Here is a 64,792-nt window from a genome sequence, read left to right on the forward strand (position 1 = left end):
ATGACAAATAATCTTCATAACAGGGGCGGTTATGACCAGCCAATCGACCCATGGGAGGACCCTGGCTTCCACCAGGGTGCCACTGCTTTCGTGAAGTTAAAAAGGAATGGATTGATAAGGTCTGATACTGCTAAACCTTATCGTTCTTTTCTCTCCTCCTCCTTTTGACCTTGCTTTTTTGTATGATGGATATCATAATGTTATCATACCCTATTTTTATTTTTATTTTTTTATTTTTACTATATCCCGAATGGGCATACTCACAATTTCGCGAGAATTCCTTGATGTCAAGGCCCACCAAAGCACAGATCCTTGGAGCCGGGTGTCCTATGCTAGCAGATACCATCTGGCCTCATACCGGTAGTTGGATATAAAACTTGCACCCAACTATCTTGGCCTCAATACTGTTTCTGATTCCCTCCTCCCTCCCCGGTTTTTAACCATTCATTAAGTTGCTGCACAAATTCAGACAGAATACCGATTTTTATTTATTTATTCCCTCTCCAGTGCCTCCAATCACCCCACCACGCAGTGGATTTGGGGGTGAACTTGAACCAAAAGTATGATACCAGTAGGTTTGTGATCAATCTCGCCCTCCCCCCACCCCCGGGATACATTCCGATATGCAGTGTCATCTATCAAAGTGCTCCTGTCTGAGTGCTGAAACTATCCCGTTGGTTTGGGGAGCGCGGGTTCTCGAAATCCCATGCTTCAGAAGGTCCAGATCTAACAAGGCAAGAGCTCCAGAGCGTACTGGGTACCGTAGTGAGAGTGCGATGGATATTTGGAAAGACAGTTGTTTTCATTCTTTCTGAGAATAGTAGGACTCGATTGTTTCCGCGGAGGTACGGTGGAGGGGGGGGGGAACGTTTCTTCTATCGTCGAGATGGTATCATATAACCTTTTTTCTCAGTTTTTTTTTTTCATTTTCATTTTTTCCAATTTATAGGTAAGGTAACCTGATCCTCTGCATCACCGACATGTGCATCTTCGGGTATGGAGGTCAGCGCTGGGGATAGATGGACTAGGGTTCTTTCGAGATGTCAAAGCTTATTATTACCCCTCCTGGCATTCTCCCAACCAGATTAACATATATTTTTTACCTCTCACGGTGTTGAGCGACCAGGAACTTTTTAAAAATCCCTACCCTTACCCCACTACGGTACTCGAGTACTAACCTCCATACCCGAATAACTTATCACATGCATACCTTACTCTACCCTTAAAAAACTCTTGAAGTCCACTATCTCCGGCAGCCCTGTAATCTCCGGATTTTGAGTCAAAAAGTTCCCGGGAAGGACTAGCGTTTTTCCCGACAAGGTATAGGATCGGCCCACTTGGACGTGTTTGGGTCTCGAGAACTAGTTACTTGCACTTCGTACTCGAGTATGATAACCGGTACCGGTATTCGTTATCCTGTCAACCTAAGCCTATCGTCGGCTGCCGGGCTGGTTTCCGTTGATAATGTGATGGTTTTTGCGGTACCGGTACGAGCAGTCTACTCGAGTGCTCATGCCTCTTAGCCAACATTTGGCACCCAATTAGTCCTAGCGGGTGGCATAAACTCCGATCCGCTGAAAGGATGGCTCACTAGCCATGTGTGCAATAGCTAGCGCGGAGGTCAAGATCTTCAAAGGAAAAAAAAAAAAGCATAAACTTACGGCGACCCGATCGACAAACGGCCCTCCCGGAATGGTTGGGTTCCCGTGACCGCTGCGTGACAGCACCGTACCATACAGTAATAAACTATGGTCCCTTCAGCGGACGGAGCACATAAATCTTGGCTGAGAAGCCCGAGCACTGTACTGTACCGTACTGTGCAATGCGTCCCTTCAATTGCCGGGTTCGCCGACGCCAGGGAGCGAAACCGGGACAGGGAAATGGCGCGGTTGGAGATTTACCTGGGGGCCCTAATGGGTCAGCGTGCCGCTGCCCTAGTTGCGAATACACTTGGGTACTCGAGTATATCATCTACCGTGGCGCCATGGTCGCGACGTTGTCCTTCTCCCGTCGGAGTCTTGTTGTCCCTTCCCTTGCTAGATTTCACCTCACTTCGGTATACGGGTTAATCAATTAGCACGATTCTAGCCACTCTAGATCGTGGCGAGCTATTCTCAATTGGTGCCCATCTGTGGAAAATTGAATGGCATAGGCTAGGCTAAAAGAAGGAAGAAGAGCCAAGGGTTGTCAGTGAAAACCAACAGTTTTTTTTTACGGGGATGGAGTTGATAGTGTGCAGATTTATAGGAGGATTATTGTGTTCTGTTTTATGGTGGGGCGCCCGGAACCACGCCAGAAAATATGTTACAGATATCGGGGGATAAGGGTGGGGATATGAGATAACTGAAGACACACAACCTTTCTTTCTTCTCCCATAGGTCTAAGAAAGCCTTTTCCTGGCTGTTCTGGGAAAACTGGAAGCTATGCGAAGAATTACCCGACGATCTCTGTCCTAGGTACAGACTCTGTCTCGGTCTTAAATTTATCTTTATATTTCTTCTTCTTTTTAGTCAAAGGCTCATTCTAAATGATATTGCTTCCCATGCCATTCAATACTCTAGCCCAAGATCCAATTGGGTTCTTTAATACTGTCATATAGATCGATAGTTGTAATTTTGTGATGATTTGTATTTCTTCAATGATTCTATCATCACTACTTGATATTCCACATGCTGACTTGTTAGTAATATTTCTCTGGTTTCCCTATGGCTTCTATACCCCCATTGGCATTGAGTTGTGATTACTCTTTTGCCGTCACTCTACCAGTCTTGGCACCCCGCCAGGCCAGTAGTTTGGAAGCGAGGTAAGTTAAGGGATACACTCACTCACTCTGGCATGTGTATTCTTTTACATGGACGGTATTGCAGGGGAATGGTAGTACTGTACTATACGTTCATACATCCCTCTTTCTGGAAGACTACCAACTCCGTGAATGTCACTTGCATTTATCATTGCGGAGGGACTACTCCCGTACGCGATGGGTAACTGATCCTCTTTTAGATGAGGAAATGCGGTAATTGTGACAAGATTTTTATTAACATTTATGAGCCCGCTAAACCCCCCCCCCTTCTGGGGAATTGTAACCCAACGACTGGCCAGGGGCTGTTATCATACCTACCCCTGCCCGAGTGAGATTTTGTGAAGTGGACGGTGGGTAAGGACTCTAAAAGAAGGATAAGTATGAGCATCATGTCAGAAGTTTGTGGATATTATGCTTAGATAGGTGTGCACCTAGCTGAGGGATTAGAGGGCGGTATCTCGGTGGTCTGGTAGATGAAGGGGGGGGATCGCGAATGGTCGGGCGGGGAAGATTAGGAACAGAGATTATGGAGATGATCTGCACTTCCCGCTTGCTGGGGGAATGCGGGAGGGAGGGGAGAATAGGGGAGGTGTTACGCCGGTGGTGGAAGAATGCCCGTATTGGAGCTCACATGGGCGAATCTTGCTTCGGGATCGCCGAGAGGTGGGTATGGTAGTGATGGAATGAGTTTGTGAATGGGTGTTCTGGAGATTTGGCTTGGGGGGTTATTTACCCTCCCAGTCACCTATAAAAAAATTTCTAGAAGTTTGTGGTTGTTTGGTGCTGGAGCGCTCTCGTCAGGTATCGCATTGGTAGCGCCGGTATCACCATGACATTGTTTTTTTTCTTCTTTTTTTCTTTTTTTATCGTTGCTTCCTTTGATATTTCCCCTCTTCGTTTTTGGTATCTTGCGGGGTGTCGTGGGTCTGTGCTTCCTCAATTATTTCTACCTTTCTTTCATATAGGTAGTGCGGTAGTAGAGTTGGACTAGGGGTGTATGGGTTGTCATCGATACGGTGCCATAAGTTACCTTTGCCCTTTGCGATTTGTGGGTTTTCTCTGCCATATGTATTACTGTTTCGCCCAGGCCTTCGAATGTCAGCTTCAAATTACCTAGGTCTTTTCATCTATTCATCGGAGCAGGTTCTGTTTCACCTTGCTAGGTTACGTGGTGAGCTCCGTGTTCTAGTTGCTCTTCTGTTGTGCGTTGCGTCCACCCGGCCGAAGTTGACCACTAATTTGATGTCCTGAAAGTTCACTGGATATCACTCGGGTAAAAGGATTCTATTCAAAATGGAGGAAAAAGTTCAGCCGGCACTGTGCGTAGGGCTTCTGGAAGGGGAGCTGTGGAGGAGGGGGTTCGCATGGGGTGGTATATCAGGGCTATTTGGTCGGTCGGCCTGCCCGCCCGTAGGCTGAATCGACGCAAGGGATGAAGCGGAGAGATCGGGGGATGCGGAAAGTTGATGGTGCTCAAACTGGGATACGGCTGGTATTGCCGCGTGGTATACATGGTAACTTGCGTGTGACCCGCTATGTGGAGGGTATAGAGGGGGGGCTATGGAGTAAAGTCTTCTCTCGTTAATCTAGATTCTCGTCCTCCATCGATGCCTCTCCGGGTCGGGCTTCAGGGCGGACACCAGGGTACCATAGCTGAAGTATGTTGTCACTAATTATATCATAGCTCATGGGTATTCTGATCCTACCGCATTCACCCGATACACCCGTGGTATCACACGCAGTAGGAATATCAAACAAGTTATCCTCACGAGAAGCCGAGGCGAGTTTTCTTCCCCCTTCCCCACAGCACATCCCACTTCTTTCCACCCTGCCCCGCTCTGCCCAACCTAACCCGTAGGTCTAATCAACTACTCCTCCGCTCTCACTCGCCCACGGAAACAATACACTGCCAACCCCCACTAGAAATCCCCCGGAAATGACCAAACATTCATTCTACTTACACACAAACGAACTTTCCAAACGCTTTGGATAGAATCGAACAAAATAACCCCCCCCCTGCTTCCCAGCCTAGAGCCACATCCATCGTATACCAGGAGTCGAAGCCCCACTATCACTACCAGCTGAGCTTTTAGGCGAAAGAGATAGAGGGGGGGACATACCTTTAAGCGAATAATACCCGGCCAGCCGAATTTCGGCCCCCGCTACAATGGTCCGGCTGGCTGTCAACATGTGAAGATTCGCTACCTCCCATACCGCCACCGGTGCTCCCGTCGGGGTGGGATGGGAGGGCTTTGAAGTTTTGGAGCGGTGGGGGTGGATATGTGGACTGTAGGAGCTCGGTATAAGAGCGCGATGGGGTTTTAGGTACGGGTATTTTGTCCGCTATTTACCCGAGTGATGCTTTGCCAATGGGTTTCTTCCTCCTTGTTTTTTCCTATCTCTCCCGACACAATGATTGCAGGTGATGGGCGGCGGCAACGGTGATATAACAGAGATATGGTATGAAGAGATGTTATGATAGCTTCTCTTCAGGAAATTCTCAATTAACGGCGGGTAGCAGAGGAAGTGGGCATGGGAAGATTCTGGATCAGCAGTTTTTCCCCCCATGTCCTGTGCTCTCCGGTGCCTGGGCTTTGGGAGCAGAAAGTGCGTGTCAACTATGGAGCAACGAATCATTAATATAAGGCAATGGTTTTTTCTTTCAAAGTTTAAATCTTTCCCCTTCACCGTGGATAATAGGAAGCACTGTAGCAGATTATCCGTTTGAAGAAGTCGCTTATGATATCATTCGGTGCTTAAGTTCGCCCTTTCTGGATGGGGAGGTAATGACTGGAAACACAGGATTATATTTGCTCATGCTTCGCAAGTAGTATTGCTGGAAGACGGTCACGAACAAAGTGCCTAATTGAGGTAGATATTTTCTTTCCAAAGGAAACTTGATTAGGAAACCTTTTGGTGCCTAGCCTTTTACTTCCTTACATACCACACTATTTAGTGTGCGGCACCGTTTTCACTAAGTTAATTGTGAAGTTAGGTGTTCGGGTACAATTTGATCGGACAGTATCATACTTCAAAAATCGATTTGACCCCCAAACCGAGTTGATTGATCCATGATTTAAGGGCTGCTTGGCTCTCCGTGATTTGAGATCAAATCTAGGCATAGTCACATTTTACCAATCTAAATTCACAAATTGGTGCCTTCCATGCTAGATCGGGTTTTGGTCTTGTTATCTTATCTTCAAACTTCTTTTCCATTGTGTTATCATTTCAATGTTGAGAAAAGCTAAAAACCACATATCTCTGCAACATCACTTTTTTTTTCTTCCTTGCGCCATTTCGAATTCTTTTTCCTGGTGACAACCAGATACGTTCCAGAAATGCCAATGTGTAAGTTCTAAGAAAATCCACTCTCAATTAGATCTGTCGCTCCTCTCTTCCTCCTGCTCCCTCCCGCTTATCTACGACGAATCATACCTCGGAGACCGAACGGAATGGGAAAAACAAAATGAGCAGAGTTAACAAAGATCTCGGGCTTGGTAGAAAATACAAATGAAAGCTTCTTGGAGACCTCTACACTACCTATGGAGAGGTGGACGTAATTGGGTCGCACGCGCAAGACAAGCTACAAATGAAGAAAATTGTTCCCAATCCCCCCGAGGCCCCAAGGATCCCACCATAGCAAGAACGAACCTGGGAATAACATAAACAGCTCGGCACTCTTAATCGAATGATGAACTCAAGTCCGTTGGCTCCGGGTAGAGAAGGTGCCTATTAGCCCTGTTTTTTTGTGCAGTATCATACCTATGATCATAGATTATCTTGGGACCAGTTCTGGCTAATCCAAGGTTCCGTGCGCCTTACTGTAGATATCTACCGTACGTTAGGGCCACGAATTGGGGGAGAGAGATTATATGCTGGGTTTTTGCTTCGCCCCCCCCCCCGCTCTGCAATGCGGATTCAGTGAGGTGAATAGCAGAATCCGGGTCGAGGCTATACAGGGGGGTGATATGGGAGGGCGGTGTGTTCTCATCCTGAATCTCTTATGATTCGCTATCAGATTGTGAGCGGGTGTCGCCGGATCAGCCCACGATAAGTTTAGCCTAACAGGTTAACAGGATTGAGAATGCCAGCTAATGAGACCCAGCAGGTCCAAAGGGCACAAGCCATGCCATGCAAGGAAAGCACTAAGCCCCCTCACGAGCTAAATCCGGAACTTTGAGGCCTGCGGGAGATACCGAATCACAAGAGATTATACATTGCAAAGGTGCATCAAGCCAGAGTCCTGAGGGATTAAAGGTTTGTGACTCGTGAAGGATGTACTCAAGTCGCCGGATCGAAGATGCACTTTTTTTGGTGCGTCACTACCAGAAAAAACATCTCCAATCCGGCGACTTGAGTATGTTCAGCAATGGTGACAAGTAGTGACCACTCTTTGTGCGCCGTAGTGCCAACTTGCAGATACAACGGGATTGTTCAAAACAAGTACCGGAAATCCCATTCCGAGGAGAAGATGCTAAAACTTCACTTGAGGAAGGACAGCTCTTTACATCGTATCGTTCAGATAAAGTGCTCAATACTCTCCAAATTCAGTTTAAAATTGACTCTGTCCACAACCCTTGACCTTTCGAGGTCTTCACAAAATCACACCTGGAGAAGTGCTATTCTAGAATCTGTGAATCTGAAACACCTCCTTTCTTGGCAGTGCACTGTGCGTTTATGGGGAGTTTCGTAGGATTATCCTTTGTACACTTACAAGTATTACAGTGGATTTCTCCCAGCACGGAAGTGTGCAGAGGAATGGGGACTGCGTAGAATCATAAAGATATGTAAGGCGATCTGTGGGAGGATTAGGATGATATATAATGTCTTACACATGCTACTATCTTTACCCTTAGTTTAGCCCCACGAGCTTGAAAACGAAGATTATGACTATAAATTTCTTACCTCTCATACCTAGCGTCCAAGTCCCAAACAAATCTTCCCACTCTCCCTCTGCGCTATATGCTGTTTACCTTAAGACCTGATTCCTGTTCGACCCCCCGGAGTGTACAACACTGTCTTGTATATATCGCCGTTTATTGGTACAGTACAGGTGCTTTCAGAAGAGCTTCATACACAATGCTTATTTCCTCCCTGCTTTCTCTTATCCGTCCTTTCTGGAGTTTCGGGGCCAAATTAGAGGTTTTCTAAGATAGATTAAACCTCCTTCCCACCGTCGTTCTTATGTTTCTTTATTCCTTCCCCGAAAAATAAAACCGGTTTGGATTGGCTGTGATATAAATTTAATGTGAGGAAGTTTTTCTTTCTGCGCCCCCTCCCCCCCCAAGTCTTGTGTGATCAAGCTTATGTATAGTACAAGTATTTTACTCATTCCCCAAATAGATGGAGTGAGTGACGTGTACTAGGTTTAGAGGAGGTATTTCTTAGAGACATTTCCTCAGGTACACATTTATTACTAATTACAAGCAGAAAAGAAAAACCGTACTCAGACACCAAAAACGAACAAGCAGTCAGAAAATCGACGCTCTTTAGCCCTGCTATGGTTGCCGAAGGAAGTGTATGACTTCGAGCCCAATGATAAAGCTTCAGTCTTCGTCCATAAAGTTGGGAAAATACAAGTAAATTTTGTGTGTGTGAGCAGGTGACATTGAGTAACGGAAAAACGCCTTGCGCTCACCGCACAAGCCATACTCCTAATATAATTATGAGGGGCAAATTTGCCCCAGTGAGTGGGTGATATTCAGTGACAGGGGAACCTTCTGTGTTTACAATCAGATTCTAAGCTATCATACCTCGACCCAAGAAGCATCAATAACACCCGAGGGAGTTGTGACTGCGAGTGCTGGCATCATAGCATCTCAGGCACTAATGGTCGAATAGGGCCCCCTCACCCTCACCGCCGCAATAAGGAACGCAATTTAAGAACCGCACCAACACACAACTATTGGCATCTTACAGGACATTACAGTGGAGAGATACACTACGGGGCTAAGCTTTCTTTCTCAGATCTTTAGTAGGATTAAATAGTTCCTCTCAAGGTCAACTACCTATTGGAGGTACAGAGATGGCCCCTAAGACACCATGGCATAATCTTCTATTAGGATATTCCCTGCAACTTTTTAATGGGGAATAATACTTAGTGTGACTACCAATATGGCATGGGGGGAGTCCACAGCAAGATTTTGCACCCTCGCATATCAGAGGATAACCAAACAGGACATGGACACACCCAGAAACATAGATACTGGAGAACAGCTCACATTTAGGGCATAAGTTAATTTTTAACTTTATGTTTAACTACTTCGCAAGGGACTCACAATTTTCACATCCAGGTTGCTTGCAACAATAAAGACATCAAAAATCTCAGATGTTAAAAACTCACGTTTTGTACTAGATGAACCCTTTCTCGGTCAATGTCCACCTCGCAGATATCCATACCTAGCCCACCCAGCGGCAGCAAACCGCCTAGCGGAACCCAGGAGGGTAATCATAGTACAATCCTATGCTATATATTTTTCCCCACCAAATCCAAGATTATTCCCAAGGTCGAGCTTCCGGGACCAGCGCTTAAGGAAACCTTCTATGGATAACCATTCGAAGAAGTATTGGATTCTGCGCCTCTGTGAGCACAATCATACTCGACTCACGCCTCTCCGAGTAATTGGCAATTCACTACCTCAGACAACAAGATGAGAGATCCCTAGGGTAAAAATACACTACTTTGCACATTCTAATCCTGACTTTGTAGCCCAAAAGGAGCAGCCTTCAACGATCTTGCTGGGATTAACCTCCAATCTATTGTGCCGCCGAGGGTGGGTAAGTTACGAGGAAGTCGCAATAACAACTGCTCGGACTGGAACAAGTCAATCTCAATGTGCCAAATTTTGATATCCAAACACCACTTCCCGTCCAGCCTCCTCAAGAGATATACAGCGCGACTTGGGAATGCACATATGTGTCGTGATGCCTAGCTTAATCTTCCTCGGGATTTCTCGAGTAGCCGAGTGAGGTCCCATGAGTCAATGTTTATTAGTTAGAGTTAGGTCCCTAGGAAGCAGTTGTATTGCAGCGAGAAGGTACATCTTATGGCCATAGCTTTTTATTGCATTTTGCTAATTTGGTTTTTTTTTACATATCTACAATTCCTTCTTTCCCTAAACGAAAGATACGGCGCACACAGTGTTTTCCTAAGGCATTGATAGGAAAACCTATTCGTAGGTAGGGGAAGATACCTAATTTAAGAGAGAAGGGCGTCGTAAAGAACAGCATTGGCTACGATAGTGGATCAATGGTCATGATGAATATGGCTTAACCCAATGAATATCACTAAACGCACGAGTCACGGTGATGAGGCTAAACGTCGAGTCCGTCCGTCTCCGATGTCCTAGCAGGATAGACAGGTGACTGCCAAGCCCCTTGCATGACCGGGGGGGTTCCCAAGGGCCAAAGGGCCGTGCACGTCTACCGTTACCCTTTTAGACCCCAGTCTTTCAGAAGGATGGACGTGCTTGCTTTACAGCTTGATGTACCCAGCGCAGGACACTTGTGACTGCAGCCATGCCCGCCCAACAACCACCCCCCCTCCATATGCGAGTTTGGTAGGGAGACGGAGGCCTCCTAGGCTGTCCAAGCCTCCTGTTAGCCCCACCCGTGTCATAATTGATTTGATAGAATCGGAAATACTAAAGAAACCCCCTAGAAAATGATATAGCAATCCTCCAGACGCAAAACCTTCAATAGAAACTACATTAACAACACTAAAATCGGTATAGTCAAATAGTATGTCTTGCAGTACAAAGTGTGAAAGAACCTCCATGTCCAAAGACAGCCCAGCAATAACAGACCGGTTATCAAACTATCATACACTGAAGGGCGTGTGACATACGATATTCCTGACCTATGATAATCCAGTTGGGCGTCAAGAGTATTATATTATGATGCTCGGCAATGGAGAAAAACTCGCCCATCCGAGTGACATCCAATGACCCGATATCCACGTGATTTTCCAAAAATGGTTAGCGCTAATTCCTCCCCAACGTCGCTTCACCCCAAGTCCTCCTTCTCGACGTCTCTTCACTAACACAACCATCATAACCCCATCAAACACCCTCCAAAATGTCTGCAACACCCGTCGAACGGACCCCTGCGGTTCCCGCTCCAACTGCCACCCCGGCCACCGCTCCCGCTACCACTGCGCCCCCGGGGGCGTCAGATAAGGCCGGCATGCCATACTACGAGAAGATTCGCAAGGATCTCCGAGATATGATACAGCGGAAGCGCGGACTAGACAAAACTCTCGTGAGCTCCCCCTCTGGAACCCATCTTGATTGCATACACCCGGTGACTAACGCGGTATAGGCCGTGTACGAAGAAAACATCGCGAAGTGCGAGATCACTTACCTGGAGGATACTCAGAACGGAAACATCGTCAAAGGTTTCGATAATTACATCAAGGGGACTGCCGCCAGAAGGAGGAACAATATCAGCGATATGGACCGCATTTTCTCGCATTCTTCGCTGACTTCTGCTGCGACTAAGGTTTGGTCATCACCCTGTCGAGAAGTTGTGGTCACGTGATATCTGATATATATTTGCCTCTGAAATAGCTCAGGCAGCAGGAGGATGCTACGCCTGTTACGAATAGCTCTACCCCTACGATCGCGGAAAATGCGCCGAGAATTGGAACCACGGTCAGGAACAAGAAGAAGAGGAGAAAGGGTGATGACGAGTCGGAGAGTCCGTCTGAAGTCGAGACACCTGGGCCGAAGCGCGTAAGGATTTCGTTTTCGGGACAGGGTGGGGCTTGAGTATTATCCCCCACCAATCTAATAGAAGTAGTGTGACATGAAGGGAAATATGTCTTTTCTGGGGCTGTACAACATTACCCACCTACCTTTTCTCTTTCTCCTCTCCTTCTTTCTCACTCTGGGCTGGATTGGCGTTATATTGGGGTTTTGTCGTTTGCTCCCTATTCTTCCGAGATGTGAAAAGGGGGAGCATGGATTGCGAAAGTGGTTAAATCTTGGTCGAACTTTGCCGAGTTGTACTTTTATATGCCCTTTGGTCAAATATTATTAGATGTTTGGTAGCGGAACGCACAGTTGTACATAAAGACAGCAGCACTCGAGCACAAGAAGTAGGATAGCTACCTCCGCTCATGTAAACCTATAGGATACGGTAGTAGGCCCCGGGGCTAATATTTGGTGAATATTCCGAGCGGATTGAGTGTGGCTCAAGACCTGGGAGATTATCGCGAACTATCGCTTCAGTTGAAAGGGGGACCAAGAGGGGAGAAGAGAGGGTGGGTAGAGGAATTACCAGTTTTATGCGGTTTGATAATCACAACCCATCACGTCGTTCCCCCGTGGATTCTTCCACCGGCCCAAACGTCTCGCCAAGCATCGTTTCAACACGGCTCACCCCAAAAATATCCAACACCACCCTCTTCTCCTCGCGTCGAATCTCTTCATACGAACCCCAATAAATCTTCTCTCCCAATGGCCCTGGTGAAAGGAGAATGGCACAAGTTGCCCCTAGCTCTCAGCGAGCTTTCCCTATCCTCCGTGCTTCGTTGCGGACAATCCTTCAGGTAATTTTACTATCCGTAGGCAACTACCCGCCACCATCCAGAGATTACGGGGAGAAAAGAAAGGAGACTAACAAGACGGGTCGATAGATGGAAAGCTTCCAATCCTGGCGAATGGTTATTTTTTTTTCCGTGCTCTACAATCCTATTTTATTTGTTGTCCGTTCGGGCGTTGATCTGTCTCCAGGACTTGCGCGCTGAACGGCCGAATCTTGACGCTTCGACAGGACGACTCGCATTTGCACTACCGCGCTATATTCCCAGCGACCACTACGGCTCCTCAAAACGATGATACGGTGGAGCTCATCCGCGACTACTTCAACCTAGACGTCAACCTCACAAAGCTCTACGAAAGATGGAGCGCTGCGGACGCGCACTTCCTCAAGAAGGCTGTGCGCTTCGCGGGCATACGCATGCTGCGACAGGATCCGTGGGAGAACTTGGTGAGCTTCATTTGCTCGTCCAACAATAATATCTCGAGGATTTCGCAGATGGTAGTGGCCCTTGCTTCAGCACTTTGTCTACCAATTCACGTCTTCGGCGGCTGACCGGTGATGCGATAGGTGGACAAACTATGTGCGACTTTTGGCCCCAAGCTGGGTCAAGTTGATGGACACACTTACCATGACTTCCCGTCACCAGGGGCATTAATGGGCGATGGGACAGAGCAGACGTTGAGGGAATTGGGATTTGGCTATCGGGCAAAGTATATATCTACCACTGCGAGGATAATAGCTCAAGAGCGGCTGGCGGGGTGGTTGGATGGGTTGAGGAAGGTTGGTTATAGAGATGCACACGAGGCCTTACTCGGGCTCTCAGGGGTGGGGCCGAAGGTTGCGGATTGCGTTTGCTTGATGAGTTTGGACAAGGCTGAGGCTGTGCCTGTTGATACTCATGGTTTGTCTATCACTCTATACACCCTCCGTGCGCGCGGGTTGGCTCAAAACTGATGGGGGGCGAGCTAGTCTGGCAGATCGCGCAGAGAGATTACGGCTTCGGTCGTGGGAAGCATAAGAGTTTGACTAAAGCTACTTACGAAGCTATTGGAGACCACTTCCGCAAGTTGTGGGGACAGGAAGCTGGCTGGGCACATTCGGTTAGTAATACACTTGACTTACACGTGGGAAAATGGAAAGCTCGACGTGGTGGAAGGCTGATCACGGGGGCAATTATAATAACAATAGGTACTCTTCACCGCGGATTTGAAGGCCTTTGCAGATGTCAAAGCAGAGGGGGTGAAGACTGAGGAAGCTCAGGTCGAGAAAATCACTACCAAGAGAACAGCTGGGAAGGTGAAAGCCGAAAACATCAAAGAGGAACTCGAGGACGGAGAAGGGGTAAAACTCGACCCGGCATCGGTGGACAACAAGGAAGATGGCGATAAACGAGAAACGGTGACCGAGCAGAAGGTGGTTAGAAAAGTAAAGAGGAGTCTAAAGTTGGAGGTGAGGGAGGGGGAGGATGAAAGCGTGTCTCTGGAGCTGGAATGCGTGACCACCCTCGCCGATAGGGTGAAGCGACGACGTAGGCGTTAGATGATCAACTTACTGTGTGGGCTGATCGTGGGCAAGAGTGAGACAGGCAGATTTTCCTAATTTAGGAACCGGCCAACGATCGTTTACTTGGTGATAGAGAGTCTGTTCCAATTAGAGGGGTTCATCTGTTGATGGCCAATGGACGGGTGCGATATATTCCGTATATTACTAGTTGTAAGAGGGGATGTGGTTGTGGGAATGCTATCCCGGGAAAATACCATCCCATGTATCATAATTAGCACAAGCACTGTAGAGTACAGTACACGAAAATTTGCACCATAGATATCAATTAGCATACCAGCATTTATATTGGAAAGGTTTGAGTTACTAACTTAGCAACTGCTTGGTTTGCGGTGAGGGTGAGCTGGTCACCACGCTACAGCCGTATTTGCAAAGTTCTCGTATCATACCCTTCCAAGTAATACCCGCCCTCGAAAACTCTTTGCTGACCCTCTCTCTCTCTCTCTCTCTCTCTCATTATTTGGCGAAGCAAATTGTGTTAAAAATTTCATAGTATGATATCCCTAGAGGCATATCTAAGAACAGTCAGTTAAAAGGCTTTTCTTGTTCTCTTGTTAGTTGGCACAGTTCCCCAGATACAAGGGGAGGTATGGTTGGAGAATTCTACGAATGCGGCTGTACTGTACTCGTACTTGTAGTCAGATTTGCTTTCTAATCAATTAAAGGTACCGCTCGGGAAAGTCCGGCAGCTTAGAATACTGTACTGTACTAGTACAGTACACGTACTCGAGTATTCACGAAAAAAAGCCCCGATGGTTTCGAGTCGTTCCTTTTGATCAAGATCAAATGTCGAAAGGGGTCCAGTACTCGAGTACCGGTAAACTTCCACACAACTCTTTCCGAAGAGGGCAATCCCACTCACGGGCTCGGAAACGCTGAGCGTTGCATGCGACGAATCAATGAAACGGTCTGGAGATTACAAAATTACCCGAATGAGGGTTTGCGCTGGTCTTTTTTGTTTCTTATCATATTTTCTTTTTTCTTTTTGCCCTTTCCCTCTTCCCTTCCTTCCGTCCTTCCATTGCCCTCCTCCGACTCTGGTTACAGGGGTGTTGGATGGATAAGCGCTCGGTATTGGACCTACTATTGGTCAGGAGGTGTAAGGGTACTCGAGTCACTTTGATTGGATTGGGGTAGGGATGAGCTGCTTTGAGAGGAAGCGTCACGGTCGCTGGTCCGAAAAGGGGTGTGGGAGAGAGTGAGGGGATGGGATGGGATGGGATGATAGGGCAACCGGTGCGGGAGTCCACGAGCATGTTTTTGTGTGTTTGTTGGTCTGTTCGTAGGAGGTGCTGTGCTTGGTTTGGAATGCTTTATTCATTGTTGGGGGGAAACTGTTTTTGGGAGTGATTGAGTTAGCTGCGGAATGCTGCTCTACCGGTACCATTACTCGAGTACTGTACGAGTACTAGTACATACTCGAGTAACTAGACTGTGGTTTAGATTTCGGTAGGTTACAAGTACCACTTGATAACCGGTACTTGGTGCAGCACCGTGGCCTATTTTGTTTTACTCGTGATCTTGGGTATGATATGATAGATTAATTTGCCTTCCAGGAATCCAAAGCTTATATTTACGGTGGTTTTAGTACCGCTACGCTAGGGAATTGAACCCTCGGGTGTCCCTTTTCTACGACCCTTTCTTTCTGCTTCCCTTCCTTCCCTTTCCCCCTGAGAGATTCTCGCTTGCCGCTCGTTCATGGTGTTAAACAACTGTCCATTGAATTCCCTCGTTTGTTTGTTCAACCATTGAACTCTGTACGCTCTTTTTTCCTTCCCCTTTTACTTACTTCTCTTCACTCTTTTTTAACAATTCTTTACATTCAACTGTTTGGCGTTGTTAGAGCCTTCTTTTTTCTTTCTTTTTTCCTTTTCTCTTCTTCTGATTTCCTCCCGACTTCGATCTCGAGCGGGCTCATGTTTGGGTCAGCCACGCAGCACCCCGAGTTGCCAACTGAGACCTGTAATTCCTGCCCTTCCCTTTCAATTTCTCCTCCCCCCCCAAACTAGCCAACGAATACATATCATACAAACAACACCACACCGGCCAGCGGTGACCCTCTCTCTCTCTCTTTTTAATTTCTGTTTGTCCGCCCGCTGACCTGGCTCTTGCTTGGTGGGGTTTTTTTTTTCTTTTTTTTCTTTTTTCTTTTCTTCTCAGCGAAAGTTGATTGATACATCTCGATCTCTTCCACACAAAGTGAGTACTCCTCTCGTATTTTTCCTTACTCCTACCTCCTTGTGGGGTACTCGAGTACTGTACTTTCTAACTGTGTTGCTTGTTTTCCTCCAAAGTTAACCGTTCGGATTTAGGTACTGGCGGTTCCTGCGTCCAATTAGTATCATACTTCTCGTTTTGCCGGCCACCCGAAATTTACAACCCCCCCCCCATCTCTCGCCCTCGACCCTACAGTGACTCCCTCTTTTCTCTCTTTTCCTCACCCGTCCAGCCTTAGCTCGCTCACCAACCTCGAAACTTCAAACGTCGACATTTTTTTCTCACCGCCTGGGGTCTCATTAGCCATCGTGGATTCCCACAAATCGTAATTCCTTCCCTCTCGTAAAGGTTGGCACAAGCATGGGGTCCCCCTCATTGCTTGCTTCGACATCTTCGCTCTCGCGGAGGTTATGGGGAATACTCTCTCTGTCTGTCGCGTTAGCGAGTGCTTTAACCGTAACTACAGTTCCGCAACCATCCTTCGACCTCGACGGCCTTGGTCACGTCGCTCTCGCGGGTGACTTTAATGCAATCTCCGTCTACGAGTACCTGGGTCAACCGGGGTCGTCGGCGTTTTCTAATGGGTCCGAGAGTTTACTGTCGCAGCTGCCCAACGGGGTATTCACGTCGCTGGCCTCGGCTGACGCCGCGATACAGGCTCTCTGCGTGCACCAGTTGAAAGATGGGACGGTAAAGGGGATATTTGTTGGCGGGAATTTCACGAGTCTGGGGAATGTGCCGGTTACTGGTGTGGCGTTGTTCAATCCTCTGGATGGGAAGGTGACGGCCCTGGATGGACTGGTGAAGGTGGGGAAGGTTCAGGCTTTGCTCTGCGATAGGGAGACGAATACAGTTTATGTTGGCGGAGATTTTATGGGTTCGAACTCTAGTAATGCCATTGCTTGGGTGGATGGGGTAGGATGGACGGATCTGCCCTTTGACGGATTTGATGCGCCAGTCAAGACAATCACCAAATCTCCTAATGATACCATTGTTTTTGGTGGGACCTTTAACAACCTTGTCAATGCTTCGAGCCCTCGTATCAAGCACGCTCAGACCGTTAATCTAGTTTCGACAAGTATTACTGCTGAGCAGACTACCGACCTAAGTCAGTTTGATGACCCGGCCGCTATTGTCTGCCCGGCTGGGAAGGGGAGGCAGTGGTTATTGAGAGATGGGCAGAGAGGATCTTGGACTGCGAACTTCAAGTTTTTATTTAGGCCCACCAAGTTGAGGATACGCAACGCCAACTTTGAAGGTTGTGGGACGAGGCTTTTCAGATTCACTGCGTTTCCTATGAACGGAATAATGAACCTTACCTACACCGATCCTGCAACTAATACATCCATGCACTGTGATGCTTGGTGTCCTCTTTCTGCTACGGCAGAGTTCGAAGACTTCTTTTTCGTGAACGAAGTTGCGATGAACAGTATTCGTGTGGACATTCTTGATTTCTATGGTGCCAGTGGTGGACTTGCTGGGATTGAGTTGTTCCAAGATGGTATGTTGAATTGTTGTTTGTTGTCTCGGATTGTTGATATGGAAGCTAATAAGTGATCTTAGACATTTATTCTTTTGCGTCAACAGATTTGAACGAGCCATCATGTGGAGGTGTTCCTGCCAAATCTAGCTCCGCTGTCACTGGGCGGTGGTTCGAGACAAAGGGTCTTGATGCGGACTCAGAGTATCTCTCTACTTACCTCTCCATGGATCAGCCAGGACCAGCTTCTGTAGTTTTTGAGCCGCATATCCAGCAGTCTGGGGAGTATGTTGTGCTCATGTACACACCAGGTTGCCGACAAGACAGCAGCTGCACTGCTAGGGGCCAAGTCAATGTCACTGGGACTTATACCAGGAATGGGGATCCTCAGCCAGCACCGCCTTACTATCAGACCAACGATTTCGCTAAATATGATACCGTGTATAGAGGATTCGTCGATGCCGCTGACGATACCTTCCGTCCTAGGGTCACTCTCGCTCCCGCTACTAATCAACCGTCTCCTGTTGTCAATATAGTTGCACAGAAGGTTCAATTCCTGATGATCACCAACTCAACACCCATCGGGACGAGTGAGGATGGCTCCGATTCTGGCTCTTTGGAGCTGAATGGTCTTTACGAGTTTGACCCTAAGCAGACCGACACCCCGAAGGCTTCCGATGTTGCTAAGTCGGTCATTAGTACTGCTGGAAGTCGATTGCGCACTGGTGCTAAGGTTAAGGCGGTTGTTTCTAAGGATAGTACCGTTTATGTAGCTGGTGAATTCTCAGCCAAGGATGATAGCTTTCAACATATCTTTACTATTGGCCCCAGCGGTGTTGCTTCTGTAACTCAGGGTGGTTTGGATGCGCCGGTCAACTCCCTGCTGCTTCAAGGAGATCTCCTGTATGTTGGTGGCCAATTCCAAAACACCAATTCTAGCTCCACAACTGGTTTAGGTTTTGTTGCTAGCTATAATACCAAGACGAGGGAATGGGGTGGACTGGGGTCTGGTGTTAATGGTCGTGTCAAGGAGTTGGTTCATATATCTTTGAACCTTACACGTGGAGCAAGGGATGGGATTGCCGTCAGTGGTGATTTCACCATGATCAAGGCAGACGGTGCTAACTCTGGTGCTGTGGATGTCGAGGGGTTTGCTGTCTGGATTCCGTCTGAAAAGCAATGGTTGGAACGAATGTCCAACGAGAGTATCTCACTCGGGGGTATTCTTTCGGCTTCCATCAATGTTCCTAACAGCAATATCCTCTACTCTGGCTCCATGTCTTCTCAGACCGACGCAGCACCTGGTGCCGTTTCCCTTCGTTCTAAGAACGGCCTCGACGTCCAAGCTTTCCCTATTCAGCTTGTCAGCAACCAGGAGGGTCGCGCTAATCGAAAACGTGCTGTCGTTCCTTCAGGTTTCACAGGTGCCGTCGCTGGAGTATTCTATCTCAATGACGGCAAGAACTACACTATCCTTGGCGGTCACTTTTCTGCTCAGGGTAACGATGGCACTGTCAACAATGTCGTAATCATTGATAACAAGTCAACAAATAACTCTGTCACTGGGATAGGAAATTCGCTTGACGCTTCTAGCCTTGTCCTTTCAATGGTTATTATCGATCAATTCTTGTTTATTGGTGGCTCGATTACTGGTAAGGTTGGCAATAACGATATTGGTGGATTGGCTGTGTGGGATATGTCCACGATGTCGTTCCCCAATGGGAGCCAGCCTATTAGGCTTCAAGGTAGTTACTCTTTCTCTATATGTTGAGGGGCGGTTGGGCTAACGAAGAGATAGGTGCCAATGGCGTGGAGGTTCATGCGATCACTCGTCGTCCTAGTAATAAGAGGGAGATCTATGTCGCCGGAAAGTTCGACCAAGCCGGTTCCCTGCCTTGTCCATCCCTTTGCATCTTTGACAATAATGCTAAGCAATGGGAGGCCCCTGGAATTGATGTTTCTGGGCAAATTAATGTCCTATACTGGGCCGATATCAATACCTTGCTTGTTGGAGGTGATATGAACATCAATAATACTGCTACGTATCTCGCGATCTACGACGCGAAGGCTAGCAGTTGGCGTGCCTTTAAGGGTGATATTACCAACATCCCTGGACCTGTTACCAGCATTGCTGTAAATGCCGATACCATCGATTCTATCTTCATTTCTGGCACAAGTGCGAATGGTGGGGCTGCTTATGTGATGAAGCTCAAGAGTGATGGGAAATTTCAAGCGTTGAGTATGTTGTCCAAATATCTCCCCTTATATCTATTTGCTGATTTTCGTAATAGCTGGTCTCGGGGACAACACCGTCATCAGGAGCGTCCAAGTTCTTGAACTCCAAGATGGTAACGATTCCAATGACTTCCTCGAAGATAACCAAGTCCTCCTCGTCATGGGATCCCTTAACCTCCCCAACTTTGGCAACGTCTCTGCCGCAACCTTCAATGGCACAGACTGGAAGCCCCTATTCCTTACCACCACTACAGGCAACCGACCGGGGACAATTGCCTCCTTGTTCTCTCAGAGACAACAGAAATTTTCACCTGGAGGTTAGTTTGTTCCCCTCGTACTCCTCTCTTATCACTTGCTAACAGAAATCCAAGGCAAAAAACTAGCGAAAGGCTTCGTAATCCTGATCTCCCTTGCCATCGCCCTGGGCCTTGTCTTCTTGCTCGTCTGCTTGGGTGTGTTGGCATCATACATTCGCCGCCGCCGTGAGGGATACGTCCCCATGCCGACTACGCCTTCACCTGGAGGGCAATCTCCGGATATGCAGGAGCGATTACCACCTTCACATCTGTTTAGTAGTATTGGACAGAATTCGGGAAGGGCTGGCGTGCCAGTGGTATAGCGTTCTTTTTTTTCGCAAAATAACGAAAATTAATTCATTCTTCCTCCCTTGCTCGGAGGGTCTTGGTTTAGCCTTTCCTCTGTTTAAACTTTCACTTTTTTCCCTTTGTCCGGCGTACTTTGCTTTCTTTTCTGTCCTTTGATTTTGTGCACAACTTAAATTCTTATTCTAGTGGGTTGGGGTTTTTTTCTTCTTAATATCTCGCCATTATCCCAACATGGCTAGTGATTCACCATCACCCCTTTCGAATGGGGCTTAATTCCCTGTATTATTTTATTTCCTCTTTTCCCCTTTTCTCCCCTTTCTCATTTCAACTGCTAAAGCGGATACTACTAGTACTACTGCTCTTCAGCTAGATATTCCCCTGGGGGCCTGGACATTGTCTAAATTTTTGTCCCTTTGGGGCTGGGCTTGATAATCCCTTCTTCCCATGATGTGATGGATGGGAAGAAGGAAAGGGGGTGATGGATTGGTGCGGGCTTGCGATTTGGATTGGATTGGATTGTTTGGAATAGAAGTTATGAGTTATGTCTCTGGTTGGTCCTGGTTTGTGCTCTTTCGGGGACGGGGAGGATGGGGAAGGAGATGTATGCAGTATTGCTACGGTAGTCCAAATAATTGTCTTTTCCTTCAAGGCTTTATTTAGATGCGTCCGGACTCGCGTCGGTTGATTGTGATAGTGTGCTGCACTGTATAAATTATTACAGCACCTTGACCAGCTAACCACTATAATATTACATCGAACGAACGACACATAACTTTTCCGCCTACCACCGATGTCAATACCTTTCTCCAATCCGTCTGTCACATTTATCAAAGTCAAAGCCAAAAGCCAGTCTACTTCCCCAACCCCTCCCGGCGGAACACATTCCCACTAGCACTCCTCCTCTCACTAGCAGGCTTTCCCCTTCCACCACTCTGCCCTCCCCGCCCACCTCTACCCTTCCGCCCCGATGTAGTGAAAAACGTAACCTCCCTCTCCCCCATCACCCCCCTTCCCCCATCAGCATTATTCCTAACCTTCTCCCGCGGTCGATCCTTTATGGAAGAAACCTGCTCGCCAAACGACCTCTCCCGATTGCGCCTCTTTTGCACAGACGAGGGCGCGAAGCCTCGCGTATCGTGGTTCGCCTTTTTGTAGGAGGATGTTGAGATGCGCATTTGTGGCTGCTTATTATGCTTCTGCCCATTTTCTGTTGTAGACTCATCGGAGGAGGGGGATGCTTGCTCTTTCTCCACCAGTGTTTCACGGGCGCGGGGGAGAGGAGGGAGGGGATTGGTGCTTGGGTTCAACTTTCGGAACTCCAACGATGTCTCGTCTACTTCAAAGTCCGGATTTTGGAAGAGGCGGGTGAAGCGTGTGTCCTTCAGGACTCCTTCCTCTCCATCTTCCTCCTTCTCCTTCTCCCTCTCCCTCTCCTTCTCCTTCTCCCCACTAGCTTTCGCCAACTTCCCTTCCAGCGCTACCAATCGCTCCGCTAGCCGCTTATTGACCTTGACTTTTGCGGTGGCAGCAGTGGAGCGGATGGAGCGGATCCGGCTCTCCCGCTGTTTCTCTATCTTCGCTGCTACCATGCGTTTCCGCTCGCGCTCCCATTCGAATGGATCGGCGATTAGTCGTGCTTCGTCGTAGAGTCTTTGGTCGACAAAGTAGCCGTGCATGTATGGCCGTACCAGGCTTCCTCCGGAAGTAGCCTTCTTCCCCCCATTAGTGTTGTTGGTGGCGTGGCCGCCGCCAACGAGGTGGTCAAGGTTGAGCTGTTTTAGTTCGGGCTTTGTTAGGAATTTGTAGTTGTCATATGTCACCACCTCCCCACTGGGGCCTGCGATGTCGGTTATGTAGGCGTCTGGATCGTTGATGTGTTTGTCTGCGAGTTGCTCGATTTGCGTGTCTAAATGCGCGCACCACCAGGGCGATGGGCCGAGTGCTGGTATGAGGAATGAGTGCATCTCCCGACCTTCGTTGGCGGTAAAGAGCATGCCAGAGTTAGGCACCACGCAAACGTCGTTTATGTCCACTGAGGGCTCGACGGAGGTCCATGGTTTCCCGCTTGCCTGGTCCCAGATCTTTATGATGCGTTTGTCGGCCGAGAGGACTTTTGGGGTGGAGGTTGTTTCGTAGGCAGTTTCTACGCCCCGGACGTTGGAATTGGGGGAGGATGAGTGCAGAAATCTTAAGGTTTTGATGGGGAAGCCGTAGCCTTGGTCTTTACTTATGAGGGGGGTTGGGGAGCGGATGTCGTAGAGGGTTATTATCCCTGCGGAGTTGCCAGTGGCCAGGGTTAATCCAGAGGGGTTGAATTCCAAAGCTGTGATGCCCGACTTCACTGGCTGACCAAAAACGCCGTATGAAGCGGCAGCAGAGGCTGGGGGTCCGAGAACGCCGACTCGATTCCGACTCCTTGGATCCCAGAACTCGGTCGTGCCCACGTCAGTCCCGAACGCCAAAAGCCCGTGCGAACCATCCGCAACCCCAACACACTCAACCGACCCCACATCCCCACCGCCTTCGGTAGCACCCCCATCATACCCCCCCAGAGAAAACGGCTTCAAAAACCTCCCCGCCTCCAAATCCAACCTATACACCTCCCGCCCCTCGGCCGCAACAACGACCTGCGCTGCAGGCTTCAAGTACGCCAGATCCCTTCCATACCTCGGAATTCTCGTGACGTGATGGCACCCCATAGCAGTATGAAACTCCAGCGACCGATCCGTCTGCAAGTGCAGACTCTTAGTATAATCCGTCGACAGCAGCACAAATTTCAAATTCAGCGACCCAGTGTGACGAGCATACTTCAGCGCTGACGATGGCAGGTGGTAGATGCGCTGCTGCGGCTTGTATGTCCCCGTCGCCATGGCGTACTCCCCATCCGGGCTCACACGCACGCACTGACTCGCCTCCTCGAACTCGAAATCCTGGATTAGCTCGATGCGAGAGTGGTAGGCCGCGTCGGAGCGCAGGCTGCACTTGCGCTTGCGCGCGAGCCAGTCTGGCAGCGAGCGGGTTGTCTGGCTGCCCGAGACTGTATACACTGAGATGCCGTTCTGCTGGGTGACTTTTAGCGACATAGTGTCTCTTGGTCTTCGCCGGGTGTATTCGCCCGAGGGGGTCAATTGAACGATTCGTCCTACTGATTTCTTTTCTTTCCGTTTCTCTCTTCTTTTTCCCCGGTGGAATTGTGTGGTGTTTGTTAAGAGGGGTTAGCTAGTGGTGGTGGGAGAGGTAAAGATATATGGTTGATAAAGCTCCAAGGTTTTTCTCCCTCTTTTTTTTCTCTTTTTTTGTATGATACTGTCAACCCTTGGAGCCGCTTGAAGTGGGGTCTTGGCACCCTCTTGGAACCCTAACCCTGTCTACAGCAGGGTTTGGCTAAAGTTTGGGAAAAATAGTGGGGTGATGGAGGGTTTTTACTCATCTATCAGTTAGAATTTGAGTGAACTCTAAGGTTCCCGGGAAGTTGCGGTGAGAGGTGTCGTATTCGTGATACTCAGACGAGGTAGAAGCTCATTGTTTATGTAAGGCGATAGCGGAAAGGGAGTGGGTAGGAAACAGGGTCCGAGTGATTTGTGGTGAACGACAATCTACTTGAATAATATCGCTATTTATTTATTTTTCCCAGAAGGTATTGGTGACTTGTTTTACCGTAGCTGCTATTTGTGTGGTGGCTGTCGCTCTTCATAAGCTTCGAGCTTCCCCACTTTTATGTGTTACACTGGCAGAATTCACCATGAAGCTTAACCTTAATCTCAGCTCCCTCACCGGAGGAACCCAACCCCGGCCATAACACGCCTTTACACCATAAATCAAACCCACAGTGGTCGGGGCAAACTGCGCCGAGATATCGTTTAAATTCAAAATCCCCGCTCACCCCAAAGAAAAAAAGCGCATCGAATACAATGTCAATTCCAAATCTCCGCACCTCAACCCGTTCATCCGGATCCTGTTTCCAGAAGTCCCCAGAAGTTTCAAAAGCACGGAATAGACACATGGGAACATGACTAAGTAACTGTGGCTGAGCTTAGTTGGTATAAGAAAATATAACACCGTCGCCGCCGTGAATAACTTGATGAATTTTCAAACATGCTGTCTCAGGATCATGGGCTTTTCTTAGTTGCCCCCTCTGCTGCGGCTGCCCCTTCTGCCTCGGGGAAGACGGGCTCGAAATATCCATCGTCGGGTTTAGCTTGCTGGGTGACCTCGTATGCCTAAACCAATGATAAGTTATCGGCCGGATCAAATTGTGAGAGATTCATCAAACTGTTGGATGAAGACATACCTGAGCTGATGGTGATGATGGGAGCTGTGTTTGCTCGTTAGTTTAATTGGTAATGTTTATGCAGCAGAGCCACTTACGTTGACCAGGACCGCTGGGTTCTTCATTTTGGCCTGTCTGACTTCCTGTATTGATCATCCAGTTAGTCATGGTTGTGATTCACGACCCGACATTTTATGTATGTACCTCTTGGATTTGAGTGTTTGCCCCAGACTTTTCTGTTCCTGAAAGGAGTTTGAGGCCCTCGTGCTCAGTGCTACCAACCACCATGACCTTGACGTCGTCCTTGGGTTCAGTGCTCGTTGCTGCGTCTTTGCTCCTTGGAGGAGTAGCTTCAAGCTCAGCTATTACTGCGGCTGAGGAAGTATTGTCCATATTGAAAAATGTCCGTTAATCGCCGCACGTTGAAGCACAGCAAACTTTAAGTGTAATCGAACCGAAGTTGTATGCCTGTACCAGCAGTGCCTGTGTATTTTTCGCTGTTGAATAGACTGTCTTTTTTTTTTGTTGTGGTTTGATTCGCTGTTTGGGAGATGAGGTTCGAGATGGGGAAAAGAGACTTGTGGGGAGAAAACAGGAAGAAGAGGGAGAGGGGGTAGCAACCCTGGGGCTGAGGAGGGGATTGCCCAGAAACGCACGCCGTACGGCTGAGTTAGTGAGCGCGCCTCGAGTTAAAATGCCAGTTCGGCATATCCCGAGTGCCAAGAAATAACTGTTAACCAGGGGATTGGGGTGGAAGAAGCTTGGACTAACGAGAGGCCCTTCCTCTGCCGCACACAGTACGTATCGTTTTCGGGCGGCCATTTTAACATCATGACCTCTCACTGCATTGTGCACTGTGCAGTATGATAGGAGCTCTCGTCTTGGCCATTAAAGTTAACCTAGAATTCTGACTGATCTTCCTGATTTTGATGGCTTTGCCAATACTGTAATGTGTTCTGCAGGGTGTGTAAGGCGGAGGATAATGCCATCAATGAAAAGGTCTTTGTCGGTATTGCACTCTCCCCGGCCCGATATTTTTCCGCACCCTTCCGCCAGGCTGCCGGTGATTACAGTTGTATACGATAGTAGATCAGGCACGAGGCCGAGGGAAGATGTAACCAGACGATACGAAGCGCGAAATACCTTGCCAGGGTGATGGTTCGTTTGATTCCGTGAACGGGATTCGCTCTACCGGGAGCACATTTGGGGGTTCCATATGTACCGTAGATCCATAACTGCAATCTGATGCACACCCAATTGCAGTCTGTCCACGCCTACCGCTGACATTTTGGCGATGCTGCTAAACTAACCGTTACGCTATTGGGGCCCAGTGGGCTCAGTACCGTAGGTGAAAGGCCCTTTACTGCGCTTCCTGCTGAATGGGATTTTTGGAATGTTAAGTAGGCACCGGTATCATACCTGGAGATCTTCTCCGGGTTGACCCGGGTTTAGGCAACCCCTAAGGCGGTACTCGAGTATCATAATATTATATTATTACAGTACTGAACAGAGATGGATGGTAAAGTCAAACATCAACCACGGTACTAGACTATGATATTTCGTTTTTACCACTACCCTTTGCCTCATTCTTATAAACCCTTTTCCTCGGAGTGCCTTGCAGGAAGGGAAAGTCGGAGCCATAAAAATAGCGAATAGGCAACCAGCATGAAGGGGGGGATGCGATAGTGAGGGTTGCTGATTACATTAAAACTGCGATGGCCAGAACCACTGTTCATGTAATAATGCTTCCATTGGATGGTCATACTTGTTCTTTGTAAAAGTGCAGGAAAAAGAGCCCGACCTTCCCAACGCCCCATGCACCCTTGACGCCCTCTCAACTTAGCCTTCTTGGGGCACGCCCCCCCACCGTCGTCATTCCTGTACATCAATTTATTACAAACCCGTCGCTTTCTGGTACTTGTACTCGATCCTAGCAAGTTATAGTGTGAGATTTCTGGGTAGATGCTGATGCAATGCAAAGGGCTCTCTATCTAGAGAAGATGAAGTCTGGGATGGGTGGTTTCTCACATTATCGACTCCCACCCTATCGTTTTGGCTTCAGGTTTCCCGTTGCGGGGGGAAATTGAAAGTTTTGAGAATAACTTATGTGGTCGGTTGGACAACTACCTCGAGCACGTTGGACCTCTCCCGTCCATGTTTACCTCATGGAATCACAGAATTTATCCATATCAGGGGCTATTCCCAGAGAATAGTTTCATCATAAATAATTAATCTGAACGTCATCCCCCCCCTTCCCGATTATCATGGGCTAGTAACTTTGGGAGGGAGGGAGAGGTCAAATGTTGATGAGCTGGGGTGCCTCTTTGGAGTAACAAGGTGAAGTGACTGGGATGTGTGTTCTGGAAGGAGTTTGACTGCAGGATTGCCTTTGTTAGGGGACAATCATTTGGCACGAGTGCTGATTCACTGTGGTGATGGGGATAGATAAGGCTATACATGTAGTGGAAGAAAGAGTGAGATTGACAGTATAACCCTTAGCCCCTTAGCCTCTACAAGAACTGTAAGTAGAGTCTCTATAAGGCTTGGGAACGAAGTCTTCTTCTCTTCTCTCTTCACTCATGTAAATTCCCTATTCCTTTCAAGGGACGGGAAAATTGAATCTGGGAAGGTTAATTCGCTTGGGGTGGACTTCTAGGAGGCTCGATATCTCATTGAAACAGAAGGTGGTGCGCGGGGTAGGTTGCATATTATTATCGGTAGTCCAACATATAAATGGGGCACTGTATCTTGGAGGGATGGAGGGCGGTATGGTAATAATTACTACTCCCATTACGAGTCCAGAACCTGCAGCATTCTTTGCCGGGTAACTAGACACTAGGTGTATCGTATTTTGACAAGATTCTGTTCGAGCAATAGGACAGGGAACGAACAGGAGGAGTGGTTGGGTGTTGGGCGGTGAAAAAGAAGAAAAAAAGAAAAAAAGAAAAAAAATAATACTTTGTATATTGAATTGATTGTACTGGTATTACAGTAATGCACTTGAGTTCGTAGTTGGTTCCATAGGCAGCTTCATAATGTTAGAGAGGAATAATGTTGGGTCGTCTTCGCCTGCTAAAGGGGATCCTAGTGACCGCTTCCGGTCCCCATAACCGATCGGAGGGAAAGGGAGGAAAAAAAAAAAAATGATGTTCCTGGGTGCTAGCTACACCTCCGGCAGCGGTGGAGGCCGGAGTTTGTAAACAGCACTGTTCGCAACGGTACCTAATGGAGCTACGGTAGAGTATACAAATGCGTAGCCTCGAGACCTAGAGAGAGGCTCAGAGTATTTTAGTTTGCCCCACCGACCCCAAACCTCTTTCCAACCCCTCTTCTTCCCCCCCATCTCTCTTCCGCCCGCTCCCATCCTTTTTCTCATTCTCCAACGCTACTCCTATTGCCAACTCGGTGAACCTGCTAAGGTCACAAATAAAACCAACCCCACGATACTTTGAAGCATCGTATTTCGCCGACCGGGGCCTGACAAAACATGGCAGACACTATTATTCAATCCGACAGCGGAGCTAACCCTGGGTGAGTTTCCTCCTCCAGATTTCGTCATCACTTGGTATTATTGTTGCTTGTCTACCATTTTGATTATTTTCCTTGAATATTTTCTTAGTGCGAAGAGCCAATCGCGCTGCGTTCATATTTGCGAAAAGAAAACATACTACTCTAGGGAGTACTTATGCGGGATGGGGCGAGTAGTGGGGCATGGGAGCTGATAACATCACAGCACTATCGAACTCAAAAAGAACACCACAATCATTGTCCTCGGTGCATCTGGCGACTTGGCTAAGAAGAAGACTGTAAGAACATGTCCGAATGAAATCGAGGAATCGGGATGAAAACTAATCATGTACTACAGTTTCCCGCTCTCTTTGGTTTGGTTGGTTTTTCTTCCTTATTTTCACTTTTTCGCTAAGCTTGGGTGGGCTAATTGAGCGCTGATTCGCCGAGCAGCACAGAAACAACTTCCTTCCACAAGACTGTAAGATAGTTGGATATGCAAGAACCAAAATGGACGGGAAGGAATACCTTTCTCGAGTCAAATCATACATCAAGACCCCTACCAAGGAAATGGAGGAACAGCTGGAAACATTCATGAAAAAGTGTTCTTACGTTTCCGGTCAGTACGACCAGGACGAATCGTTCATACGGCTTCGTGATCACCTCGACGACCTTGAGGCAGGGCGTCCAGAGAATCATCGTATTTTCTACATGGCACTACCCCCCAGTGTCTTTACCACTGTTTCTCAGCACTTGAAGAAGAATTGCTACCCAGACAGGGGAATTGCGAGACTTATTGTAAGGCCCGGATAAGCCCAAACTTGGTTGTTGAAAATAGACTCACAACCTCGATAGGTTGAGAAACCATTTGGTAAAGATTTGCAGAGCTCCAGGGACCTCCAGAAGTCTCTCGAACCTGACTGGAAGGAGGAGGAAATTTTCCGCATCGACCATTACCTTGGAAAGGAGATGGTTAAAAATTTGCTCATTTTGAGATTCGGTAACGAGTTCTTTGGTGCCACATGGAATAGAAACCATATCGACAACATTCAGGTATGTTGCACCGAAAAAGTCCGCGGCCTTGAGTGATGAAGTTAACACCTATTATTTGACTAGATCACCTTCAAGGAGCCCTTTGGAACTGAAGGACGTGGGGGTTACTTCGATGATTTTGGGATCATTCGCGATGTTATGCAGAATCGTTAGTTTCCTATTGATAATGAGTGTTCTGTCATTACCTAACCCTTATCAGATCTTCTCCAGGTATTGACTATTATTGGGATGGAACGTCCAATTTCGTTTTCCGCTGAAGATATCCGCGATGAGAAGGTGGAAAAAATATTACTTTTCGCCCTCGAAACACAGTTACTAACCGATTTTGCAGGTCAGAGTTCTTCGAGGAATTCCAGCTATTGAGCCCAAGAATGTCATCATTGGCCAATACGGGAAATCGCTTGATGGCAGCAAGCCTGGGTATCTGGATGACGACACTGTCCCTAAGGATAGCAGATGTCCAACATTCTGTGCTTTGGCTGTCTATATCAAGAACGAGAGATGGGACGGTGTTCCATTCATCCTGAAGGCTGGAAAAGGTATTTATTGAAATTCTTAATAGCGCGTGGTTTGCGAATTCCTGCTGATGTATCCTATCCTTTCTAAATAGCCCTGAACGAGCAGAAGACCGAAATAAGAATCCAGTTTAAGGACGTCACCAGCGGTATCTTCAAGGACATCCCCCGCAATGAGCTTGTCATTCGTGTCCAGCCCAACGAGAGTGTCTATATTAAGATGAACTCGAAGCTGCCTGGATTAAGTATGCAAACTGCTGTCACTGAACTTGATCTTACCTATAGACGCCGTTTCAGTGATCTCAAAATCCCAGAGGCATACGAGGCACTTATTCTCGACGCTTTGAAGGGCGACCATTCTAACTTTGTCCGCGATGATGAATTGGACGCAAGCTGGAGAATTTTCACCCCTCTCTTGCATTACCTCGACGAGAACAAAGAGATTATTCCAATGGAATACCCATACGGTAAGTCTTAGCGTGCTCAAAAATCTAGCGCATAATCTAACCTCTATCATAGGTTCACGTGGGCCGGCAGTTTTGGATGACTTCACCGCGTCTTACGGATATAAGTTTAACGATCTTGGAGGATATCAGTGGCCTGTACAGAGCACTGCTCCTCACAAGCTCTAGCCAGGGTTTTTCCTTTTCCAATGTGATGGCTTTAAAACCTTCCGCAAAAATGCCAGGAACCTTTTACCACATCCTGACCATGAATCTCGTGGCATGAGTGTTATTTCTCTTTTTGGATCACAGCGACTTGACCGAACCACTAGTTTTCAATGTTAGAAATTACCACTTTTGTTTCTTTTCCTTTTTTTTTTTCCTTTTCTCTTTTTTTTCCGGTTTTTCGTTTGTGCCTTTCCTGCTGTGGCTTTTATGTCGTAGGGCCTTTTTCATTCTTCTGCTTGAATAGCAATTGTACTTTAAACATCACAATTGCATACCGATTATCCTGGTATGATAGCCACTTTGGAAACTAGATTAGGGGTTATTTGTGTAGCAACCGCAGAGCGCGATACAAGTGCTCAAAGGCTCAGTAGAGCTTACTTGATGATAGAGAAATGTTTTCCCCTAAGGGTGATTTAGTGTGGTCGAGTGCTGTGTAGCACAGTACTCGTATATTACTCCATCATTATATGATACTATACACAATCTATAACTTATCATTAGTATGGAAAAGTTGTTTGATAATAATACTCGAGTACTCGTATTATGATACTAGTATGATACCATTGCTATTTCTTGGCAGACCTTAGGATGACACAGCCACAGCTGCTTGGGGTATGGTAGCACACAGGCATAGTTGAGCTCAGGGATAAATTTATTTGGTTGCACAGCTACGGTACTCGTACCGTAGGTAAGATAAATTCCGGACATCCTTTACTACTTCATCCTTGACTACAGTTCATCAACAGAGTTCCACCGACTGACATACAAATTTTTCCGTCTCTCTCACTTTCTTCCCTTTAGTCTACGCCCTCTCTTTTTTTTTCAAAAGATTACGAAGTATCCCTAAACGGACGCATCCCCGAAATAAGCCCCTGGATACCACTACCCACCGCCCCCCAGGATCTCTAGAGCCTAATATCAAGACCACCGCGGCGGATACAACTCCTTTACGGGAATAGCTATTCTCCAGGTTTAAGTTTATGGCGGCGACATGGGCGGGTGCCCCGAAGATTAGAGGCCCATCGGACCCGGTTCGCATGGTGTTGTTGACTGTGTGGTTCGTTTGTCTATCACAATCACCAGAGTGCATGGACTCCTAGGAACTCGCAAACTGTGTTGCGAGCTGTGCTGACATATTAGCTGCCCTTCGTAGTCTTTCCGGAGTTCAGGTAGTTTCCCCAATCTGAGGTTCAGTGCAGATTGAACAATTTTTCCTGAAATTGAGGTTCAGGTGCTAATGTATTGGAACATGTAGCTTGTATGGGGTATCGAAATGGCCTGTATGCACTCAGCGACTGCTCCTGCGCTTTTGGCGGTTTGCTAAATTCTGCGTCTTGTTCCAGACTGCTCACCCTATCTACTATCGCTTGGCCTCACCAAATCGCTAATGAGCCTGGTATGGAATATTGGCCCTCTTTCAGGCCTGATAACCCAGCCGGTTGTTGGTGCCATTGCGGATAGGTCTCGCTCACGTTTTGGTATGGCCTGGGATTTCCATGGAAGTGTGGCTAAATGCTGATTAGACAAAACAGGAAGGAGACGCCCAGTTATGGTGGTTGGAGCTACTGCTGTTGCAATGGCGTTAATTTCACTGGGTTGGACAAAGGAGATCGTTGGGCTATTCTTTTCTCCTGGAGAAACAGTTTGTCACCTGTCATGCCGAAGTTGTTAATTGTTGACATGTGGGAGGAATTAACAGATAACAGGCAAACACGTGCACAATTCTCCTTGCGATTCTGTCAATATATCTAGTGGATTTTGCTATTAATGCCGGTAAGCTATCTTGCATTGTTCACACGAGGCATCGGTAGTAACTGCCATTTATAGTCCAGGCTTGTTGCAGAGCTCTCATCGTTGATACCCTGCCTATTCCTCAGCAACAACACGGAAGCGCTTGGGGTAAGCCCTTGAAATAATTCTGGTGTCGCCAAAGCTGACAATATGATAGCCAGTAGAATGATCGCGGTAGGAAACATTGCTGGTTACTTTGCGTATGTAGAAACCCACAAGATTAGTTGTCACAAAGAGCCTGAGAACCATTTTTAGGGGTACAATTGACCTTATGTCAATCTTCGGTGCTACTATCGGCGATACTCAGTTCAAACAGCTGATGGTACTTGCATCTATTTCACTCATGTCTTGCGTACTTATAACTTGCTTTTCTGTAGAAGAGCGGGTGCTTTTAACTCGAAGGTATACTAACCAGTGGAGACTTAATTTTGTGGTGCTAATTATGAGCCCCCAGGAAATCCGATGGAGGTTCGACCGCGCTTCAAGTTTTCGCTCTTATCTGGAAGACAATGTGGCATCTCCCGACTGGGATATGGGATATGTGTGTGGTTCTTTTCTGGGCCTGGATAGGTAATCCACCTAGACTGCACAGTATGCAGAATGTTGAGGTTTAGATGTATAAGCTGATGTCCCTGAAGGCTGGTTTCCTTTCATGGTCTATAGTACGACATTTGTAGCCGAAGTTCTTAAACGCTACGACACAGTCGCCCGGGAAAGTCTTGAGACTTCTGACGATGCCCTTGGTGACATTGCCAGAGTGGGAAGCATGGCATTGGTTCTATTCTCTTGTGTGTCTTTGGCCGCCTCGGTTCTATTACCCTGGGCGGTAGACTCTCCAGAATCACGAAAGGGTGTCAAAAGGCACATTGTACCAATAAGCTCCTTGGAGCGGCTCTCCGAAAAGATTGCGCCTTATAAGCCCAACCTAGCAAACACATGGATATTTGGTCATATTATCTACGCATTTCTCATGCTTACAACAATATTCATTGGGACGGTGGGCTCTGCGACATTCTGTGTCGCGCTCAGCGGAGGGTGAGTTATCCGATATTCTACCTTGTTTCGACAAAAGCTTTCTCACAACTCTCTAGGTCTTGGGCGTTAATGACATGGGTAATCTGGACAAAAGTTCCCGGTTCGGGTTTTTTTACTGACATCTTCCTGTAGGCACCTTTTAGTATCGTGGGTGAAGAAATCAACAAGCTCTGTGAGTCTTCCGGAACGGTACATCGGCCTCGCAGTGGCCCCTACGACCCTGTTGCACAAAATGAGCTTGATCATGATGTGCAAGAAATGGAAATGATCAGAGCCTCGATATCTGCTGATGCCGCCCCAATAGTCGCTGATCCAGAGGTCCAGTCACACGAGTCGAGCGATCTTGCAGGTGTATAGTGAGTTACCTTTTCTACATAGTATCATCACCAGCCCACCGGGCACTAACGAAACAGTCTCGGAATCATGAATGTGTTTTCATGTCTTCCCCAATTCGTGGGCTCTTTCATATCCTTCGCTGTATTCTCCATTCTTGAGCCAGGAAAAAGTCCTGAGTTTTCCGAAGGAGGAAGCTCTGAAGCACCGACCTATAGGGTAAACGCCATTGCAGTCTGTATGGGCATTGGAGGAATCGCCACTCTAGTGGCGGCACACTTCACTACGAGGTTTAGGTATCGTTGAGTTGAGGTGCCTATTACTGGCATCGGGACGAATGTACTGTACATTACTCTTTGTTTCTCTGGGCGAGGTTGTGGGAAGTATGTTGCAACAAACTAGAATACCCATGGGCGTTTGGGATAAGCTGCAAGCAGAATATCTATGATATTCAATCAAATTGGCTTTCAAAGGCCTTGTAGGAGTATGGCTATCTTAGGGCAGGCAAGTATAATATTTAGCTGAAGTGTCAAGCGACGAGTGAGTGGGTATGATGTGACAGCGGACTTGTTCCGAAACTCTAGACTACCAAGTGCAAAAGCAACCTAAAACCGCCCAAAGAGGTCTGCAGACCACATATAGGGAGAGAAACAGCAAGCATTTTGATGTAGGTTCCCACATATACAACTTTCTATAGTACGATATCATAACTAGCTTACAAGTTAGCATCATGCTCGAGTACGAGTACGGTACTTAGTACAAGAGGTTCAATCAAGCTTAAAGCAAATAGTCCTAACCTTTGTTCCTCGGGTGATGCCAAATCCCCGACTAACGGCCGACGACGCCCCACCCCCTGATCAGGTCCAGCAACGCAACCGAGCAAACCCATTCACAGTTTTCTCCTTTCCTCCCTTTCACCTTAACCCACCCACCCCTCCTTAGAACTCCATAACACAGGGGTACAGGAACATCTGCGCTCTCACCACACATACCACAGGCAGAGGGGTAGAGGGAAGGATTTCCAAAATGATTACTATCAGTATGTTTCTGTGCCATCCAATGAACTACGACACTGCAATTGTAAATAAATAACTAATATTAACACAGAGGTTCCCTGTTCTTCCGCAAACATCGGTTTGCTCTAACCTACAATTGCGCGCTACAAACACCATAACTAACAGCCGGCCACAGGTCCCGGCTTCGATGTTGTTGGCCTCTCACTCTCCATCTGGCTAACTCTCCAGGTCAACATTGTTACCACTACCACCACCACCGATACAACTCCCCCCCCACACACCCTAAACTGCAACATCACTTACGAGGGCGAAGGCGCTTCTCACGTCCCGCTAGCTGCCGACGCAAACCTCATAACCCGCACAGCACTATACGTCCTCAAATGTCACGGCCAACGCACATTCCCGCGGACTACGCATGTCCACATCGTCAACCCCATCCCACTCGGTCGCGGTTTGGGCTCTTCAGGCGCTGCAGTCGTAGCAGGCGTTCTCCTCGCCAACTCCGTCAGCAAATTAGGTCTTAGCAAGGACCGTATGATGGACTATTGCCTCATGATCGAGCGACATCCGGATAACGTCATGGCGGCCATGATGGGCGGGTTTGTCGGTAGTTATCTTAGGGAGCTAGATCCCGCCGATATGGAGAGGAAGGAGATCCCACTTGCGGAAGTGTTGCCGGAACCAGCGGGGGGGATAAATACCGGGTTGAGGCCCCCCGAGCCCCCCCTCGGGATTGGACACTATATCAAGTTTGGATGGGCGAAGGAGGTTAAGGCTGTTGCTATCATCCCGGATTTTGAGGTCTCGACCGCAACCGCTAGGGAGGTCTTGCCGGAGGTTTATTCTAAGAAGGACATGGCTTGTCTCTCGCCCATAACTGGGACTTCTGGAGTGAAGAGATGTGGACTAATGGGAGTAGATATTCAACCTACAAAGACTCGCTGTCTTAACCACCGCACTAACTCGCTCCCCTCCGGACGCGGAATTGATCTTCCAAGCGATGCAGGATAAAGTTCACCAACCCTACCGCAAGCACCTTGTACCTCCTTCCCTCCCTTCTTTTCTATCATCCCACTACGCTAACTAAACCCACCAGATCCCAGGACTCCCAGAAATACTCGCCTCCGTAACCCCTCAGTCCCACCCGGGCCTCTTGGGAATCTGCCTCTCCGGTGCGGGACCTACGATACTGGCGTTGGCAACCCACAATTTTGAACATATTGCGGAGATGATCATGGCGAGGTTCAAACAGGAGGGTATCACGTGTAGATATGAATTGCTTGAGCCAGCGTACGAGGGGGCGCAGGTTATCGAATCTTAATCTTGAGAACCTTTGTCCGTCCTTGTTAGATGTTGATAGATGGGTGGATAGATGGCAGCTGTATAAAGACGGGGAACATGTGTTGATAGATTTTTTTCCCATCCTTTCTTTGCTTTGCTGGCTACAGACACCTTTTATTCTTGCACCGAGGGTTGCGGACGATGGAGATATGGAATTGTCGAGGTTCGATTAGAAGGTGTGACGCGGGGCAACCATGAATCCATTGTTTGTAAAGAACCAATGTCCCAAATAATACTTGTACAGACATTCGCACACCACATCGTCCCCCAACCACCTCTAAAAAGAAAAAAGAAGATTCATAGCCACGTTTATTAGACCAAGAGGCCACATCTCTAAAATGCAATTGTGAAAACCTATATCACAGCAGACCCCAGCAAATTCTGTTGAGTCTAACTAACCCTTAGCCAACACCTCCGAAATCCTCAAAGCAAGATCCAAGATCTGTAAATGCTCATCGGACCCATCCACCAAACGCTTATCCACCTCAGAGAAGATGAGGACGATATCGTTCTTCTGTTCGGCGGTGACCTCGTCGTTGAATACGAGCTTGTTATATAGCTTCAAGGTACTATTAGTTTTGTTTCGTCTAATTGGGGGAATCGGAAATATAATAATACCTGAAAGACTACTTGCCCGGCGCTCCAGCCATCCGCAACAATGTCCTGGACTAGCCTCGAGATCTCAGAGTACGCGCTTTTGCCCTTCTCAAGCTCACATGCTTCTAATAGTTTGTCGATTGTCTGGTCGGGTATTACTCCCGCAATTTCTTGGATGGACTTGACAGTGATCTTCTTGCTGTCCAAGACAAGTTTGGAGTCGTCCTCATCATCATCGTCCTCCCCAGCCTCCATCTCTTCGTCTCCCTCATCGTCGACTTTCTTAGGCTTAGGCCGAATGATCGGATTATGCAGTCTAGCCGCAGACTGCAAGTAGGTAATGGCCTTCCTTAAATCCCCTTCGGAGACCTTAATCAGCGCATCGATGACCCCATCTTCATACTCCACATTCTCCATCTTGGCAATCTCCTCCAGCCTCAACTTTGCATTCTCCTCGTCCAGCGGCTTGAACCGGAACTTGGAGCATCTCGAGGCAAGCGGATCAATGATCCTGGTAACGTAATTGCAGATCAAGCAGAATCTGGTTATCTTGCTGTACGTCTCCATGGTTCGCCTAAGGGCGGATTGGGCATCCTGGGTCATTGAGTCGGCTTCGTCTAGGATGATGATTTTGTAAGGGGGGCATGGATAGTTCGAGGATTGGGTGGAGCTAGCAGTAGAAACAGTAATCCGGGCGAAGTTTTTGACCTTCTCACGGACGATAGAGATACCACGCTCATCGGATGCGTTAAGTTCGAGGACCCGGCTTTTCATTAATTCGGGCCTGAAAGGGGGATGCCGTTAGAAGACTGATAACTGTGGAACGACGGAGGGGATTCCCACCCGTAGAGCTCTTTTGCCAGAGCGAGGACTGTGGAAGTTTTCCCGGTACCTGGGGGACCGTAGAAGAGCATGTGGGGAAGCTGATTGTTCCAACGGTTAGCTAATTGGATACCATATCAAGTATTCCAGGGGAACAAACATTAGAGGATTGTAGAGTGCGTTTGAGGACAGAGATAGTATGGTCTTGAGCAGAGACATCGTTAAGGTTTTTAGGACGGCTGCGTAATAATCGAAAATTGTCAATCGACTTGAACCAGAGGGAATAGCCAAAGCAGGGAACCCACTATTTTTCAACCCAAGGAACTGGTCTATTAGGGTCTTTTGCTTTCGTTGAAGGGACGGCGGAATTCTGTGCAGCGGCTGCAACAGCCCTACGGCCCGCTAGGTCAAAGAAGGAAGCCATGATCAAGGATTGGGTATGGATGTAGGAGGGTTTGAAGGCCAAAGGTAAGGATGGGGAGAGCAGGCGGTTGACGAATGACAGTGGGAGCGATAGTCTAAGACTCTAAGCAGGTGGGGAAACGCGTTTTCTGAACGATACCCATAATCATAAGTTAGCGTGTCGCGTTCCTGTGATGTCACCTAACCCTAATGTGCAACACCCTGTCTTAAAGTCGTATGATATCATATCATTTGATACTTGGATGAAACCTTGATGCAACCGCTGGTCGCTACTAATTGTGGGCAGATCTGCGCTTCACATGCGTGAATAGCAGGGGGATTGGTGGTCAAGGCTGAAGATACTTCTGCGGAAAACACTTCGAGTATTTCCTAAGACCCCCGAGCCAAATCACTACCCCTCATCTCAAACTCAAAGCCTCGTAAGAAACCTCTTAAGCATTCCGACAGTCGAGAGTTGATCACTCGTATGGTGCTGACAAAGGTTGAAGCCGAGCTAAATCGATCTCAGGGAACACTCAATGCGATAGCGCTATTCCGCAAAACGCCCACTCTTCCGCAGCTTTGCTTACAGTAAACATACCGACAAGCCAGCAACCAACAACCCCACCATCCCCCGCCAGTCCTCCGCCAAAAAGAAGAAAGAAATAATTATAAAAGCTACTCTCTGTCCCCCACACAGAGTATCTTCCTTCTTCATATGATTCAATGAGCGATGCTAGAGACCGACAGCCCCCTGCTGCCACCCAACCGGAGGAGGACCAGGAACGAAATCAGGACCGCTATTTCAAGATTCTACGTTACAAACGATCCGAGTTCCTCGACCACCTGTGGCGGAACTTAGATCGGATCACTTATTGCTACTTCGGCTATCTATATTATCTAGAGTGAGTGGTGTCAATTCTCTCCCTCCCTCCGGCCGTCCCCCAGATCGAGCGCGAGCTGACCGGGTGCTTGGGGACAATAGTTGTAGCTTTTTCAGGTTCTTCCTTCGATGCGCTATTCAGATGAACTACCTCACTCCGAAACCTATGGGTCTTCCTATGGTACCGCAGAAGAGGTCAGATATCATTGCTCTGTTTGGCTCCGGGGGTTTTTGTTTTCTATGGCATGTCATCACATCTCCCCCTAGTGCTGGGGAACTCACGAACGGTTATCTGCATGGCGGGTTGATAATAGATTTTATTGGACAGGGTAAGCCCAGGTTTCTTGCCCCTAGGAGTGGTTCTCTTCCTAATTCGGGTGTTTTCAGAGGGACCAATATCGAAATGGCGACTAGTGTATATGGATTTCGCCATACTGTTTCTCCAGCTAGTAATGCTCACAGTCATTGCTGTGAAGCACGATCACGATGCCGAGAGTGTCAGGATCGAAGAAGGCCGACAGCCACCACAAGACCTAGACAGTGAGGAGCGAGGAGAGGCTCGGAGATATTCAACCTCTTCACACGGAAGTTTCGGTGGGGGAAGTGCACGAGTGCAGGGAGACGAAGAAGCCGTATTAATGAACGGAGATGAGCCTGTTGCCGGCTCAGCGGAGACAAACATGCAGAAAAGGACTTTTGAGATATCATCCGGGGAGTACTTGATCGCAAAGATCGATATCGTAGAACATGTCAAGAAGCAATGGAACAAGGGCGCCACAGTTACGACCGATGCACCCGCTATGCCTCACTTGAGGCCGACATGAGTTTTGGGACCCATGGAAGGATATCAGATGACGCTTCTATTGCCCTTTAATTTTGCTTCTAGGGGGTACTTTTTGCTTTGGAAATGTATATCAGTTTCTTGCCATGGCGTTTGGTGCGAACGATCGATGGTTTCGGTATTGAAGGATCAGAGCTCTCTATAATCAGAGGGACACATAATCTCCATCACTGTAATGTACAATAGGTTAGAATACGATATGATAATCACAACTATGCTGGAATCTCCACCGACAAGCAACCGAACTTATTTAATATTGACCACGTGACATTAGATGTAGGTGGTTACAGCAAACAGACCCTAAATTTATTAGAAGTCTAAAAATAAAAATAAAAATGCAACTGCTACGCATATGATGCAAGTACAAGTACTGTACTTAGTACAGTAAAATCGAGTATCGTACCGGTATGATACTTGAGTAGATAGATTACCAAGGTGTAAGTGTGATAACCGAAGCTGTCACCAATAACCCTCGCTTTGAATAGCACCAGGGAAGCGGATCACCCAAGCCCGCTCCCCAAATGACGAATCAACCAATACCGGTATCATACGAGTATCGTACTGTATGCACAGCAAATAATATTTTCCGTGACTGCTCTCGCAAAGTCCCACCCCACACACAACCCTAACCACCCACGCACACTCATACAAACACACAACGACCGACCAAATAATCGTGAAATTAACGACAAACAGCACCACTCAACGACAACGACACCGACCCATACCGTCAATATCAACCGAACTCCCCAAGAAGTAAGCGGTTCCACCTACTCCTCAATTTTTGGTTTTTATTTTCTTCCCGGCAAAGGCAGGAAGGACAGTGTTGACCTGGGGCCTTTTTTTCTCTTTGACTGAATAAGATATAAAATGCCCGAATCAGGTCACAGACGTGAGTCTCACCCTTCGCTCGGGAAATGAGCAATTTTGGACATTTTTTGCTAACTGGAAGATAGTCTATGTTAAGGTAAGAGATCGTCACCCCCCCGCTACCTCCGCCCTTTCCTTTGCGCGGTCGGTTTCGAGATTTTGGGCCTTTAGCATTGTGGCGGTGGGGTTGTGTCTAGCTGGGTTATGGGGTTGATCTAGGAAAGTGGCTCGGAGTATGGATTGCTAGAAAGGTTCCTGTTGGGGGGGCAAAAACGGTCAAATTGATGGAGGAATAACGCTTGCATGTGTGGATGGGATCAGAGGCTAATTTGAGCCTGGAGGAAATAGGCAAGACATCTCTCTTACCAGAGGGGAAAGCGCAACACCAACCCCAACACCTCTCTCGTCAAGATTGAGGGTGTGGACAGCCCCCAAGATGCTTCCTTCTACCTAGGTTTGTCAGACCCGGTACATCGTAGCTTTTAGCACCTGTTAACAACACTTTGGGCTGTAGGAAAGAAGATTGCGTTTGTCTATAGAGCCTCGCGCGAAGTCCGCGGATCTAAGATCAGGGTATATCCACTCAATACGGTATGATGGTGAGCCCATAAGCTGACATGTTTGAAGGTCATCTGGGGGAAAGTTTCCAGGCCGCACGGAAATAGTGGAGTTGTTCGCGCCAAGTAATATCCCTCTTCTACCCTTCACGGATTTACTACCTAAGGGGACTGTAATTAATGCCGGTGACCCATCTAGATTCCGCCACAACCTCCCCCCTAAGTCTTTCGGAGCTTCTCTTCGTATTATGCTGTATCCTTCCAACATTTAAATACGTCGCGTTCTGTTGGGCGAGGGAGTTCCAATAAAAAATGTTTCACTTGTATGACCTCTTTTCTTCTCTTTTTTTCTAATTTTCAGGGGGATTTTTCCCCCCTCGGCGCAAATAATGCCATGGTGAGGTGAGATGTTTGAGCACTCGCCCAAACAAAAATAATAGAATTCCTGAGATCTGGTCTCAATTTGGGAATATGGTCAATGTGATTACGCTCGCACTATACTCGAGTACTCGTACGTGCTTTTCTCCTTCGATTTCACATGTAGATTTCCGTGCCTGAGAGACATTGACCTGCGGGGAACTGAGATCATGTGCCCATAAATTGAAAGAGATCGATGATTGCAATACAATAACACTACTCACCCAGTTTAAGGTCAAATGGTTCCTTAAGGGTATCCCAACATACTGCAGTAAAATTCAAGCATCAAACATGTTTATCGTTGAGATACCTTCGGCCCCATCCTCATCCTCACCCAATCCCCAAATTTCCCTTATATTACCTATCGCAATCCCGTAAGCCTCTACTCGCGGAAGCTTAAGCTCCGCCAGCATCCTCGGAAGATCCAGACCTTCCCCCCCTTAGCAGGATCAACACTCACCCCCTCCTCCTCCCACCCTTTCTTCTTAGCAGGATTAACCCAAACCTTCCCCCCCGTTTCCACCCCAATCACAACTCTAGCCTTCGCCCTCCCCTCGAGCTCATATCGCGCAAATTTGATTGAACTCCTCTCCGCTCTAGCCTCCCCCTTCATCCGCCACAGTCCCCACCCCTCGACCACCCGAACCCCCTGCTGCACAGTCCCTTTACCGTCCAACCCAACTCCTCTTTCAACCCTGCCGAGCCCGCGATCGTGCTCTTGCGCTGCCGCGGTTTTCGTGCTCGTGGGCGGGTGGGGGCTCGGCGGGCTTTAGAGGTTTGGGTGGGTTCTCCTGGTTTTCGCAATGGGAGGGTCGGTGTAACGGAGGATGTAGGTCCTTACGTTCAAATTGTTTGAGTAATGGCAGGGGTATGTACTAGTATGTGGGAGTGGGTATCATAGTTTTTTTTTCCCCCTCTGCCTCTTCTCCCCGCGAGGTTGGCACGGGATGATAATGCTCGTACTATTCGTACAGTACCGTAGGTATATCATAGAAAGTGAATTTATTATGATACCTGTATGGTGGGGTAAATGATAATCGTAGGTTGCGGGTTACCCGGTTTGGTGGGGCTCGACACAGTACGATACCGACAAAGCTTGTTATCCACATATCATACTCACCGGGGGGGTTAACATTAATGCAGCGCAATACACTGTAGTCTACGATGTAATTGAGCCCTCACTTCGCCGCAGAACCCCGTTTACCGGGCGCAACTCAGCTCCCCACCCTCCTAACCGGTGCCCGCCTCCCATTGGGCTCCTCCTCCCCCCCTCGCACCTTCTTCCCCTCCGACCATTCACTCCCCAGCGCAGCACCTGTTCTCCCGATAAACCCCGATCTGCCCTCACTCTCTCCTCTTCTCCTCCCCGACTCCCACCCCCTTCCACCTCCTCTCCCACCCATCCCTTGCCCTCCCCTCCCCCCTCCTCTCCCTCCCCCCTTCTTCTGCCCCCCTCTCTTCCCACCCACTCCACCCAATGCCAGTTCCCTCTCCCTAAATGCCAACCACTTATCCACCGCAACCTCAACCTCCGCCTTCAGCTCCCCCAGCGGGGTATTAACACTCTCAAAAGTCGGGAACCAAGTCAGACTCCCCGTGACTCCCTTTTCCCTCCCACCCAACGCCAGCGGCTCTCCCTCCTTCCCATATCCGCGCTCACGGAGAACCTGGTAGACGACATTGCGCGTGCGCCGGCGCGCGCTGTTCCGTACCACGGCCTTCTTCGACACGCTCTTGGAGGCGGTGAAGTTGACGACGAGTTTGTGCACCAGCGTTGGGTCGTGGAATTTTGCCTGGATCTGGGCGTGGAGTGGGTGCATTGGGTTGTTCAGGATCTTGGTGTTCACCAACGCTTGTGATTTTAGGCTTTGGCGGAGGATAAAGTTTTTGGTGACATGGAAGACCGACATCGTTGGGTTGGTTGGTTGGGAGTTGTGGGAAAGAGGGAGGAGGGAGAGGTATCACAGCTTAGGCTGATGTTAGTCTATCTTGATTTCTGATCTTTTTTTTTTGCTGGCAGAACGTGAGCTATCGTTTCACCGCAATATCTTTATTCGCTTAGTAATACGCACATAGAAAGTGGCGCCTTGGCACAAATTTGTACCGTATGATGCACCCAACGAGATTAATAATAACGGACATTCCAAAACGCTTGTAAACCCGGGATAGACTATCAGCGAATCTATAAAAAATATGGGGGGTAGACTACTCGAGTACAGGTACACGGGGGCTCAACGAACAATACTCGAGCACGATGCACAAAAAGTGTCTGGGCAAACAGTGATTTTGTTTGACCTGTTTGTTGACCCCCCCACGCAGCATGTACTCGAGTACCGGTATAGATTAGTTTTCAGATCTTAATTACTCAAGAACTTGTTCCCCCAGTGTCCAAAGCTTTTCGAGAGGTGATGAACTCCGTTGAAGTCTTTTTTTTTTTTTTTTGGTTGTTTATACTTGTGGTTGCAGGTTGCATCCACTGGTGTTCAAGTTCCTAACCTCGCTCGGAGTATGATAAGGACAATTATTTGGTGGGGTGGTGATTTGCTTTATCCAGCCTGGGACGATATTAGATGAGCGACGGGCCGGTCAATTGGGATACTGTACGATATGGTACTCGTACTCGTAGGACAGTGCAGATCAATCAACCATCTGTCTTACACGTAGTGCAGTAGCACACGACCAACCCGAAATTCACCCGCCAACCCCAATTCCCTTTCCCATCCACTAATACCGGTACTCCCTCTCCCTTCCCATAGAACCCAACCTAAACTCCCCCCAGTCAAGTTCCCCTGACAGCGGCCGGCGCCGCCGTCGCCATACCCCCGCATTTGGCGCACTTCCTCAACTCCTCACACTCCTTAAACCTGTTGACAGCCTCCTTGATCTGCACGCCCAAATCCGTGCAGTGAAAGGCCGCTTCGTACACCACACTCTCACAATCCGGGCAATACCAGCGCAGGCGATCGAGGCTCTGCGGCGGTCTCTTCTGCTCAATCACTATGCCGACCTACCACCCCCCCTCCATTAGCCCCCTTTCCCATAAGTTTTAGAGTAGGCTCGTAGGGGAACACAGTACTGTGTCAGCGAACCGCACGGGATTATGCGGAATATTCGCTGGCCATCACGTCACACCACCGGTTAGAACAGTACACGATAGCCGAAGCGATACAAATGGACGCGCCATACGAGGAAGCAAAAACATGTCCCCCTCTTGGATATGCACGTCTCTGAATTTGCCGCTGTCCTCGACGACCTTGAGTAGCATGTCGCCCTTGTACTGGTAGAACCATTCTGGCGTTTCGTTGATGTGGTAGTCGTTCCGTGCGTTGGGGCCTCCAACAATCTTCGCTGCCCGTCAGTTTTGAGGGAGGATTGCGGGAGAGGGAGGGGGATGCATGCTGTACCATTACCGTCAGGTGCTCGTCGTAGACACAGTAGTTGTTGATGGGCGGTTGAAGGAGGTGAGCGTTTTCTTGGAGCCTGTGGAGTAGTTAGCAAATATAGGAAGATTGGATGGGGAGGATGAGAGGAACCATTTTGGAATGTTGAGGGGGAGGGAGAGGGCCATCTTGTTCTGTTGGAAGTTGTTTGATTGTAAATTATACGACTGCGGAACAGGGAAGTATTTATGATATACACCCCCAATTATGCAGGTTGGTGGGGAGTGGTTGTGATTGGCCGAAGGGATGAGAAGCAGTGCAGTATTGTACTCGTGGTTAATCAGAAGCAGTACTACCGTAATAGATCGTAGTTTCCGAAACTTATATAGTGAAAAAATCCTGAATAGTATCCCGGGATGCTCACCCGCGGGCAAGAATATATTATACATTAAGGGCCTGTCCGGCGTGTATCATACCAATATAAATATTTAATATAGTATGATATTCCATGAAAATCACTTATAATGGCCTGAGATGTGTGTCCAGGACACAAAGACGGGCTTTCATTTTCCCTCTTCGACCTTCTCTCGCTCTCCAAGAGTTTCCAATGTCGCAATATGGTGATCATCATATCAGTATCCATTTGTTTCAAAGGGGAGAGTGCAGGAATGTCCGTCTATGAAATACCACTCCGGAGAAGGAAGAAAAAACGGGTGATGCACATTGCACAGTGCAGTACAGTGCTGCACACATCAACCTCTCCATCCCCATTACTGGCAGTTACCGTTAAACCTTCCAGCGAGGAGGTTTGATAGACTACAGTTGTCTCGTTGCCTGTTCCCCGCTGAAAGTATGATACCGTATCGGGAATTGCTTCCAAACCCTCCACGGCAGAAGAAGTCTCTCCAAAAAATTTTATCTCCCAGATTTCCTCTTCCCATCGCTGGATGCCAATTGAGGTTTGCAGATTTCCTCCTTCTGGTGCGGTTCAACCGATCCGCTTCCTAGTAAGGGGGGGAAAGAGAGCTCCCATGGGACAATTGTTGGAATGCTGTACCACACCAGCCCATCCCACCATCCCAGGTATTTACTTGTACCATAAGTTACCGTAGGTATTCACAGTACTCGAGTACAGTACTCTCACTGCCGCACAATGCCACGCGAACCTAGTAAAGAACAGATTGTGCAAAGCTGCACTGATTAATTAGCTGCTGGAAAGATGGCTACTAAGCTAAACAATGGTTCCCATCAAACACTAATACTCTGGGTCGAGATGATAGCACTTGCAAGGGAAAGAACAACCACAAACGCAAGACAATCGTTGTGCACAGACACACCGACAAGTCCCTTGGTCCCTGAAACGGGAACGGGTTTCCACCGTCTCTCAGATGAATGAGTAGGGTTTTGATACCTCATGGGCTACTGCGCAGCATGTTATGATTCTTCTCGGAAGCAAGTGCTTTGTGGGCGCCCGGGAGAGTGTGAGCAGTATCGTACATTCTTCAACTATGGGTACTGTACAGTACAGCATCATACTGCGCCAAAAACAACGCCAACCGAATCAACGAATAATTAGGATTGGATAAAACAAGACAAAATACGGTGGTATTCTTGACCTTAGAGCAATCTACGGTAGGATAGCCCGGTTCGCCCGGGTTTGATTACCTGTGCAAGTACAGTATCACAGCGCGGGATACGTGATTAATAGCCTTGGTGATGTGGGCAGGAGGAGCAGGAGTCGATCGACCACTTGCTGCTGGTCTGTGCTGTACTCAAGTACGAGTACAGTACGGTACTGTACGGGTACTGGTACTGGTACTGGTACTGTATCATATTTGTATGTATGATAACTTAAATGCAGGTCAAGGCTTGGAGGTGCACCACCACACTTACCACCAGAATCGGAGGCAGCGTTTCCACAGTACTCGGTGCTGTATGATCTCGATCACCATTAGTATACTAGTACATCACTCCAGTAGACTACCCTACCCTACCATGGCATTCGAGACCTTTTCATGATACCAAGCCACATTTGTATAGTAACATATCGCTTGTACCATACCCCCCCTCCAACAATACTTATAATAATACCCAAACCCGGGCGGAATCCCGGACAGTGATTCCCTGAGTGAGTCCCACTTCGTACCCAACTCGCGCAAACCTGCTCGCGTCACGGGCCACAGCGGTTGCACCTTACCACCAGTACCCTACTGTATCCTTATCATGTCTCAAACATCCCTGACAATCTATTTCACTCTCACATCTCCCGGGCGCATTCATATGTTGACTTACCACTCGAGCACTCGAGTGCTAGCACAGTACCCCCTCCACCTTTTCACCTTCCACCCTTCAAACAACCACAGCGACAATAACAACAACCACCGCACATACATACATACATACATACATACATACATCCATACGATACCCACAAGCAAAGAAAAACGGAAATGGACCACTCAACCCACGATCACCATGCGCACATGATGCATGCTTCGGCAAACCATGACATGCACGCATCCCCAGAAGCACACAGGTGTCAAATGAGCATGTACGTCCCCTTCTCCTTTCCCAATCCCGTCCTCACTCACTACTGGCTAACAAACCCAGGCTCTTCACTTGGTCAACCAAAGACCTCTGCCTAGTATTCCGCAGCTGGCATGTCCACAACACGACAACCTTGATCCTCTCCCTATTTGCCGTGATCGCGCTATCCGCCGGCTACGAGTTCGTTCGTGATCTGGCGCGGCGGTATGAAGCCCGTGTTGATGGGTCGCTATCAATAAGTACTTCCCCCCGTCCCGCTCCTGCCTTGATCTACCCGGAACGGTCGGTGACAATAAAATAAAAATAAAAAAAGGTGAAGAAACGAGCTCATTACTCCCAGGACGTGCCGGTATAGCTGCGGGGACGGATGAGGTTGAGAGAAGGAGGAGGAGCGGAAGGTTTGGGAAGGCGGTGTTTTACGGGGTGCAGGTTTTCTATAGCTTTTTCATTATGTGAGTTTGCACTACTGAGGACGGAAGGGGAGGTGGGGGCTAATATGGGATAGGTTGTTGTTCATGACGTATAATGGCTGGGTCATGATTTCTGTTGCCATCGGGTCGGCTATCGGGTATACCCTTTGGGGATCCGGGGCTGCTAAGAGTGTTGCTTGTCATTAAGATAGTTGGGCAGCGAGGTGGGGATAGAAGGAGTAGAGAGGGAGAGTAGGGAGAGTAGGGAGAGTAGGGAGAGTAGGGAGAGTAGGGAGAGTAGGGAGAGTAGGGAGAGTAGGGAGAGTAGTAGGGAGAGTATGAGGGGTAGGGAGTTGCAATTCAGAATCTTTTTCACACTTGGATGTTTTTGTCAAGTCGTCGTCAAGTGATCCCACTACCCGCCACAAGTAAGGCGCGATGTGTGCCCACTCGATATTCAGTTGTGGTTTTGACGGGGCTAGGGAGTGCGTACTCTAAGTAAACTATTTAGACCATATCAGTTTTGATACCATACCACAGCCAGACCCATGTCCCCACCACCAGGATATTAATCTTCCCAATTCCCCACTTACCATACACCACCTTTCTCCCCCCCCCCACCGCCGCTGCGTCGCAGACCGCTGGGCCATACCATAAAATGTACCATACTGCACCGCAGATCCGAGAATCATCACTGTCCCTCACTCGCTCCCACCACCCATCCACTCCATCTATTCCCTCAAAATTTAATACTATAATAATATTATTATAGTATCATACATAATATCGTCCCGTAAAGGAGGGATGGGAACCAGGGACAACCGAGCCGAAACGAGAGGGCGAGTATCATACTCCTCCTCCTAGACTACCGGTATGATAGACTCCCAAATGGCCACACTTTAAGCAAACAACTGAGGGGTGGTGGGTGGGGTGATTGGACAGAACGCTCACCAGTGCCAATGTGACCCCCTACCACTCGAGTACCGGTATGATAACTTACTATAGTACTAACGTATACTATACCACATTAGTAAAACTCAAGCCAATTTGGTATGTATGCATGCACAGTACCATACCGTGTATTATTATTACAATTTTAATTATCATTACTACTTTCTCAGAATCCCGGCATCCCACCCACCATCGCCGTCCAGCCCGCTCTGGGTAACATTACCTACCCATCCATCCAAAACACGCCTCCTCAACCATGGTATGATAATCGTACAGCACAAGCAAGACACAACAAAAAAGAGATAACAAGGACTCACTCATCGGTCGACGTTTACTTCCCTCCCTAGCTCCCCCTACGGTCAGCCGCTGTTCATGAGGCTGATTAAGCAATAGGTTGGCCAGAGGCGAGCAATACTGTAATACTGTAGGAGCAAAGCCAGGAAAAGAAAAGAAAAAAAATGATAGATATCTCTCCAGAAAAAGAAACAAAAACTAAATAAATAAAAAGGAGTGCAAACGGCCCCAAACCGCACTCTACCATCCGCCCGTCCGCCTACTTCTCTCCCTCCTGCCACTGGAATTAATCAGAGAGCACCCTCCGTCAAATCCACCCTCCCCCGCCTCCGTCGTGTGCGCCCCCATCCGCAGCATCCTCCTCAAACTTCAGCGCCGGCACAAGAAGCCTATACGGCTTCGTATTGCCTGCAGGATCCTTCTGATCAACCTCCATTCTCAACACCACGTCCAGCGCGTCCCCACCAAGCCTATCGGCAACGGCTTTCGGACCATTCGTGTTTGCGCCATCCACGCCTGCCATCCTCACATTCGACAGTGGGTCCGGCTTGTTAGACTTGTTGCTGCCGAAGGTGGCCCCTTTGATCTTGGAGAAGGTCGAGCGTTTGACGGGTGGCTGAGCGGTTTCGCTGAGCGGGGCAATAGCGGCAGAGTACTCACGGATTATGGCGTAATTGCGTCCTAGGGATTGTTAGCGCATTTGCCCATGAAGATTAATATGGAGCGAGGAGGCATACTCGGCAGAAGGCGTTTGTTGTTTCGGGGCTTGCCATCAACGTCCGTGTAAAAGATAGGGCACATGTCTTCGTCAGTTTCGTGGTTGAGGTGGTGAACCTTATTTCGCTTGTTGAGAACGTCCGCCATTGCTGTATTACCACTTGCTCAGGCTCTGCCATATATATTAGGCTCAGGGCGGCTTACCATTAGGTGGTGGTGTGTTCACAATTGCGGAGGAAATGACATTCGGCATGTATCGGTGATCATTCTCCCGAGGAATATGGAGTTTAGGACTCGAAAAGAATTGGCCAATTCCAGCGAGGTGGACGTCGCCACTATCACCTGTTAGTATTCAACTCCCCAAAAAATAGACGATTCCAGCCGAAAGGACTCACCCAAGGATTGTGATTCGTACAGACTTCTCGGCGGCAAAATCTTGAAGCCTTTCAATAAACTAAACCAGAGTCAGACAATCGGGATCGTCCCTATAACGGATACCAATGAAAATAACAAACCCAGTTTCTTTCGGTTTTATGGTTTTTGGCCGTCCAATGGTCATCAAGATCATCAAGGAGCTCAACGCCACCATCAAAACTGTTGAGGAATCCTCCGAGATACCCCATACGCCCGAGAGCCTTCAGTGGGTCCATAAGCCTTGATGTCATGATATTCTCCAGCCACACGAGCCGTGGATATGCGATCGGAACTCCAAGAAGCACAATCAAATGTTTGGTTTCTCCAGCAACAACTTCCTTGGTAAGTCGTTCAAATACCAAATCGTAGCTCTCTTCTGACAGTACGATATCTCGCTTTATCAAAAGTTAGCCAATGCTCCGTGATGGCAGTCTGCCCGATCATACCATTCGCTCGGTTCGACAGTCTAAGCCTAAGAATGCGACCTTTCTTCCGAGAAACATGAAACAGCTTCTACTAAGCTCTGCGATATAAGGACCTGGAGCGCATCCTAAAACCCAACTTGGCTCATGCTCCTCTTTTTCGTCAACTATGCTCTGGTGTTGGAAGAGCATATAGTATTTGAAAGCAACAGCACCAAGCCCGGTGAATACAGGACAGCTATTGAAATGGTGGGGATAGGAACCGAATCCATCGATAATGTCGTGATCATCCCAAATATTTACCATCGCAATTTGTGAATTAGCCACTCCAAAAAGACCCTGGGAAAACCACATGCCTGATGAAGAATTAGAGCAAGGGCCAAACAAGGCAATTTACGAAAGGCCCTTACTGTATCGTTCCAGGTAGAAATACTCAAGCTCTTCGGCCATTTCTGGTGTGAACTCGTGTGAAGACTTGATAAACGGTGTCTTTATTCCTAACCATGCTTTGAAATGCTCCGTCTGTTTAGACACAGCATCGTTATAAACTTACAGGAACTCACGTCAGCGCTAAATACAGATACGGTCTAGACGAATCCCAAGCCTGAAGCCTTTCTCGGAGGGTCTGATAACATACTCTGATCTCCACCCCCAAGCATTACATGGAACGGCTTCGCCCGGTGCTCCCGGAGAACATCCCTCCAAAGAGGATCCGGTCCGCAAAGGTCATCCGGGTTAACGCTCAGACTAAATCCGTTACAACTGTGGAACATTATATTCATGGTCTGCCCCCGGGCAGGCACCCAAAACGCGATTGACGGGCCATGGTTGATACGGTACGCAATCCTAGCCTGTTCATCACCCAATTCGACCTCAACAATGAACCTCCAAAACGTTACCCCCCTCTCGGCGTGCAATTTTGTGGCTTCGACTTCCTTATACTTCCCAAGCTTCTCGCCATCATTCACTTGACGAGTGGTCACAACGTTTCTCAATAAAATATCTTCATGAGGCATGTCTTTCTCCGAAGGGAGTCCCTCGGCTGGTCTAGCGCCGAGGCGCTCTCCAGTTGTAGACGCTGTCGCCGCCTCCGCTGATGCATCACCATTGGTTTCCCCAATCTCTGCTTCAGACGCAGGTCGCGCAAATAGCCTGATAACTGGGGGCGGTGAGTAATCTGAGAGGTCATCAGTAGTAACAATCATTATTGATCCACGCCAGGTCTCTCGTTCCTCCTTTGCTGTGCAATTCTCCGAATACGTGCCGTCTCTACGCAGACCTGTGTACCGCAATAAAGGTCCACACTTGATGTTCAACTGAGGAGAGAATGTTGTAGAGGCTGGAACTGGGCGAGAAGGGATAGCCTCGAGGTAAGACAATATCAGTTCATGTTTCTTTTCTGTTTGCTCTTGTGGTATATGGGGTGCTCCGGACATCGGTTCCGCGGATAAACGCAAACCTGTCCCACCCAGACCACCCATTGGAGGAGAGTTAAGGAAAGTATGAGAATGACCGTGAGAAGTAGATGGAAAAGAAGTAGAAGAAAGATTATTCTTATAAGAAAAGCTGGTCATACCGTCACTATCTTCAGCTGTGTCATTACTCTGTGGAGCCGTATCATCGAGCTCCACATCCTCCAGAGTCAGGCGCACAACCCGAGGATCAAACACGCCCTCTCCACCGAGAGCCTGAGAAGCCCGGACATCCCCGAGGCCTCCAGAAGTACCGTCCCTCCTTCGGACGTGCTGGAACGGATTTCCATGGTGACCGTGACGACCGCCTTTCCGACCAATACGGTCATACCCAGAGATTGGTGCCGGATTCCTAGGAGTCTGATAAACAGTCTGGGGTTCATGCAATTCGTCCGCCTGAGATGGGGTATCGTAGTAACCGCCCCTTTCATCCTGTTTCTTCTTCCCTTCTTGCTTCTTCCTCTCATCCAGTTCATCCTTATGCTTCGAATGATGGCCCAACATCTCAGCGATTTTGTGTCGATGATGGTGGTGCTTGGTATCAGTCTCGGTATGTTGGTTGCTGTCCTCCTCAATCTTTGGATGTCCCTTTGCAGATGCACTAGTGGTACCCCCTCGGTTTGTAGCCCTTGAGGTGACAGTTGTGCTCCTCTGAAGACGCTCCTCTTGCTTCTTAGTAAGGGAGCGTCCTATTTGAGGCGCATCAGTTTCCTCCTGGCTAATATGTTTCAACTCGAGCTCAAGCTTCTGAAGGGGAGAACGATGAGGGGCAAACTCGAAGGAACGAGTTGACAAGGCGTTGGAAGCGGTAGAAGGTTTGCGTGATTGGGAGGATGGTGAGGCGGCCCCCGGAGGCGTAGAGAAATACCCATCCCCACTACTTGTAGCATTCGTAGCATCCACGGGCGAGCCAACCTCGCCCGGTGTTTTAGGCAGCGGTCTTCTAGTGGCGACCGGACTGGCTAACGGCGACTGGCCAGGTGACGACAGCGGAGAATATCCATAAGCAACCCCTTGGGTTTCCCCGACTTTCTCCCGTTCAGCCAGCGCGACGGATTTTGAGATTGCAGACAAGAGGGAACAGGCAGCCTATCCTACTCGAGTGGACCAAACGCGATTGGCCTATATGCGAGAAAAGGGAAGGCGGTGTATAGATAGTGGAATAGAACCGAATGTTTATTACCACGGAAGTGCTAGCTGTTGTTGACGAGCTCGTTGCAACTTTGTTGAGGCTTAAGGTGTTGCAAGAAAAGAAAAAAAATTCAACGCGTGGGAAATGCGCGCCGACGAATACCGGCAGCCGGTACTTTTTCCATCTCCAGGATCCTCCGATCCCGGCGTAACGGCAGTCAGCAGCCGGACTTCGGGAGTGATAGCTATTAAAAGCAACGTTACACACAATTCATCGAGACCCTCGCATAAAAGGGAAGAAAAATCTACGAGTACTGAACCTGTTCCAGTGCGGCACTGTAGTTTTATAGGATAACGATAATATATAAAGACTACATCGGGAAGTCACAAGCTGCAAGCTACCATATTACTGCAGCTATTACCCCCTTGTCTAAGTACCAGTACGGTGGACTACCGTATGGCATAAGACCCCTTTCTTGTTGTCGTCGGTAAGCCATAAGGGCCAGGCAATAAAAAGCGGTGAGAGCGGGGGGGTGCTGATGCCGATCCCGGTCAGAACTGGTGGTACAGCATGACCAGCTCCGTCTGGAAACACAACCCTTCTATCGTTCAACAAGAGCCCAGAAAATAGCTATCCCTTGGGTAGATGGATCGAATTCTATAGAGCTTGCATACGGTACCTCGTCCATCAATTATATTTCTTGGAAGTTGACCAAGCCAAAAGAGGAAACGGAGACCCTTCCAGGTTCACGCTTCCTGGATGCACTGTCCCGCAGCTGCTGAGATTTTAGCTATGCACAGTCCAACATTTCATAGCCTGACCTTGTACGTGTACCTCTTATCTCATACAGGAATCGCCCAAGCTATAGTGGGAGACATCTTTGACCGGGGTAAAGACGGCAATATCGAGGGATAATTTGTACTGCGCTATTACTCGATGGTGAAAACGCTTTTTGGCAAAATAACAACCAAAAGTGGGAGTTCTGAAGGTGTAGCTTCATGAATCGTAATTGGTTTTTGATCCACGATAATACTTGAGGAGAAATATGGATGTTAAAAAGTTATATTTCTATGAAAAACAATAGAATGTCGCCAGAGGTTTGTATGTGTGTAACCATCATGACTAAGTAGCAAAGCAGAGTTATAATATTACTAAGTAGGTTAAAAACATGTTTACCACTTGGATCGATCCTCAATCCTACGATGAGATTTATGAACATGGTTTTTAAACTCCTCAGTCCTGTACTTTATCCCATCTCGATATGCGTCAAGGGTTCGAAAAGACCAGTTAAAGAAACCATTGACTGAAGATTGCTGGACTGAAGAAAGTGCCTCAGGAATTGTAGCACATAAGCCATCAAGCGTATAGTCACAGTGTTCTCGAGTATACCACTTTGCCTTACATTAATAAGGCTCAATTGGATTTAGCTCGCAGTGGAATTTGGGATAAAAAATCACCCTCTGCCCCCGTGACTCCAGTTTCTCCTGCAGCAAGCCTTTTTGTTCCCGGAAATCACACTCTGCAACCAAAATCTTTTTTCCACAGCAGCCACTAGCAGGATTGCATCCAGGATGGCCTAGAGTTGTAGGACATTCAAGGTAGTATTCTCTATTCCATTTCTCCCTCTCCCAGAGAATTTGCTTTACTCCTTTAGACTTTCCAGCAAGCTTAAGCTGACAGTAGTTGTCAGGAAACTGCATAGCTTAGGGGCGACCTTTTCCATGAAAGAATCTCTCACGCATTACTGGCTGCTTGCCTCCAGGACCTTTATTGAGCTTATTCACCCAAAGTGCATTCTCATGAAAACAGCAATAGTTTGAAGCATTGTCAAATGCCCACACACCGGTAAAACTGGGAAAGGCAGATTGGAAAATTGGTAGAGCTATCTTGATTGCATGATGTACCATCTTTTCACTAGTCCAGTAATTATCTTTTCTGTACTCCAAATACTCAGTAGCAAAGCACAGAGGCAAGTTGTAATGCTCAAACTCGCTGTCCAGAATGGTTGAAGGAACTTGGAGACATCCTCCAGCCGTAAGAAAGTCTGAAACCATGATATCCTTACCCCTACCCTTTAGCCGTAGTGGTTGCTTTCCAGTCTCAATCTAAAGATAATGCTTTCCATCATTGGCATTAAAGGTGGACTCGTCATGGGTAACAAGCACATGTGGACACTCACCAGTAGGAACATCTGGAATATGCATATTCCCCTCATTATCCCACCACACAAGCAGTGGCCGAAGTTTCTCAAATTCGGGGATAAATTCTTCTTGCTGGCAGTGGACAACATCAGACCTCTCATGGCCGTCAACAAAAACATCTTTTTTTATTGCTGTCCACTCAAATCCTAGTGTATGGAGCCAGCGGCGAGCAGTACGGCACCAAATCTGTCTGGTATTTGGCCTTGACTTGGTTGTCCTTGATAACAATTTCGGTCCTGGATTCTTGCCATCTTGGGTAGGATTTGGTCCACAACTCTGAGTATCTACTAACAGATCTAACCCACAACTACCGGCAACTCTTCAGAACCAATCGCATCCTCCAAGAGCTCACTAATGATTACTCCTGCCCTCTCCGATTGAAGTTAGTCACCAACGGCTTAGGCGAGTCCGTATGCAGTTATACCCGTAGTTAAATAGTAAGTTAGCTAAAAAAAAAAAACTAAAAAAAAAAACTGAATAGGGTTTAGAGCACGAACGCTCACCAGCTCCAGCAAGATATTCTCGGGCAGCAAGCAATACTCCCTCATCATTAAACCATGATCGTGTTTTTACAAAACATCCTTGCTTGCCAGATGGTATCTCTTGCACAAAGAGCCACTTCCGCTCCCAAGATATCAGCTTCTCAGCAAACCACTTCCCCTTCGAAAAGCAGTGTAAAACCTCTAAGGCCATGTCTATTCTCTTCCTCCTTGACACATTTATTTGTGCCTGCTCATGCTTCTCTATCTTTCGTTGATAGTAGAGAAATTGCAAAACCGCCCTATGTCGTGTTAGGTCTTGTCCGCAAAGCTTAGTTTTCAAGTTCTTAGATGCAATTATTTTCTCTAAAGCTTTTATTCCACTCTCTCGGGAAAGGAGACTTGAGGCCAGAGCAGGTTTAGGAGATCCATAAGAGGTGGTAGAAGTCTGAGTTGAGATTAGGAAGCTTGATATTAATGGCTGACATCCACTGGCAGCCTGCAGCAAGCTTTAGTATTTTGTTTTTCGCATTGTAAGGCTCGTTGTTGTTTTTTTCTTATCTCCAGTAGCCAGCTGCTGATACCGGAAGACTGTTTGGGAACCGAAGTTTCCATCTATAGTTTGCTCTCTTCCAGCATGTAAAAGTACTGTAAATGCTGTCTTGTGAATTTTATTTTAATTAGTAACATGACCTTTCCCTTAAAATCTGTGAAAAGAGCCTACTCAGAAACGCAAGATGTAACTGTAACTGCAACTTTATCAAGATCATCTGTGTCAGAGATCTCAATCTCCAACTCACAACTTAAAGTACTCTCTTCTTGTCCATCCTCGGGATCGGGGGTCTGGGACACCGGCAAGAATGCTGGGTCTCCTGGGGGTAGTGTATGATGGGATTGACCTTGGCCGGTATTTGCGTAATTTGACTGAGAAAAATATGGAATTGCTTAAACGGGCACGCTTTGCCTCTTGTTTAGCAGCAATTGCGCGATTTGCATGTTGACTCTTTGAAAATCGGCCCATAGTAATGCGATAAGATGGTAGTGGATCGTCTCTAGCTTGGTAGAATTTATGAGAGCACAGGAGTTGCATGGATAAAACTTTTCATGTCACATATCTGATTAGTCATAAAATAGGCAGCTTTGAATGCGATGTCGCCAACCCTGGTCAAAGATGTCCCCCACCATATTTCTGCGGTAATTTATCGTAATCTATTACGGCATGCTTTCCCTTGTGTGGCCAAAGGTACGGGTACTATAAAAGGCCTTGCGAGCAGGCACCTGCTTTGCTAGGCATGCACCCCAAGCTTGTGCGCTGCAAGTACGCGGTGGCTCCTGATTCAGGAATGCAAATCTCAACGCATTGAAAGTCACAGTAAAGGGAGCTGCCAGAATTGCCGCAGCCCCTCGGGAAGGCTCTTTCTGAAGATAAATTATTAGCCAACCTCTAAAGAGTCTGTGGTTACCCATGTCATAACCTTGCTGTTTTCACGGCGGGAATAAACTACAATTCATAGGGTGGGTATGCTTTCGACCTCGGGCCAGCTTTGTAATAATCTTATAGTAAAACTGAGCACTTATAATGGTTGTGTATCAGTGCTGGCCCTCCAGTACCGGTACCGTTGTCTAGATACTAAATACCGCCACAAACTTTGGAGAGTTCCCCCTCTTGATCGCCAGAGAGGAAAGCTACAGTACGAGTACATTACTGTGCTCGTATGATACATCGTCTCATCTTACAAGCCACAAACTGGTCGGTTCTCACACGGTGCACTAGGGGCGGCACTTTCTGACTATTACCGTAGCCAAGCAATGATGAGAAATTTGGTACGAGCGCGGCCGATAGATATATCCGTCACGTGAAGTCAGATAAGCAAAAGCAGCATGTTGCAACCAATTTGTGAAGACTAGGAGATATCATCATTGCCATGCAAAGTTGAATGTGAGTGTAACGATCCCTCCTTGGATAGTTAGTTCTTGGCGATGGGAAACGATACTTCTCTTCTCCTTCTTTTTCTTTCTTCGTCTTACAATAGCACTAGGCCTATGCCTACGTTATCAATAGTACAAGACCTTTGTCTTCTATCGAGAACGCCTATCGTAAGCTTTCTCTAACTCTTCTTCATGACGAACTTTCCTTGACGTAACGATAACATTGCAATAAAGATAAAAATCATAAGAGGTTTTATATTTGTTAAAGTAATAAGTAGGAAAAGTACTTAGAACAAAGCATGAAGAACCTATCCTCCTCAGCCGCATCGGCCTCCTTATATAGTGTTCTTCCCGCCCATAGTCATGTGACCCAAAGTAGTCACATATGTGAAACCAAATCATAACAAACTAGTCATGTGACTAAAATGGTCACATGCTCAAAACCCAAGACCTTATAGCGAGGTCATATGCAAAAACTCATAAACCAATCATAACACAATAAACAAATCATATGACTCAACTGAGTCATATGCGTGAAACCCATGACCTCATAACGAGGTCATGTGCGAAACATAAATCATATGCATATGGCATACCCACAAGGCACACTCGCAAGGCATACTCGTCAGGCGCACATCCTATAACTCATATTTGAGCCATGTGTGAAAGCATCATAAATCCCACACATAACAAATCATATGACTCGAATGAGTCATATGTGTGAAACAATAACATACCTGTGACTCATAACCATGTGTTACGTGAAAATCTTTTCCTCGCCAAGCTACATTCGTGACAGTGAGTACTTGTTATTGTCACCGGAAAGACTCCACTTGCCTATTGAGCCAATTCTGAAACCAAACCTCTCTCTGATTTCAAGCTATAATCTTCCAATTTATCAATATAGGCCAAATAAGAGAAGCAACAGAGATATTTCTGGAACTTCAATGTGCAATCCTCACCCTCCATATTTTTACCATCAAAACCTGGATTGAGATTTCACAATACTTGAAAGTTTATCCTGATTCTGTACACAAAATTTGTCAAAAGGCAAAGGTAATCATTTACAATCTAGTATAGTATCTGTAAACTAAAATCACCTTATAATTAGGAAAGAGCAAGTAACCTGACCGACATTTAAGATCTCTATGCTATTTTAAAGAGTCTTGACTGTCCTGGCTATCCTAAAGTCATCCCTGAAGGTTCAGAAATGTTGATTGCTCTCAAGAAAGTATCACAAGATAGTTTGGAAGATTATAAAAAACTGTTTCTGGAGTTGGCAGCAGACTTAAGCATTAAGGCTGCTCATTCCATAATCAAACATGTGATGCATAATTATCACTATATCTATCAATTTCTGCCTAGGCAGCCCAAGTGCTCCCTGAATGCAGGACCTAAAAAGGACTAAATGAACTTTTCCTTTTAGGCTATGCAAATAGATTCTAAGTAAATCCTCTTAATGTTAATGGGGGGTTTTTTTTTCTTTTTCAAATCAATACTTGAACATTATAGATAGAAGATATATAATAAACTAATATATACTAATAGATACTTTACCTACTGTAATGAAACTTGGATATAAATTGGACATCCTTGCCATCCACCAAATATCTCTTGTTTTCGTAGATCAAACCCCTTTGATTATAATACTAATCATTTTAAGCTAACTGGTATTCAGATCATGCTTTAGGCTTATATGGCTTACAGTTATCGTGGTCTCTATTTTGTTTGGAAAAAAGAGACAAAATAGGAACATGACCACTTCAATGAAGTAGTTGAAAGTGAGAACAAGGGAAAAAGGCAAAGGTAGGAGGATAGAAGAATTAGTGTATGGATTGAGGGAATGGAGGAATTTGCAATTTTGCAAGCTTTGAATACTAATATACATTATTTAGATAAAACTAACCCACTTTCTTCTAGATACCCATGGTAAAAGCAACATCCTCAGTGGGAGTTTAGGGAGAATATTAAAGAATGTGGTGATAGGAGTAAAGGAAGGATTGACTAGATACTCTACCGGGAATATATTTTTTTTTTTTTTTTTTTTTTTTTTATAATCTTATTTATTTATCCATTTTAACGAAAGTAAGGCTGGGAATCATATCAGCTTTTGCCATGCAGACTCGCACCTCCACCCCGCCTTGTTCTCAAGCAGCCAGAAGAAAAACTGTGACCCCAGAAAGGCACATGCCAGCAGCCAGGTGCCCGCCCCTAAGAGCCCACGACTTGAACGCGGAGGGGTCTCGCCTAGAGCCACCAACACCCAACCAGCCCTCGGTTTAAAAAACTCCCCCGCAAGTCTCCCCAACGGCTATCTACAAACGGTAAAGACAGAAAGTCCAGAAACCCATCCTTCAAAGCAAGGAAAAACCCCCATCTCGACAGTACACCCCCCACCGAACAGAAGAAAACCCAATCCAGAGTAACCCTAAACCAAAGGCTGAAACCAGTCCCTCGCCTACAACAACCAGATACCAACCCAACCCGTGCCCCTTGCTTGGAACAAACCAATGGCCAGGCCTCACCTGTGAAATCAAAAAAACGAATAAGTGCGCTGTATAGTTGACATAAACATATGTCTTGGGCATATAGCCCACGGTCGCAAGCAGGAGAAACCGAAAGGAAAGAGTGCCCGCTATAAGCAGGAGGTATTGGCAGAACAAGAGCCCCAAGCTGTCCGTCTGAGAGGGCCGAAGGGGCTGCCCGAAGCAGCAAAAGAGGGAGAGGTAGTAGGGTACCAGCCGACAGTACTAGGGTACCAGCCGATGCGACCGAAGAGAAAAAAGGGAGAAAGGGCCCAAGGCCCCAGTGCAGACCCAATCGAAACCAAACCTGCTGTATTACCGCGTCTCTCATGTAGCCCCTTGTTCTCCAAGAGATAGTGTCACTTAGTGGAAGGGATTCCACCGGCGGTAGAGAGGTGGAAGGGCGAGGTGAGGACGGCAACCAAACTAGAACCGAGTAACTAGGAGGATATGGTCAAATCTCACCTCGAGACAGACTCCAAAGTTACTAGCCGAGGCATTCCTCAATGGGGATCGTGCAAGTGGGGAGAAGGACGTCTACCACTGCCAGCGCCGTCCAGAAGCGAAGAGAGGAAGCCGACCGTGCCAAAGCTAAGCGAGCTCCTATTAGCAAGACAGGAGTACTGGGCGAGCCCAAATAACTCCCCCATCAAGCAGACAAGAGACAAGCGAGGCCAAAGCAGGAGGGTATGGAAGAGTTAACCGTGCCCCTAGGCAGGAACCATCGAGGGGGCAGAGGGGAGTTGGGGGGGCCCACAATAGTTGACGTGGTGTTGCCAAACTATGTGGGAGGAAAATAGAAGCGACAGAGCATGTACCGGGAATATATTTTACGCCCATTATTTTATCCATTCATTCAAAGGGTAGAACAAGAGACTGGATAAGAAGTATGAGCAGTAGATAATAATACTCCTGCCTATACCACATTAAAAGACTTGGAAACAGAAGAGCATAAAAAACTTATAATATGTTCTGTAAACTGGCCTGCACAATCTCATAAGCTTAATAAGATAGAACCACTGTGGGACTTTCTTAAAGATTCACTTGAGGAGTACCAGTTTCAAGGACAAAGTCAAAATACAAAAGAGCAGGTAAAGTAGGCTCCGATATATAAGTGGAGAAAGATTCCTATTGATTTAATTAATCGTTACTGTTTGGATCTTCCAACTAAGTTTAAACAAGTTATCAGAAATAAGGGTAATAATAACTTTCATGGTTAGCTTCATGATATCTTCTGTTTTCTTCCTTTGGTTTTTTCTTTCTTTCTTCCTTCCTCTTTCCTGTAACAGGGGAGACAGGTATCGTGTGTTGTGTATTTGGCTAGGAGAGTCTGCAGGAAATGTGTTTGTTGCAGTGCGCTGCTTTTGCTTATCTGACTTCACATGACGGATATATCTATCGGCCGCGCTTGTAATTGCACTTTGATCAATACGAGTACAGAACCTCGTTTTGCAATACCGAGGGAGCGGATACATTTTTCATCTGTTGAAGGCGGTGGCCCAAAGCTCCCCACCCCAGTATCGATGGAATATAATGGTTTTTGACCATTGCTGCCCTAACTCTATCGAATTGTTTCTTATTTGTGGGTACCGTATAGCAGATTATGATACCGTGATAATAAGTCGACCTATCCAGGTTGTCCCTCGAACACTTTGGTAGGGAGTGAGTGAACAAAGAATCGAGAAGGCCACACAACCCTGTAACTTATTTTGGGCCCTGTAGGAAGCACAGAAGTGTCGGCTCCAGCTAGCCAGGCTATCTTTCTTCTTCTTCCGAGGTCTATCGCCACAACCTTGCTTCCCCTGGAAACTCCCATAACCTCATGAATACCTCGACCTTCAAAGAAACAACCCACATATCATCACACCTTTCACCCTCCTCGGTAGTTCGCTCCGTTTCACTAGTAGTGAGCTCCCTCGGCTCACACTGATTTCCGCTTCGCGATGCGCTTCGGCTCGGCCCCTTTATGGTTGGCTGTACTGCAAATCATACCTTTCCCTACTGTCTCCGCTAAATCACCCCCCTTGTTACGGCCTCGAGACTATGACTCGCGAGATTACTACGCGCTGCACTTAACCCCGGATGTTTCGCCAAAAACCGTAGCACTGCAACTCGGCCTAACTCACGAAGGTGTCATTGGCGAACTCAGCGACCATCATCTATTTTCAACGCCAACCAGCAAGGAAGATGTTGTCGCCATTCATATCGATGGGCTCCGGCGAAAACGGCGGTCTGTGGGATCCGGGGGTATTGTGAAGCGGGATCTGTCTGATGGAATATTGTTCGCGGAAAAACAAAGGCCGAAGAAACTTGTGAAGCGGGTTCCTCCACCTGCCGCGCGGCGGGAGGCACAGGGGTTCGACCCCGCCGCTATTACAGGTAATACAGGAGTGGTGGAACTTCAGTCGATCATGCAACGTCTTGACATACGGGACCCCATATTCCACGAGCAATGGCATCTGGTAAGCTACTCCTTCAATGATTTGTTTTATCCCGTGGCTAATACACCGCCTGTTTGCTTAGTTCAACCCAATAGAACGTCATCACGACGTTAATGTTACTGGCTTATGGCTGGAAGGTTTGTTTATACATCCCTAATTCACATGTCTGGGGTTTCAATCTTATTTCTACACAGGTATAACTGGAGAGAATACGACTGTGGCTATAGTGGACGATGGCCTTGATATGGACAGTCAAGATCTAGCAGCAAACTATGTGGGTAACCTCCACTGAGGCCATTAGTATCAAGAGATCATAGTGCTTACGCCCTTCAAAAGTTTGCAGCAGGTTCCTACGACTTCAATGACCACGCCCCTCAGCCTAAACCGCGTCTATCCGACGACCGTCATGGTACTCGATGTGCTGGCGAGATTGCGGCTGTAAGGAACAACGTCTGTGGGGTGGGTGTTGCCTATGATGCGAAGGTGGCTGGGATACGGATGCTGTCAAAGCCTATATCAGATGCCGACGAGGCTATAGCCTTGAATTATGCCTATCACGAGAACCAGATTTATTCTTGCAGCTGGGGACCACCAGATGACGGCCAGGCTATGGACGCTCCGGGAATTCTCATCAAACGGGCCATGGTTAAAGGAGTTCAAGAGGGCCGAAATGGAAAGGGTTCAATATTTGTTTTCGCCTCTGGAAATGGGGCAACGTATGAAGACAACTGCAATTTTGATGGTTACACGAATAGTATCTACAGCATAACAATCGGAGCTATTGATAGAAATGGCAATCATCCATACTACTCCGAACAGTGTTCAGCCAATATGGCTGTTACATATAGCAGTGGCAGCGGGGATGCTATTGTATGTGCAATTCCTGGGTTTAGTGCAAGAGATGAGACTAACATATGATGGCTACCTCCTAGCACACCACCGATATAGGACCGAACCAATGTTTCAATGGCCATGGCGGAACCTCCGCGGCTGCTCCATTGGCTGCAGGAATCTTTGCTTTAGTGCTGTCGGTGCGGCCTGGCCTTACATGGCGTGACATGCAGTATCTTGCTCTCGAGACGGCGGTCCCCATCAATGAAGAAGACCCGGACTGGAAGCAAACGGCAATTGGCAAAATGTTCAATCACAAGTATGGTTATGGGAAAGTTGATGCATGGGCAATTGTTCATGCTGCCAAAGATCATAAACTCGTGAAACCCCAAGCGTGGTACAACTCACCTATTGTCATTGTCAACGCAGCCATTCCAGAGGGCACTCAAGGGCTCCAGACTCAGATCAAGGTCACTGCGGAGGAGGCAAGAAATGCGAACCTCGGCCGACTAGAGCATGTAACCGTCACCATGAATGCTGCCCATAGCCAGAGAGGCGATATGAGTGTAGACCTGATCTCGCCAAAGGGCATCGTTAGCCACATCGCAACAACCAGAAAACCGGATACTAGCAAAAACGGATACAAAGACTGGACATTTATGAGTGTTAAACACTGGTACGACTCTCCCGTTATATATATCTGCTCAAACGAGCTAATTTAGGCATAGGGGGGAGGAAGCAACGGGTACATGGACAATTATTATAAAAGACACAGTTGTTAACGGACAGACCGGATCTCTTACCGATTGGAGCCTTACACTCTGGGGTGAGGCCATTGATGCGGATAAAGCTAAACCTTTACCACTCCCGGGTGGTGACGGAGATAAAAACCTGGGTACTGATCCCATTCACACCACTACCGCTCAGGCCTCAACAACCGAGTTGCCAAGTATGACTTCGACAGCAAATCCTTCAAAGGTGACGGAAAATCCTTCCGACCACGCTGATCGACCTGTCAACGAGAAACCAGGCAGTGCGGCCACCTCTACCCAACTAGGAACTGGTGAGTTAGCCTGCGATTTATCCTTTTGTTCTGTTGGGTAAATGATAACTGACCATTTGAAAGGGACAACCACCGGAACCACAACTGCTACTCCCACATCAACAGCTGCACCGGGGGGTCCGGAAGCAGAAGCCGAAGAATCAAATTTCCTTCCTTCCTTCTTCCCCACCTTCGGCGTGTCAGCCAAGACTCAGGTTTGGATCTACGGGGCATTTGTGGTGAT

At 47.6% G+C, this 64,792-nt stretch overlaps 16 protein-coding genes; 10 read left to right on the forward strand and 6 right to left on the reverse strand.

The window, feature by feature from the left end:
• Positions 1–10,876: 10,876 nt before the first annotated feature.
• On the forward strand, positions 10,877–11,930 carry GSTUM_00008691001 (uncharacterized protein; the record flags this gene model as incomplete). XM_002840200.2 has 3 exons in its annotated part: positions 10,877–11,059; positions 11,120–11,299; positions 11,368–11,930. 3 exons carry the CDS (start codon positions 10,877–10,879, stop codon positions 11,566–11,568), a joined length of 564 nt encoding a protein of 187 aa, XP_002840246.1. The 3' UTR covers positions 11,569–11,930.
• Positions 11,931–12,191: 261 nt separating this feature from the next.
• GSTUM_00008692001 (uncharacterized protein) lies at positions 12,192–14,146 on the forward strand. XM_002840201.2 has 6 exons: positions 12,192–12,350; positions 12,438–12,464; positions 12,535–12,841; positions 12,911–13,244; positions 13,313–13,443; positions 13,532–14,146. The coding sequence occupies exons 1-6, from the start codon at positions 12,259–12,261 to the stop codon at positions 13,880–13,882; spliced, it is 1,242 nt and encodes a 413-aa protein (XP_002840247.1). The 5' UTR covers positions 12,192–12,258; the 3' UTR covers positions 13,883–14,146.
• A 2,334-nt stretch (positions 14,147–16,480) lies between these two features.
• On the forward strand, positions 16,481–20,454 carry GSTUM_00008693001 (uncharacterized protein; the record flags this gene model as incomplete). The annotated part of the gene is made up of 5 exons (XM_002840202.1): positions 16,481–17,621; positions 17,684–19,348; positions 19,399–19,839; positions 19,892–20,152; positions 20,207–20,454. 5 exons carry the CDS (start codon positions 16,481–16,483, stop codon positions 20,452–20,454), a joined length of 3,756 nt encoding a protein of 1,251 aa, XP_002840248.1.
• A 4-nt stretch (positions 20,455–20,458) lies between these two features.
• GSTUM_00008694001 (uncharacterized protein) lies at positions 20,459–23,523 on the reverse strand (the record flags this gene model as incomplete). XM_002840203.2 has 2 exons in its annotated part: positions 20,459–21,842; positions 21,891–23,523. 2 exons carry the CDS (start codon positions 23,521–23,523, stop codon positions 21,292–21,294), a joined length of 2,184 nt encoding a protein of 727 aa, XP_002840249.1. The 3' UTR covers positions 20,459–21,291.
• A 533-nt stretch (positions 23,524–24,056) lies between these two features.
• On the reverse strand, positions 24,057–25,277 carry GSTUM_00008695001 (uncharacterized protein). XM_002840204.2 has 4 exons: positions 24,915–25,277; positions 24,809–24,853; positions 24,732–24,755; positions 24,057–24,660 (listed from the first exon to the last, which is right to left on the reverse strand). Exons 1-4 carry the CDS (start codon positions 25,101–25,103, stop codon positions 24,550–24,552), a joined length of 369 nt encoding a protein of 122 aa, XP_002840250.1. The 5' UTR covers positions 25,104–25,277; the 3' UTR covers positions 24,057–24,549.
• A 2,755-nt stretch (positions 25,278–28,032) lies between these two features.
• On the forward strand, positions 28,033–30,743 carry GSTUM_00008696001 (uncharacterized protein). XM_002840205.2 has 10 exons: positions 28,033–28,241; positions 28,444–28,516; positions 28,576–28,596; positions 28,671–29,015; positions 29,073–29,270; positions 29,334–29,418; positions 29,470–29,546; positions 29,602–29,809; positions 29,881–30,252; positions 30,305–30,743. The coding sequence occupies exons 1-10, from the start codon at positions 28,198–28,200 to the stop codon at positions 30,415–30,417; spliced, it is 1,536 nt and encodes a 511-aa protein (XP_002840251.1). The 5' UTR covers positions 28,033–28,197; the 3' UTR covers positions 30,418–30,743.
• Positions 30,744–31,162: 419 nt separating this feature from the next.
• Positions 31,163–34,135, forward strand: GSTUM_00008697001 (uncharacterized protein). XM_002840206.2 has 14 exons: positions 31,163–31,513; positions 31,610–31,625; positions 31,712–31,736; positions 31,800–31,928; positions 31,980–32,098; positions 32,163–32,229; positions 32,284–32,355; positions 32,405–32,447; positions 32,503–32,649; positions 32,702–32,817; positions 32,886–33,282; positions 33,339–33,360; positions 33,415–33,638; positions 33,696–34,135. Exons 1-14 carry the CDS (start codon positions 31,437–31,439, stop codon positions 33,919–33,921), a joined length of 1,680 nt encoding a protein of 559 aa, XP_002840252.1. The 5' UTR covers positions 31,163–31,436; the 3' UTR covers positions 33,922–34,135.
• A 421-nt stretch (positions 34,136–34,556) lies between these two features.
• Positions 34,557–36,189, forward strand: GSTUM_00008698001 (uncharacterized protein). XM_002840207.2 has 5 exons: positions 34,557–34,654; positions 34,723–34,749; positions 34,807–35,522; positions 35,551–35,670; positions 35,728–36,189. The coding sequence occupies exons 1-5, from the start codon at positions 34,642–34,644 to the stop codon at positions 35,950–35,952; spliced, it is 1,101 nt and encodes a 366-aa protein (XP_002840253.1). The 5' UTR covers positions 34,557–34,641; the 3' UTR covers positions 35,953–36,189.
• Positions 36,190–36,366: 177 nt separating this feature from the next.
• Positions 36,367–37,815, reverse strand: GSTUM_00008699001 (uncharacterized protein; the record flags this gene model as incomplete). Its single annotated transcript, XM_002840208.1, has 6 exons — positions 36,367–36,531; positions 36,591–36,761; positions 36,849–37,353; positions 37,413–37,492; positions 37,552–37,630; positions 37,697–37,815. 6 exons carry the CDS (start codon positions 37,813–37,815, stop codon positions 36,367–36,369), a joined length of 1,119 nt encoding a protein of 372 aa, XP_002840254.1.
• Positions 37,816–38,203: 388 nt separating this feature from the next.
• On the forward strand, positions 38,204–39,732 carry GSTUM_00008700001 (uncharacterized protein). XM_002840209.2 has 4 exons: positions 38,204–38,233; positions 38,303–38,698; positions 38,779–39,005; positions 39,064–39,732. The coding sequence occupies exons 2-4, from the start codon at positions 38,520–38,522 to the stop codon at positions 39,498–39,500; spliced, it is 843 nt and encodes a 280-aa protein (XP_002840255.1). The 5' UTR covers positions 38,204–38,233; positions 38,303–38,519; the 3' UTR covers positions 39,501–39,732.
• A 451-nt stretch (positions 39,733–40,183) lies between these two features.
• On the forward strand, positions 40,184–41,476 carry GSTUM_00008701001 (60S ribosomal protein L33). XM_002840210.2 has 7 exons: positions 40,184–40,273; positions 40,381–40,409; positions 40,474–40,484; positions 40,736–40,841; positions 40,902–40,960; positions 41,015–41,070; positions 41,144–41,476. Exons 2-7 carry the CDS (start codon positions 40,388–40,390, stop codon positions 41,214–41,216), a joined length of 327 nt encoding a protein of 108 aa, XP_002840256.1. The 5' UTR covers positions 40,184–40,273; positions 40,381–40,387; the 3' UTR covers positions 41,217–41,476.
• A 2,405-nt stretch (positions 41,477–43,881) lies between these two features.
• GSTUM_00008703001 (uncharacterized protein) lies at positions 43,882–44,929 on the reverse strand (the record flags this gene model as incomplete). XM_002840211.2 has 5 exons in its annotated part: positions 43,882–44,368; positions 44,438–44,475; positions 44,548–44,704; positions 44,766–44,841; positions 44,895–44,929. The coding sequence occupies 5 exons, from the start codon at positions 44,927–44,929 to the stop codon at positions 44,141–44,143; spliced, it is 534 nt and encodes a 177-aa protein (XP_002840257.1). The 3' UTR covers positions 43,882–44,140.
• A 1,920-nt stretch (positions 44,930–46,849) lies between these two features.
• Positions 46,850–48,081, forward strand: GSTUM_00008704001 (uncharacterized protein). XM_002840212.2 has 4 exons: positions 46,850–47,292; positions 47,352–47,527; positions 47,602–47,740; positions 47,794–48,081. The coding sequence occupies exons 1-4, from the start codon at positions 47,192–47,194 to the stop codon at positions 47,903–47,905; spliced, it is 528 nt and encodes a 175-aa protein (XP_002840258.1). The 5' UTR covers positions 46,850–47,191; the 3' UTR covers positions 47,906–48,081.
• A 1,169-nt stretch (positions 48,082–49,250) lies between these two features.
• On the reverse strand, positions 49,251–52,836 carry GSTUM_00008705001 (uncharacterized protein; the record flags this gene model as incomplete). XM_002840213.2 has 9 exons in its annotated part: positions 52,073–52,836; positions 51,134–51,835; positions 50,907–51,044; positions 50,521–50,852; positions 50,176–50,469; positions 50,056–50,114; positions 49,865–49,995; positions 49,681–49,809; positions 49,251–49,624 (listed from the first exon to the last, which is right to left on the reverse strand). Exons 1-9 carry the CDS (start codon positions 52,470–52,472, stop codon positions 49,251–49,253), a joined length of 2,559 nt encoding a protein of 852 aa, XP_002840259.1. The 5' UTR covers positions 52,473–52,836.
• A 3,006-nt stretch (positions 52,837–55,842) lies between these two features.
• On the reverse strand, positions 55,843–56,870 carry GSTUM_00008706001 (uncharacterized protein; the record flags this gene model as incomplete). XM_002840214.2 has 2 exons in its annotated part: positions 55,843–56,441; positions 56,505–56,870. One exon carries the CDS (start codon positions 56,868–56,870, stop codon positions 56,577–56,579), a length of 294 nt encoding a protein of 97 aa, XP_002840260.1. The 3' UTR covers positions 55,843–56,441; positions 56,505–56,576.
• Positions 56,871–62,064: 5,194 nt separating this feature from the next.
• The window catches only part of GSTUM_00008707001 (uncharacterized protein), a 3,379-nt gene continuing 651 nt past the window's right edge, over positions 62,065–64,792 (forward strand). The window contains exons 1-7 of the mRNA XM_002840215.2: positions 62,065–62,696; positions 62,758–62,812; positions 62,870–62,949; positions 63,012–63,545; positions 63,608–64,182; positions 64,235–64,569; positions 64,633–64,792. The exon at positions 64,633–64,792 is cut by the window's right edge and continues 651 nt beyond it. Of these exons, the coding sequence (XP_002840261.1) occupies positions 62,178–62,696; positions 62,758–62,812; positions 62,870–62,949; positions 63,012–63,545; positions 63,608–64,182; positions 64,235–64,569; positions 64,633–64,792 (2,258 nt within the window). The 5' untranslated portion in view covers positions 62,065–62,177.

This window comes from Tuber melanosporum (assembly GCF_000151645.1).
Source record: "Tuber melanosporum whole genome shotgun sequence assembly, scaffold_5, strain Mel28".
NCBI classification, from domain to species: Eukaryota; Fungi; Ascomycota; class Pezizomycetes; order Pezizales; family Tuberaceae; genus Tuber; species Tuber melanosporum.

What these genes read in the sequence shown, in the direction of transcription:
- GSTUM_00008692001 (XM_002840201.2), top strand. Translation starts at nt 12,259, where the DNA reads ATGGCCCTGGTGAAAGGAGAATGGCACAAGTTGCCCCTAGCTCTCAGC. An exon ending in GCTTCCAATCCTGGCGAATG is followed by an intron (nt 12,465 to 12,534) that starts GTTATTTTTTTT and finishes ATCTGTCTCCAG; the next exon opens with GACTTGCGCGCTGAACGGCC. An exon ending in AAGCTGGCTGGGCACATTCG is followed by an intron (nt 13,444 to 13,531) that starts GTTAGTAATACA and finishes TAATAACAATAG; the next exon opens with GTACTCTTCACCGCGGATTT.
- GSTUM_00008695001 (XM_002840204.2), bottom strand. Translation starts at nt 25,103, where the DNA reads ATGGACAATACTTCCTCAGCCGCAGTAATAGCTGAGCTTGAAGCTACT. An exon ending in ACCCAGCGGTCCTGGTCAAC is followed by an intron (nt 24,756 to 24,808) that starts GTAAGTGGCTCT and finishes GAGCAAACACAG; the next exon opens with CTCCCATCATCACCATCAGC. An exon ending in CATCATCACCATCAGCTCAG is followed by an intron (nt 24,661 to 24,731) that starts GTATGTCTTCAT and finishes TCATTGGTTTAG; the next exon opens with GCATACGAGGTCACCCAGCA.
- GSTUM_00008696001 (XM_002840205.2), top strand. Translation starts at nt 28,198, where the DNA reads ATGGCAGACACTATTATTCAATCCGACAGCGGAGCTAACCCTGG. An exon ending in GACAGCGGAGCTAACCCTGG is followed by an intron (nt 28,242 to 28,443) that starts GTGAGTTTCCTC and finishes ATAACATCACAG; the next exon opens with CACTATCGAACTCAAAAAGA. An exon ending in ACCATATCGACAACATTCAG is followed by an intron (nt 29,271 to 29,333) that starts GTATGTTGCACC and finishes TTATTTGACTAG; the next exon opens with ATCACCTTCAAGGAGCCCTT.
- GSTUM_00008697001 (XM_002840206.2), top strand. Translation starts at nt 31,437, where the DNA reads ATGGCGGCGACATGGGCGGGTGCCCCGAAGATTAGAGGCCCATCGGAC. An exon ending in ATGGGGTATCGAAATGGCCT is followed by an intron (nt 31,737 to 31,799) that starts GTATGCACTCAG and finishes GTCTTGTTCCAG; the next exon opens with ACTGCTCACCCTATCTACTA. An exon ending in CGGGTGCTTTTAACTCGAAG is followed by an intron (nt 32,650 to 32,701) that starts GTATACTAACCA and finishes ATGAGCCCCCAG; the next exon opens with GAAATCCGATGGAGGTTCGA.
- GSTUM_00008698001 (XM_002840207.2), top strand. An exon ending in CTGTTCTTCCGCAAACATCG is followed by an intron (nt 34,750 to 34,806) that starts GTTTGCTCTAAC and finishes AGCCGGCCACAG; the next exon opens with GTCCCGGCTTCGATGTTGTT. An exon ending in CCATAACTGGGACTTCTGGA is followed by an intron (nt 35,523 to 35,550) that starts GTGAAGAGATGT and finishes TAATGGGAGTAG; the next exon opens with ATATTCAACCTACAAAGACT.
- GSTUM_00008700001 (XM_002840209.2), top strand. Translation starts at nt 38,520, where the DNA reads ATGAGCGATGCTAGAGACCGACAGCCCCCTGCTGCCACCCAACCGGAG. An exon ending in GGCTATCTATATTATCTAGA is followed by an intron (nt 38,699 to 38,778) that starts GTGAGTGGTGTC and finishes TGGGGACAATAG; the next exon opens with TTGTAGCTTTTTCAGGTTCT. An exon ending in AATAGATTTTATTGGACAGG is followed by an intron (nt 39,006 to 39,063) that starts GTAAGCCCAGGT and finishes GGGTGTTTTCAG; the next exon opens with AGGGACCAATATCGAAATGG.
- GSTUM_00008701001 (XM_002840210.2), top strand. Translation starts at nt 40,388, where the DNA reads ATGCCCGAATCAGGTCACAGAC. An exon ending in TCCGCGGATCTAAGATCAGG is followed by an intron (nt 40,961 to 41,014) that starts GTATATCCACTC and finishes ACATGTTTGAAG; the next exon opens with GTCATCTGGGGGAAAGTTTC. An exon ending in AGTGGAGTTGTTCGCGCCAA is followed by an intron (nt 41,071 to 41,143) that starts GTAATATCCCTC and finishes TGACCCATCTAG; the next exon opens with ATTCCGCCACAACCTCCCCC.
- GSTUM_00008704001 (XM_002840212.2), top strand. Translation starts at nt 47,192, where the DNA reads ATGGACCACTCAACCCACGATCACCATGCGCACATGATGCATGCTTCG. An exon ending in CACAGGTGTCAAATGAGCAT is followed by an intron (nt 47,293 to 47,351) that starts GTACGTCCCCTT and finishes TAACAAACCCAG; the next exon opens with GCTCTTCACTTGGTCAACCA. An exon ending in TTCTATAGCTTTTTCATTAT is followed by an intron (nt 47,741 to 47,793) that starts GTGAGTTTGCAC and finishes AATATGGGATAG; the next exon opens with GTTGTTGTTCATGACGTATA.